Source organism: Myotis yumanensis, unplaced genomic scaffold (assembly GCF_028538775.1).
Source record: "Myotis yumanensis isolate MYYU_CA2020_CCGP unplaced genomic scaffold, mMyoYum1.0.hap1 SCAF_12, whole genome shotgun sequence".
NCBI classification, from domain to species: domain Eukaryota; kingdom Metazoa; phylum Chordata; class Mammalia; order Chiroptera; family Vespertilionidae; genus Myotis; species Myotis yumanensis.
In genome coordinates this window covers 30,341,173-30,412,230 of record NW_027223763.1, presented here as the reverse complement: position 1 = coordinate 30,412,230, position 71,058 = coordinate 30,341,173, and the positions used below count along the sequence as shown (strand labels likewise).

General features: G+C 48.9%; 2 protein-coding genes across 3 annotated transcripts; one reads left to right on the top strand and one right to left on the bottom strand.

Annotated features, from left to right (window-relative positions):
• Positions 1–17,245: 17,245 nt before the first annotated feature.
• Positions 17,246–65,209, bottom strand: B4GALT1 (beta-1,4-galactosyltransferase 1). Of its 2 annotated transcripts, XM_070431368.1 has the most exons (6): positions 64,583–65,164; positions 39,518–39,753; positions 26,417–26,604; positions 23,050–23,172; positions 20,361–20,465; positions 17,246–20,163 (listed from the first exon to the last, which is right to left on the bottom strand). In XM_070431368.1, the coding sequence occupies exons 1-6, from the start codon at positions 64,995–64,997 to the stop codon at positions 20,031–20,033; spliced, it is 1,200 nt and encodes a 399-aa protein (XP_070287469.1). In that variant the 5' UTR covers positions 64,998–65,164; the 3' UTR covers positions 17,246–20,030. The 2 variants fall into 2 exon arrangements, with proteins under 2 accessions (XP_070287469.1, XP_070287470.1); XM_070431369.1 differs by lacking the exons at positions 17,246–20,163; positions 20,361–20,465; positions 23,050–23,172; positions 26,417–26,604 and adding an exon at positions 33,422–33,528 and having other exon boundaries at positions 64,583–65,209.
• On the top strand, positions 24,449–24,963 carry LOC139021121 (ubiquitin-ribosomal protein eL40 fusion protein-like). Its single transcript, XM_070431370.1, has one exon. The coding sequence runs from the start codon at positions 24,482–24,484 to the stop codon at positions 24,866–24,868; it is 387 nt and encodes a 128-aa protein (XP_070287471.1). The 5' UTR covers positions 24,449–24,481; the 3' UTR covers positions 24,869–24,963.
• Positions 65,210–71,058: the final 5,849 nt, after the last annotated feature.

The following is a 71,058-nucleotide window of genomic DNA, read 5'->3' as shown; positions in this document are numbered from 1 at the left end:
ACAATGGAATACTATTCAGCTATAAAAAAATGAAATCTTACCTTTTTTTTAAGGGATTATAAATTTACTAGTGGCCTAGTGCACAAATTCGTGCACATTGAAAGGAAATTAATTAGAAGAGATATTTTAATATCACTATTTGCCTTTTCTCTATAATAAAAGTGTCAACAAAATTCACGATTGACAATAACAGATCGAAACACACGTGCGATTTGTGCCAGTGAGAGCTTTATATGTATCACGCATTCACGAGTCAACATTTATTTTTAAATTGCCAGTGTGTGTCATATGTACCGGCCACTCGGTCAGATGGTCGGACGGACAGATGGATGGCCACTTAGCCTTTTATATATATAGATTAGGTCACCTGGAGACCAGATGGGCTGAGCCCCAAAATGGCATCAGCCAAGAAATCTTACCTTTTACAAGAGCAATGATGGACCTAGAGAGTATTATGCTAAGTGAAATAAGCCAGTCAGAGAAAGACAAGTACCATATGATTTCACTTACATGTGTAATTTAATGAACAAAATAAGCTAACAAACAAAACAGAAACAGACTCATAGATACAGAGAACAGATTGACAGCTATTAGAAGGGAAGGGGTTTGGGGGACTAGGTGAAAAAGGTAAAGAAATTAAGCAAAGGAAAAAAACCTCATAGACACAGACAGCAGCATGGTGATTACCATAGGGAAGGGGGCGGGCGTAGGTAGAAGAAGATACATATAGGGGGAATAAATTGTGACAGAAGGAGACTTAACTTTGGGTGCTGAACCACACAATATACAGATGATGTATTATAGAATTGTAGACCTGAAACCTATATAAGTTTATTAACCAATGCCACCCCAATAAATTCAATGATTTTTTTAAGTAAAAAAATGACCCTGGCTGGTGTTGCTAAGTGGTTAGAAAGTTAGCCGGCGCACCAAGGGGTTGTGGGTTCGAATCCCAGTCAGCTCCAGTCAGGGCCCATGCAGGAGGCAACTAATTGATGTGACTCTCACATCCGTATTTCTCTCTCTCGCCCTCTCTCTCTCCCTCCCTCCATTCCTTCCACTCTTTCTAAAAATCAATGAAAAAAATATCCTCAGGTGAAGATTAAAAAATAGTAATTTTTTAAAAAAGAAAAGCAGTGGTGGGGGGTGACAGAGTATAAACTATATTCTCTCTGCAATGCTTGCTGCTTGAGACAATCCCTGGCCAAGCAGCCTGTTTCAAGTCAGAACTTGTTATTTGCCACTGTGTCTGTGGTTTATGCGTCCATGACAGTCAGGTTATCATTCCTGAGAAATGAAACTTTATCATTACAGTTGGCAGCCATAGATGTATCTTCGTTTTGCTTCTTAGGTATATTGGATTTTTAATCTCTGATTGATAGACTACGCTCCTGGCCTCACAAACTCTCCTCATCTATACTTCCTCTGTAATAACTGACTTGAAATATGCTATTTTTGTTACCGCATGTAATGAAACTGCAACCTTTACCTTGTTAGGGAAGTTTCCCCCCTAAACTAGCTGCTTTATATGTTTTCTGTATCCTAACTGTATAAACCATCAAGATCTATATCCTTTTCATACACAAAACATAAGCTTTTGTCATCTTGCGGATCCATTATTAACAAGTTGGTAAACTTTGGCAATTACTAAAGATCAATTTGTCTAGGAAATTTTTTTAACACTAGACAAATGCGTTCTCTCACATCTCTCTATTGTGTATAGGTAAACTCAAACAGGCAGACAACTTTTTAACCTCTAAACAGGCAGTTGTATTGATCAGGAAGCTTCCCACTCCCCATTTAAAGGTTGGGTCCCAGCCTCCTAGACCTTATTTCTGGTCAACAAAGGGCCTAGAGTTGCCGAACCGGTTTGGCTCAGTGGATAGGGCGTCAGCCTGCGGACTCAAGGGTCCCGGGTCAAGGGCATGTACCCTGGTTGCGGGCACATCCCCAGTGGGGGGCGTGCAGGAGGCAGCTGATCGATCTGATCTCTCTCATCGATGTTTCTAACTCTCTATCCCTCTCCCTTCTTCTCTGTAAAAAATCAATAAAATATATTTTTAAAAAAACAAAGGGCCTAGAGTTAACCCAAAGGAAATCCGGGCTATTGATCACACCCTCTTTCTGGAAAGATGGCGCTTCCCAGAGTCCACGTCTCTGCAATCCAGCTCTTTAACCAGCAGAGGGCAGGCCAACCACAGAAAAGCTGCCATTATAAACCTGGGCTCCAGGTGTCCAAATGGATAGTAAGGTGGAGAGGTGTAGGGGAGAGAGATTAAGAACCTAACCAATACACACCATGAGAGTGAGAGTAGCAGTTCTGAGTACTTAAGAGCACTGATTTTCTGGGTTGGAATCCCAGCTCTGTCCTTTATTAGCTGTGCAACTTTAGGCAAGTTGCTTAAGCTCTCTGTGCCTTGGTCTCCTCATCTGTGAAATAAGGATAATGATAGTCCCTACCTCAAAAGTTATGAGGATTAATCGAGTTAATACATATAAAACACTTAGAGCAGTGCCTGGTACAGAATAAGCTCTGAATAAGAGTTTGTTGTTGTTATTGTTATTATATATCAAAAGTAAAAGCCCTTCTCTTATTTATGTTTCTTAACACAATAAGAACATTCATGCTGAAAGTCAAAATCAAGTCTGTTTTGGAGAGAGGGACTCCTCTCCTCTTTAGGGCAATGTTGCTCCCACAGGTGGTTTGTACTCTGCTCATGTGCAACCAGGTGGTGGACGGCTGGTCCCTGTAATCTTTACCTTTGTCTTAATCCCTGGAATCCCTGACCAATTCAGCCTCCATGACATAAAGCCACAAGGCGGGGGTGTTGCCGGCACCTCCTTTATTTACACAGAAGGGTTCTTCCCACAAAGTTGGGGTTCAGATGTGAGGTTAGGTTGGAGCTCCCCACACCATGATTTGTTAGGATTGTGGTTTCCCTTAGCACACCTTGGATCTGGAATCTGAGCAAACAGCATCCACAGGGTGAGGCCAGGATGATGTACAGCCTTCTGTACACCCCCCCCACCACCACCAGGGACTCCCCACTATTGTCCTTTTTCTTAAATAGCACCTCTGGTCTCTTTTCCAAGACTACTTTCCTTCAACTTCCAGGGACTCTAAGACATAAAATAAGGACTAAGCTCATACACCTTCAATGCTTGGCCTTTCTTTATCTACATCAAGGGGAAGGTTCCAGCTTCATTCTCCGTATTATATCTACTCATAAAGCAGACTGGGATTCCCCATCCTCCAATTGCAATGGATACCTTTTGGGATGTCTGGCCAATTCACAATTCTCCTTTCTCCTTGTGGTGCGCCAACTACCCTCAGGGATGGGCCTGCTGCAGCCACATTTTTACCAGGTTCTTCTCTTCCCACCATACGTAAATGGCCCAGTGGTAGGCACTGACCCAAACTAAGCCTATAGGACTCTCTCTCCCAACTATTAAGAACTGGGATCAAAATATCCTAGTTCTAACTGGCCTGATATATGGAGGAAGTGTGGGTGGTCATTTTCTCTTGCATGACTAAGGAGCAAAGAAAGACAGGCTGCAGAGAAAAGAATAAAACGAGCTGCATAGAGAAAAAGAGCAAACAAAGAGTGTTATCTGGGTTTCTGAGGACATTTCTTCCTTACAAAAACCCTATGTGGTAGGGACTATTAATATCCCATTTTACAGATAAGCAAATTGAGGCACAGAATAACAATATTGTCCAGGTGGTGTCACAAGCTCCTGGATCTTGCTGTTCCTAAAAAGAATACAAAGTTGGCCCTCCTTGTTGTGTGAGTTGGTAAAAGATCCCTTTTTGTCTCCTTAAGCTGGTTTGAGTTGGGATTCTGACACTTTTGAGTGCTGACAAAGGAGAACTGAGATAAATTCTTTTGGCTGGATCTAGCCTTGGATGTGTGGAAGGACACCAAGACACAGAAAAAGGAGGTGAGAGTGGGTGCAGCTGCAGACAAGTTTGAAGGTGAGAGGGGGCAGGAAATGGAGGAAGTGCACACCCATTGATCTCCAGGGTTTTCTTTCTGTGAGGTGATAGGAGGCAAGATCTTTGTGTTGGAATCAAACAGAGCACTTGGGGTGGGGTAAAGGGTGCAGCTGGAAATAAAGAATAGCTATAGTAGGAGAGGAAGGCGGTTTGTATCAGGTAGCGGAATCTCCAGGTTACAGGTGATGAGTTTTATGATTTTATGATTTTATGACTGTATATGATTTTGCTCCAGCAAAGCTCAACTACACGCTGGGCATTAGCTGGGTGGGGTAAAATACAAAACACAGCTGCTAGAAGGTTAGGACTTTGAGGGTGCTGAGGAGAGAGCTATTAAACTGACACATCTAGAGGTCAAGGCTGAAGGAGATGGGGAGCCGGGAATGGCTGAAGGCCCCAGTGAGGTGGAAGACAAGTGTGGGGAGAGTCAGAATGTGATAGAACTGGAGAGAGGAGGGCATGTGAGAGCCTGAAACATTGGATTTTGAGGCTTCTCTCACCGATGACAGGATTCAGGATGTGACCACAAGAGGAAGTGGCTGAAGTGCAGTGAAGGAGGGATGTTGGAGAAGAAGTCATGGAATTTGAGGACTAAATACGTATAAACATATAGGATTAGAAACAAATGCAAACATATATCAGATACAGACAAGGGTGTACAGGCGTACATGCAGACATACACAGTCACACAGCATAGCCAGGCCTACAACTAATTCACAGACATAGGACACAATACAGACCCTCCCCTGTCCTCCCTCCCAGCACACAACACAGAGAGGTATGCACACACACAGGGACACAGCAACACGTGCATGCACAGATATGAAATACATGTATAGAGACACATATAATCATGTGACAGATATGGAAACTGAGACACACACACACACACCACAATCTTGTGACTTCAGGGAGTAGGTTTTTCCCCTGGGAATTGTTTTTCTTGTTGATTCTGGCTATTGTGGTGCCCATGTGGCACATATTCAGTTCTTAGAGAAAAAACAAACAAACCAGAAACCTGAAGCCTCTCCCAAGTTAGAAACAAAGGCCCTGGCACAGCCCAGCCCGGCTCACCAGTTCAGAGTGTCTCCCTTTGTCTCCCTGGAACTGGAGTTTAGCTCAAATGCTGCCCAGGGGCTCCCAGCCAAGGGAAGCAGAGCCTCCCAGCACAGGGTAGCCCTGGGACAGCTGGCCCAAGCGGGCAGATAAGTTCTGACACCCAGAGCCCCCACCTTCTCCAACGTAAGCATCTCTTTCCCAGACGGGACAGCCTTACCCCACTCACGGCCTGCTGGGGAGAGGGAACAAAGGTGAGAAGGGTGAGGCTGGAGAGACAGGTAGGAACAAAGGAAAACTGAGAGCCAAAAGGTATTAAATAGGAGAGTGGCGTATTTAAATGTGCACCTAGAATAGTGACTGGCATATAATCAATATGACTGGCTCTGACAGCTTCCTATAGAAGGGGCTGGAACTGGTGGCCCTGGGTAGGAGCCCCAGTCAGGAGCATCGTATCTAATGACAGTGGATGGGCTTAGTCTAGGGCCAAGGATGACGTGGGAGTGAGTAGAGGAGGAAATGGAAGTGACTGTGGATGTGATAAGAAAGGCTGGCTATAACTGGACTTCATGAGTGACAGGGCCCATGGGCTTTGACTCAGGCTCGTTAAAGCACCACAGTGAGGCAAACATAGAAATCCCACTTGCTAATTTACCTGTCATATGTGTATGAAACGTACCTCTCATGAGGAGGAAATATGGACATCATCATAAGCATTGCCACCAGCGTACAGACATGCTCTGGTATCTCTCACCCTTAAAATTCTTCTTCGACCCATATCATCCCTCTTTATCTCTCACCTCATTTCTCTGCTTTCCTTCACAGCCAAATTCATACTGAGGATGTTTTCTGCTTACAATGCAATTGAGCTAGGAAGCTAACAACAACAACAAAAGCCTCAATAATGTGAAAATCCACATATAAGACATTTAAAATATGTATTTCTATTTTACTATTGGGTGGAAGAAAAACACACAATTGAAATTAGAAAAGAAGTCAAACTAGAAACTAGATAGTAAGAAACATGACATAAAATTGCAGAATGCCATTAAATATGTGCTTAGAGGGAAATTGATAGCTTTACATGAATATATTGAAATATATATCGAGAGCTAAGTTTTAATCTCAAAGCATTAGAAGAAAAACAAACCAAACCCAAATAAAGTAGAAGAAAATCTTAAAATTAGATCAGAAATTAGTGAAGTGAAAATTAAATATAATAGGATCAAAAGCAAAAGCAGTAGGGTAGCCTTGTCCAATAGCCCCAACGCCCCTAGTAAGTCCCTCCCCTCTCTTATAAATTGCAACTGACGTCTGAGCACCAAGTCTCCTTGAAAAGAATGGCCCTCTGGTTGGCGACCAGCAGGAGGACCACTCTTTTGGGCAGGACGCTAACATTCCAGCACAGATGCTCAGTGAGAGCCCAATGCTCTGATGTTCCCTTGGGGTCTGTCTCCAGCAGTATTTGGGAGAAAGCAGGAGCTAGGCCACCAGAGACCCCGGGGACAAGTTTTACATTTCATTTTGTGAACTGAACTGTGTGTTTTTGCAGCTTCTGTCCAGATGGTGAGACAGACTGCAGAAGGAAGAGCCATAGGGCATTCCAGGAAGGCTTGGACGCTGGACCTTGCACTTAGGATAACTCAGGACGGCCGTGGGCTGTCTTTCCCCCTCGCTTCCTGGTTTCCTGGATTCACAAAGAAGATCTTTGTTTCTGGCCTCGAGTCCTGTCTTAAGCGCACCAGGAGCAAACTCAAACAGGCAGAAGGGGCTGGAGGAATAAAACACCCCAAAAAGTTTTCCTAGAACCACAGTCTGGCATCCCTGAAGGGCCTTCACACCCTCCCCATCCAGACTGATTGAGAACCAGAGATGATCTGGCCTTGGTCACCCCGCGAGTCAAGACTGGTCTCCCCGTTCAAGGCTCCCTGTACCACCCGCATCTCCCAAAGCAGCATGCTAGGATGTGGCCTCCCTGCAGGATTGGTGGCGAGCCAAGAGAAGACCTGGCAGGCTTTGTTTCCCGTGAGAAAAGCCCTAGAACAGTCTTTTGGAGGGTGTGGGCAGTGAACCTGCAAGATAGGGCATGCCCCAAATGGAGAGAGTGCCCAGAGGCCCTGGGGAGCCAGGAGGACCGAGCTCATCAGCTACCAAGCCCAGGGCCTGTGGGAGACAGAGCACCTGGGTCAGAGGCAGAACGTTCGTTCGGTGCGGCTGTCAGGGCCCAGGCCAGCGTCTGGGATGCGTTGCCCCACAAATTGGTCATGGTGGAGATTTCTCTGCCCTCAGCAGCAGCGCTTCTCCCCTCATTCCAAGGGCTCATTGTGGCGCGGTCAGCTTCCCTCCAGAGCAAACCACATGAAATGTAAGTCACTAAGGTCTGGAGGCTGACGCAGTTAAACCCAACTATGTGCTTTTTAGACCTTTTGGTTCAGCCTGTTTGAAATCATGAGTCATCACACCAAGCCACAGTCCCTGGCTTCATGTAGAAAAATGCCATTGGCTAAGGAGGATTTGGAATGGTGTGTCAGCTGCCCTCCTCTGGGGAGGGGGTGTACAGTGGGAGGGAAGAGGTGCCAAGAAGGAGAAGGGAGAGCTGAGAAATTCAAGCCTCAGCAGAACTGCCTGTCTGTCTCTCCACCCTCCCCCTTGGGTCCCCACAGCCTTGGGACAAGACTGTGCTGAGCCTTCCTGGACACCAGGTGTCAGTCCAGGGCTAAGCAGGGGCTGCGAGTTGCCCGGAGCCAGGCTCCCAGAGGCAGAAAGCAGCTCCAGTTCTGCTTCAGGTCCACATCTGTCCTCGCACTCTGGGGTCTCCCTTCCTCCCTGGATCCCACGCCCCAGGCCTCCTGCATCCTCGCGGATGAATTCAGTGTGAATCACTCCTATGTGTTCCCCAGATGGAAGCTGCACTGATGGCCCGTGAAGGATGCCAGGTTCCCAATCCCCTAAAACCCCAAGGGGAAACAATGCAAAATGAAAAACACAAAAAACAAAAACCACGCTCTTGGGTCCAGCCCTCAGTCTACACCGCACTTCTCTCGGCAGTTCCGCTGAGGTCAGGCTCAAAGTGCGGGCCATGTCTCCCCAGCTGGGGCAGAGCACCGCTCAGCTTCCAGCCTCTGGCCCCCAGCCTCCGCGCCGTTTTGTGCAGGGATTGCTGCTGAGGCTGGAGGAGAGAGTGGCTGGACTGGCCCTCGGGAGACCTGGGTCAGACACTAACTCTGTGTGTCCTCCCTCAGCCTAAGCTTCCATGATGGGAAGGTGCCGATGTGTTCATTAGGGGAGAACCCGTGTGAGAGCTGCAGTTCACCGAGTCCGTCTGCACCCTCCCTCGCTCCCTCTCTCACTATCGACTCTGCCTTTGGCGAAATTGGCAGCTACAGAGCTGGGGCCTTGGAGCTGGCCTATCTCCTGTGCTGCTGTCACCGGGGCAGACCAGAGTCACTGCGGCCACAGCACCCGGACACTTTCACAGAAAGGAAGTACTCTGAAGCCCCCCGCAACGGCCCAAGTTCCTGGCTGGATAACCGCCAGGGGCTCACCGTGTCCAAGGCCCTCTGTGCAGGAAGCGCCAGCTGGCCAGGCCCCAGGGAGCCGAGCAGGATGGGGCAGGGCCGGGCACACACCTCTTGGCACCCCATCAGATAGAGATTCAAAGACAGAGGCGTGCGCTCTTGCCGGTCACGGCCTGGTACCCACACTGCCCTGGCACATGCCTCCCAGGCAGGGACTGGGTCCAGAAGCTCAGGCCAATTGTCTGGCATTCACATCTGGCTCAGTAACGAGTCCGTGAAAGCTCCAGGCTCAGGTTTGTGTCAAAATCCACATGTCAGGGCCTTCCTCGGCCACAGGGCTTCTGGATTCTAAAGCCAAAGATCCATGGGCAGTGGGACGCCCCTCACTTCCCACTGGGCTCATGCAAGGTTGGCCTGAGAGCCCTGATCAGGTGCCTCAGGTCAATCTTGCCCCTAAAGAGCCAGGGCACGGCGGCCCCTCTCCCTCAGCGCCCCCTCCCCCGGCCCGGCCCCACCATTCTGCTCTTTGACATGTTTATTACCCATGTATAACAGGCATGCATGTTCAATTGCACTTAGGAAAGAATGGCAAAAATATCCTAACTGGATTTCTCTAAATCTGAGAGACTCCCTAGATTCTAGGGCCTAGAACAGTGATGGCGAACCTTTTGAGCTCGGCGTGTCAGCATTTTGAAAAACCCTAACTTAACTCTGGTGCCGTGTCACATATAGAAATTTTTTGATATTTGCAACCATAGTAAAACAAAGACTTATATTTTTGATATTTATTTTATATATTTAAATGCCATTTAACAAAGAAAAATCAACCAAAAAAATGAGTTCGCATGTCACCTCTGACACACGTGTCATAGGTTCGCCATCACTGGCCTAGAAGCTCCCTTGCCTGAGCTCCTGTCCAGCCCCACGGACATTCTCACAATATGCCACATCACCCCACGTGTGAACAGGGCACCGTCTTCACCGTTTCCCCTGTGGGAGGAAGCCCCATCTCCCTCCCTAGCCTGGGCACTTTCAGAAAACCCATTCCCTCTAGGGGACAACCCAGCTGTTCTCTCTGTGGGGCCAGCCCCGTTAAAGGCCTCGGCCCTCTGACAAGCCCTGAAACACCAGATGTTGTTATTTTACCTCAGAGCAACATGAGCCTTGCTGCACAGTCTGTGCAGAGAAGGGAAATTGTCTCTTTGTGTTTTTGCTGTGCATCTGCTCCCACAAACAATTACAGTCATTTCTGCATTAAATTATTCATACCGCTCCCCCGGCCATATATGGCAATAACATGCTGTAGTTTGCTTTTTCCCCCTTAGACCTCTTCCCAATCAGAACTACTTCGTCACTCTCAGTGTCACAGAGTACCTAATTGCTTGGATGCACCTCATTCTACTTACTTAGCACAGTCCTCCATTGATGGTGGCTTCTAAGTTCTCAGTGTTAGGAGCAGCGGTAGGGCAAACACTGCTACACATCTTGGTGCATGGATGTGATTGTTTTTGGATAAATTACTAAAAGCTGAATTGTAAGGTCAAGGGATAGATCTATTTTTAAGGTTTATTTATCTACAGTTCACTCCCAGAAAGACTGTACTGTCAGCAGTGCTGGAGATCAGCAAGAGGATGTTCTTATCTCCCAGAAGGAAGATGTCAACATGGGAGAGAGAAAGAGATGGGGAATTGCAGCAAACGGCAAAGCTTTATTCAAGCGAAAGTACCTCCAAGGGACTCTCAAGACAGGCAACTCCAGCGAGGTTCCAGTGCCCCAATGGATCTAGTTTCTGACTTTTGTCTTATTCTTGTCCCTCCCCACCCTTTGTCTTAATCTCCCTGCACCATTCGTCCTTTTAGCTGGTGGGCTCCCTAGAATTTCCTGGGTGGGTCTGCTTACCTGGTGGGCTTCTTAGAATTTTGTGGATCTGCCGATATCTAGTAAGATTTTGTCCTTTGGGTGCTGGGAGTCATTTTGACTGCATTTCTTTTTCCTGTTTTTGTCTAACTTTGATGGCTGTTTTAGTTTTCTGTTCTCCCTTTCCCTTGTTTATTTAAGCATGGGTTTTGGTCAGTTTGTCCTTTCTCTGCCCTGCTCATATCTACCTACCTACCTCCTTTAACAGTGCCAATGTAGCAGCATGGGGGTGGAGGTTCTCCCACTGTCACCGACACCGAGTCATAGGGACATCTCTCCCGAGTGTCCCTCCTGCCCTCCACGTCCAGAATGCGTGCTCGCTGCGCTGACACCTGGGGCCTTCCTCCCATCTAGACAGAACCTGTCGGAGTGATTGTTTTCATCCCCAGGTGTAATCTGGCCCCAGCCTGTCATTGCTTCCTTTAGAAAGCCTCCAGCTCAAGTCCTATATTCTCCCAACAGTAAGTGCCCGAATGGGCACTCTGGAAGTCAGCACCTCCTTGCCTCCAGGCTTGAGATCCTGCCTGAGTCCCGGCCTCACTCTCTCCAACCTCCCCTCCTCCTACCCTGCCCCCCCCCCCGCCCGCCCCCCGCCCAGAGCTAAGGGATAGTTGTAACTAAGAGATAATTATCTAGTTTTGCCACATCAAGCTTCCTTAGGGAAGGATGTTTGTCTTGGGAAAAGGTAGGAACTGAAAAGCCAGTCATCTGGGGCAGAGCGCCAAGCTGGATTCAGCAACCAAGCTCAGTGCTCACGATTTGTGCCTCCTTAGGTGGCACGCCCCACCACCAGCCCATCTCGTTCTCAAAGTCTCCAGGTGGATGCTGGACTCACACCACCATACTCAGCCGCCTCTAGAGTAGGACGAGGTCAAGCGTGGCCACAGGGAGCCTCCTTTTTTTAAAATCATGATTAAATACGCTACTTCGTCTTTTCAGGCTGCTGTCATAAAAGTACCCTAGGCTGGATGGCTTATAAACAACAGAAACTTATTCTCACAGTTCTGGAGGCTGGGAAGTCCAAGATCAAGGTGATGGTATATTCGATATCAGGTGAAGGGGTCATCGCTTGCACCTTCTCTCTCTAACATTAATGGCAGAAGGGGTAAAGGAGCTCTCTGGAGTTACGTTTATAAGGCTCTGCCTTCATGATCTAATCCCCTCCCAAAGGCCCCACCTCTAAATACCACCACATTGGGAATTAGGTTTCAGCGTATGAACTTTGGGGGTCACATTCAGTCTATATTCTATAACATAAAATCGATCATTTTAGCCATTTTAAAAGTGTACGGTTCTTTGACACTGAGTACATTCACTTTGTTGTACAGCCGCCCCACCATCCGTCTCCAGAAGTTCCGTCATCTTCTCCAGCTAAAGCTCTGTGCTCACTGGACACCAGCTCTCCCTCCTGCCTGGACTCCACTCTCCCCTCCAGCCCCTGGCAATCATCACTCTATTCTCTGTCTCCACGAGTTTGACTACTTTAGGTGCCTCATAGAAACAGAATTAGACAATATTTGTCTGTTTGTAACTGGCTTATTTCACTTCATGACTTTGAGGCTCATCCATGTTGCAGTATGTGTCAGAATTTCCTTCCTTTTTAAGGCTGAATGATATTCTAAGAATATACCACATTTTACTTATTCATTTATTCATCAATAAACACTTGGGTCCCTTCCACCTTTTGGCTATTGTGAATAATGCTGCTGTGATCATGGGTGTACAATTATCTATTCAAGTCCTTGCTTTCATTTCTTTTGGGTATACTAGTATACCCAGAGGTGGAATTGCTGGATCATATGGTAGTTCTATGTTTAATTTTCTGAGGGATCACCACATCATTGTCCACAGGGCCTGCACCACTTTATATTCCCACCAGCAGTGCGCAGGGGTTCCAATTTTCCCACATCCTCAGCAACACTTTTTAAAAAAATATATATTTTATTGATTTTTTTACAGAGAGGAAGGGAGAGGGTTAGAGAGTTAGAAACATCAATGAGAGAGAAACATCGATGAGCTGCCTCCCGCACCCCCCCCCAACTGGGGATGTGCCCACAACCAAGGTACATGCCCTTGACTGGAATCCAACCAGGGTCCTTTCAGTCCGCAGGCCGACGCTCTATCCACTGAGCCAAACCGGTTAGAGCTCCTCAGCAACACTTTTATTTATTTATTTATTTATTTTTGTTAATAGCCATCCTGATGGTATGAAGTGTGGTTTTGAATTGCATTTCCTTTTTTTAAAATATATATATTTACAGAGAGGAAGGGGGAGAGAGAGAGAGAGAGTTAGAAACATCAATGAGAGAGAAACAATGATAAGCTGCCTCCTGCACACTCCCTACTGGGGATGTGCCCGCAACCAAGGTACATGCCCTTGACCGGAATCGAACCTGGGACCCTTCAGTCCGCAGGCCGACGCTCTAGCCACTGAGCCAAACCAGCCAGGGCTTGAATTGCATTTCCACGGGGAGCCTTCTTAAGGGCAGGATATTCCAAGTCCGTTTGTTACAGGGAAGATGGCCACTGGGAAGGAACCTAGGTAGGAAGCTCCTACACCACCTTCAATCGCAGAGCTGAGCAGAGGCTCAGGCATCCTACCCCCCGCTCCTGTGCTTCCCCCTCAGGTCCTGTGGGATGACCAGGAAGCCTGAGTTTTGAAAACCTAAGAGTGAGCCGGAGAGAGTAGTGTTCCCTGCGCCTGGTGGGGCCTCAGGCAGAAGAGGGAGATGGCATCAGAAACCACACGCTCCCCTGCTACCCGCCTCCCCACCCCAGCTAAAGCTTTAACAGTTTTCCCTATGATGCTCAAGCAGCTCTGGGAGGAGAGAGTGCAGGGAGATCCTGCTATTTTTACTAAGATCAGGGCACTTTCTACTGGGCAAAACTATGGGGAGACCAGGTATAGATTCTGAGAGTCAGCCATAAAACAGAAGAGCAAACTGAGGCTCAGACTGGGGAGTCGACTTGCCCCGCCAGACGCACATGGCGCGTGGGAAGGCAGAAGAGCCGAAGTTATGATCACTGTATGGCTTCTTCCTGGCTGTCTTTCCGGGGCCCCCTGCCTGGTGACCTGGCACACGTCTTGCTCCAGTGCAGATGTCCTTGGAGTGCCACGTTCCTCTGGTTTCTGGTCTATTGATCCTGTAACTTCCCATGGCAACCATGCCCTGCAGGTTCCTCTGCCTCACAGCCTGGGTACAGGTCCCAGAGTCTAGACAAAAGCAGCAGCCACGTTCCCTGCCTGGGGACTCTGCCAGGAGGAAATGAGGCTTGTCTGGCATGACTAGCTCGGCCAGACAAACTTCATTTCCTTTCTAATGGGGTAAGAAGTTCCAGTTCTAAGAAGAAATTGGTTCCAAGGAAAGTCTGAACTCGCACCTCCGGGAAGAAACAAGAGAACGGATGCCTGGGAGCGTGGTGGGGACTTGGTCATCTTCTCATTTCCTTGACCTCCCCCCCACCCTCCCCAGCTCCCCTGTCACCTGCCTGGGGTGGGTTTCACTCACATACCTCCATAGGCACCCACCTACCTGGGCATACAGCCCTGCCTCCAAAGGACATCTGTGGGTCACTGATTTGGCATCCAGGTCACATTCTCACATGGAAAAGAGCTACTATATGGGGGCGGGGGGCGGACCTGATGCTCACCAGTTCACACTCACAACTACTGGGCTCTGCCTGGCTCCTACTTGGTCTGGGTTCCGTGTAAAGTGGGAGACTAGAGACAGACTACTTCCCAAGGAATGGCCAACCCCAGGAACCTGTCCTTGACCCTCTTCCTCCTACTTCTTCTTTTCCTGGCCCCTTGGAGCCCAGGGGGTGGGTGGGGGTGCAAGACCCCTGCCTCCCCAAGGCAGTCATTCCAAACACCTTTGCTTAGGGGAGGTAGGGAAGGGGTGGAGACACACCATTGGTAAGGTCCTGTGTGTCTCCAGAAGAGGAATGGTTACTTACCCAACCACCATAGGTAAGCCCCAGACATGTGCCCTAGAGGAGAAAGAATAAAGAGCTCCACTATATCTGACATGTGTGTATGTTGGTAATGTGTGTACAGCAGTCTGTATGTACGTCAGCAGGTGTGTCCATGTGCATTTTTAAAAAAGTAACAAACATTTGTAACACACAATGATTAGTATGAGCCAGGCATGTTCTAAGTGCTTTATAAGTATTAACTGGCTTGTTCTTTGTAACAACTCTAGGAAAATAGGTATTGCTACCCCCTTTACACAGATGAACAAACTGAGGCACAGAGAGTCGAAGTCATCTGCTCAAGGTCACAGAACTAGCAAGAGGCACTCCTGCCCCTCATAGGCACATCAGGCCTTGCAAAGCCCTGTATTGACAGCACTTTGTCCAGAGGACCAGAGTCTGCTGCTTGGTCAGATCTGAGCCCCGGGCCACCTCTGCTCAGGCCTGGGGCCACAGGGATCCTTCGGCAGTCACAGGGATGGGTAGGGACAGCCAGAAGGCCCAAGAGGGAACTACAAGGGGCTGCTCTTTCTGTCCTGGTTTCCCACTGGTCCCACTTTTCAGCTCCGTCCCAGCAGGGCCTGGAGCTACCTCAGCTGGACAGCAGGGGCAATGTCGCCTGCACACTGCTTCCCTCAGGCCCATTCCTTCCAGGTGCCAATTCCATCCAAGCAGCACGTAGGAGGCTGCTGCTGGGTACTTAATGTCCCACATCCTTGGGTCACAACTAAGGCGTCTTAGTAAAATTTCCTGGGGCTGACAAGAGCCTTATTTGGGGCCATAGTAAGTGACACTGTGAACACCTTGTGTAAGTGGCTCTGACAACTATCTCAGAACTATTCTGGCATTTGTTGAAAATAGCAGGAATGTGGCCAGAGAAGTGCTAGGGAAAATCCTACTTTGAAGTGCGGCTAGCTACTACGTAATGAGTACCTGTAAGGTGTTCGTCATGTTTTTTTTTTTAAATTTTAATTTAAAAAAATATGTATTTAGGGATTTAAGAGAGGAAGAGAGAAACATCAGTGATGAGAGAGAATCATTGATTGGCTGCCTCCTGCACACCCCGCACTGGGATCGAGCCAGCAACCCAGGCATGTGGCGACCAGGAACCCAACTGTGACGTCCTGGTTCATAGGTGGATGCTCAACCACTGAGCCACACCGGCCGGGCTCCATCCGCTTACTTGACTCTTTGAAAACGTCTGTGCTGCCTCTTCCCCCCATTAGACTTTGAACTCAAACCTCCTCTGCCATTGTATCCTAGTAGGTGTTCAACAAAATTTGCAGGTGTCCACCATTGTTTTAGGTACTTCCTATCTTTTAAGCCTCAAAATGTATCTATGTGTTATTATTCCCATTATACAGATAAGAAAATGAGGTTCGGATGAGGAAATGGCTATATTTAACTTCCACGACTGAAGTCTTTTTTAACATATAAGGTTTTATTGAGCCAAAAGTGCTAACCAAACAACTGGTCTTGGGGCATGGAGTCTAAGCCACCAGCAGCATGGCCAGACAGGAAAGGTAGTATGTCCGTCATCCCAGAGTTCTGCAACCGGTCTAATACATCGAGTCAGGGGAAGAAGAAGAAAGTAGTAGTCTGAAAGGATTTACATGAGCTACAGGCAAAGGGGTGGGAGAAGGTGAAGCGGGCCCAGCTCTGGGCAGCAGAGTCGAATAAAGAAATGCCTGCACCAGTGGAGTGGCTGTGGGCAGCGGTCCAGAAAGCCCACATGCAAACAAATGGGGACCCCTGGAGTCAGAAGGTGTCTGGCTAAAATAATCTGTGGATATAGCCACCTGGAAATTAATCCAAAATTCCAACAGGCAAAACAGGAATGTGGGATGTCTTTTATTTATTTACTAGAGGCCTGGTGCACGACATTCATGCACTGCGGGGGGGGGGGGGGGTTGTCCCTCAGCCCGGCCTATGCTCTTTGCAGTCCGGGACCCCCGAGGGGTCCTTAGTGCTGCCATGGAGGCGGGAGAGGCTCCCTCTAGCACAATTGCACTTGCCAGCTGTGTGAGCCTGGCTTCTGGTTGAGTGGCACTCCCCCTGTGGGAGCACAGTGACCACCAGGGGGCAGCTCCTGCATTGTCTGCCCCCTGGTGGTCAGTGCAAGTCATAGTGACCAGTTGTTCTGCTGTTCGGTCGATTTGCATATTTGGGTTTTATTATATGAGATTTTTTTTAAAGATTGTGTTTGTTTATTTATTTTTGTTAATCCTCACCCAAGGATATTTTCCCATTGATTTTTAGGGAGAGTGGAAGAGGGAGGGAAAGAAAGAGAGAAACATCGATGTGAGAGAAATACATCGATTGGTTGCCTCCTGCACGAGCCCTGACCAGAGCCCAGGCTGGGGAGGAGCCTGCAACCAAGATAAGTACCCTTGACTAGAATCGAACCCGGGACCCTTTGGTCCACAGCCTGACGTTCTATCCACTGAGCCAAACCGGCTAGGACTGAGATGTCTTTCATTAGTTGGCCTGCAGCCATTAACAGACTAACAGTTCCAGCTCTTTTTCTCCCTCTCAGGCCACTGTACTTAATTTAGAACATCTCGGAATTTTTTTCTTATCAGCTGATTCCAGGAAGGTGTGTGTAACCCAGCTATGTGCTTCCTGGGTAGTGTGTGGGGATTCTGCTCCCAAGGCCCCAGCCATGACACCCTGAACCAGGGAGGCACAAGGGCAGACCTCAAATCCTCCCAGAAGGAAGCCCCACCACTGCCCACCAGCTCTGGCAGCATCCAAACCTTTAAATCAGAAGAGAAACCACCAGCAGTTACAAAGATAAGGACATTTATTCGTGTTATATTACTGGATTTTAAAGGCAAAAATACAGTTCTGTTTTGAACATCAAAGTCAGACATTCCCCCCTCCCACTCACAATAGTCAATACATACATTTGCACACATAGGAAATCGAAACACACAGCACAACAGGTCTCCAGGACAGGACCGCTGCTGTCCCGGCTGTGTGGGACACCCCATGGCCAGCCCTGAGGTCAGCAGAGACCCTGCCCAGGCTGAGAGCCAGACCGCATTTCCTTTACCCTCCCGGGCCACCTCCGCCCTCTGATCTTCTCCAAAAGCCACTTCACAGGGTCACCAGCAACGGGAAGGACAGAAACAAAGGCACAGAACATGACAACTTCATTGTGACAACTTCCAGGTAAAGGAAATGCCCCCTGAACCCTCTTGCTCTGAACTCCCTAGGGAGGAAACAGGACCTACAGCATCTCATGAACCAGGCAGGCCTGCAGGCCTAACCTTGGGCTCAGGTGGCGCCCATGAGAGCACCAAAGGTGAGCAAAGGAGGAACAGGTGACACAGGATTTCCCTTGGTTCTGAGAATGAACCACATACTTGAATATTCCAATGTAACATGAAAGAAAATATTTAAAAAAACAAAAGAAGGAAAAAAAAGTCTTTTTTTTTTTTTTTTAAAGAGTACAGTAAGTAACAAAGAAGTTACTTCCCAAGGTATTTGTCTCCTTCTTTTAAGGCACTTTGGAAAAGTCAGGATCTGGGGTCACAAAGAGAGGCCTTCATTCTTTGCATTTCCCAAAACTCCTTCTCAGTGCAGTTGCTCTGAATCTTATTAACATCTCTGTTAAGGAGCAGGGGATTGACAGAAGGAATACTCTTTGCATAGCCCCAAAGCTTGTGCAGTGGAAAATAAATTTTAATCAAAGGCTTCTGGACAAAGAACCAAGTTAGCATCTGAGATGCTCAAAGCAATAAAGGCACAGGTAAGACTGGCGCTGGACACCAACTCAGCCTCCATCCACACTGAGGGCTGGTTCCCAGGAGGTCTGAGCGGCCACCAGCGGAAAGGTCAAGCCTGGGATTAAACAGCTGAGTCTCAGGCCCTTAGCCCAGTGTTGAAACTGCCTCATGCATCTCACCCCCAGCATTGAAGCCTCTCCCAGCAGAGGCAGGTTTGGAGAAGACAGCCCTGGGGATCAGCCTCCCAGGACGGGGAGCACCTGCTAAAGACCCGAGGGGGAAAGGGAGGCTTTAGGCACCAGAGTGGTCCTGGGGGAGTGTGAGTGGGTTCAGCTGAATTTCTATGTTTCTAATTAAAAGGCACATTCACGCTGGAGAATGAATAGTGTATTTGACCCTGAGTGCCACAGGCAAGTTTTAGGGAACAGGCAAAAAGCAAAGGAACAAAAAAGGGGAGGGCAGAAGGGGGGAGGAAGAAGGAGAACCGGTCCTGCAAGGTGGGACAGGCAGTGTTGGGCCAAACCTGAGGGAGGCAGCCCTTCGATCCAAGGGGGCCAGAACCGAGGTTCCCTCCACCTCCCCAGGCTAAGGGCCAGGAAACAGTTCTGACTGCTGTCATTTACAACTCCACAGCCTACGCCCTGGTGGGAGGTCTTGGTGTTAGTCCAAGGAGGTGGTAGAGGTTCCCTCCGCCCTGCCCACCTGGAAAGGGTAAAGAGATGGGGAGCACTGCCTGGCAGGCCAAGGATTCTGCCTTCCTGCAGAGGTGTGTGTGTGTGGCAGGGGTGGGGTGGGATGGGGGGGGGCTTGCCTCGTCAAAGGACCCAAAGGTGATTTTGCTCTTCACAAAACCTGGCCGGCAAGCTAAATCAGAGGCCTGCTCATGGCCACTACAGCATACAGAATTGCCCCCTGTCCCACCCCTAAAAAAATGCTCAGTCCCTTCCTCACATTTAAACACCACAATAAAAATACATAGGAAATTCAAGTTTACATAACATACTCAGAAAAATCAATTGCCATGTTTGAACACTAAACAGCCATGAAAATCTGGATCAACACAAAATCAAGCTAGATCAGTAATCAGAATTTGATTTGGTCTTTAAAATACTACAAACTGCAACCTGCTCTTTCTAAAAAGTTTTACATTCAGAAATCAGGCAATGTGGAGAAAGGCCACTGAATGTGAGAACTCCCAAGGATTTTGCTCTGATGGCTAAAGTTGCCTTGGAATTCACACGTTAGCAGGGCAAAAGGTCTGAGGCTCACGTTTTAGAACTCTTTTGCTAAGAAGAGATACACACAGTGATTGGAACAGTTGGATAGCACTAAAAGAAGGTGGGGTGGGGGGCGGTAAAATGAGAATGGTTGACACAGTTTTTCTGTTTAAAATATGACAACCAAAAAATATCACACCAATCCAATTTCAGCAGCACTCTCCAATTTTGCATAAAGTAATAAGAATACACGATTTAAAACAAAATTCTTACCTATTTCACAACAAATTTGCAGTTTACCACTGGGAACGAGTCCCACAGTCACCAAATTTGGGGCTGTATACACTCTGATTCTTTGGGGTGACACTGTGAACATGCTGAGAACCCCCAGAGGCTGACAGTTTCTACACATACAAACACCTCGTAGAGCTAAGAAGTCACATGCCGAGTCAAGCTGGGGGCAAAATACCCCACTTGTTCTGGTCATCCGGAAAGGCATGTAAATGACGAGCGAAGGGGGCTATCACGCTGATTGTAAGAATGAGGGGCCAGCCCAGCACGTTGGCAGAGACACAGCAGAGGTCCCTGGCCATTTTTAGGTCTTTATCAGGGTAGCAAAATGCTAGCTCGGTGTCCCGACGTCCACTGTGATTTTGGTATATAATGGGTTTCTCTCTATGTCCAACACCTTATAAGTCAGTGTGTTCAAACCATCAGACAGCATTGTCTCCTTCGTGTGTGCAATTCGGTCAAACCTACAAGGAAAAAAAGAGCAAGAGGTTGGTGTCAAAACAAAAATCTTAAGAAAAAAAGCATTAAACATTTGCACTTTGTTGCTTTCCCCCCTTGGACGGAGCCCTCCCTCCCCCTCCAGGCATGGAGCCCTCCCCAGAGCTCATTTCTGCCCCAACCTAGAGAGGGAAGAAGGAATATAAACAAACACAGAACACACCTCTGAGGATTGGGTTCATTTTTCTTGTCTCTTGAGTGGCGAATCATCCGACACTTCCCAACCACAGCGTTTGGGCGAGATATAGACATACCTTTAAAAACTAATCTGCAGAGAGCAAAGGGACAAATCATCGTCACAGAGCAACAGCAGGCAGAGCCAGGTCGTGAAGATGAATGGCGCAGGCCAGACCCGTTTGGGCGGCCGGGAAAACACAGGCAAAGGCGGGCAGGGAGAGCAAGCATGGTGCCCTCAGGAGCAACACAGCCTCGGGGACTGGTGAAAGGATCTGGGGTTGGAAGTGGCTGGAGATGAGGCTGAAAAGATGGGCAAAGGCTAAATCATGGAGGCCTTCTCAAAGCTTCAAGCAACAGTGCCAGTGAACCGTGCCAGCGTCAGAAAAGGATGGAAAACGCAGTGTTTCCCAAAGGTTTTTAGCCCGGGAGACATCTCTCTGATAAGCAGTATAAAAAGGGGGAATAGGGAATAAGACTAGGGGCAGCCAGAACGGCACGGAAGGTTCTGTGTGTAGGTCTAGGGCAGTGGTTGGCAAACTCATTAGTCAACAGAGCCAAATATCAACAGTACAACGATTGAAATGTCTTTTGAGAGCCAAATTTTTTAAACTTAAACTATATAGGTAGGTACATTGTTATTAACTGAATTAGGGTACTCCTAAGGCTTCGGAAGAGCCACACTCAAGGGGCCAAAGAGCCGCATGTGGCTTGCGAGCCGCAGTTTGCCGAGCACTGGTCTAGGGGAAAGGAATGAGGACCAAAACCAAAGCAGGAACAGAGAAGTTAAGAGGCAGTGCTCCTGGATGACTTTAAAGGTTGCTGGCCTTGCCCCCAGGACCTGGCACACAGTGAGTAGGTGTTATAGTAAGAGTTAGGTCCTTTATTTTCCAAGAAAGCTGCTCCACAAACCACTCACCCTTCTAGTCCCTCCAGCCTGGGATGTTGGTACTTTGTGCTCTGGTCCCCTCTACCCCCAACCTTTGTGACCACTCAGGTCTCTGTTGTCACATCAGCCCAGTGTCTGCCCAGGTGTGGTACTGTGGGAGCAAGTTTGTTTCTGTCTGGACTCCATGTCCATGTCATCAGTGTCTTCCTGATTGGGCCCACCTGGCACAGTGCTCTCATGCAGCGGACACTCGATCTGCATACTTGAAAACTCAAGTGTTCTTCAAGGCCTATATTAAAGACTTGGGCCTATGCCAGGTTCTCACAGAAAGTTAACCCTGAATGACTTGGGTGCTGCTCTGACAGACACCTTCTGTTAACTGATCAAATTAGTGTTCTGCAATCCAGGAAGGCACCAGGGTGTATTTTGACATCAAACTCAGAGACAAGTTCAGACTGGCTCCCAGAGGGAGTAGGTGCTTTTAATCTGTAGCTGGCAGGGTCGAAGCCTCCACTGCCGGGGAGAACTGGGCAGAATGTGGTTTCAAATGCTACTTACAGGTGATTTATACCTTCTGCAATGACAACCTACCATAAAGGTTTACCAACTTCCAGGGAGTCCAAGGGTGCGGGTGTTGGGGGTTGGCTGTGAAATGATGGTTGCGGGGCCAGTGGGTACACAGCAACCATCACACTACACTGTCCTCTTTCGCGTATGTTAAAAATAGTCCAAAAAGTTAAATAAATAAAACAGTAACAAGATTCTGTGAAGAACTTGGAATCCTGACCAAAGAAACTTGTTTCATACTCAAACATGACCACAACGAGATGCTGAATTTTTACGAAGGACACGTGTGTTTTTTTGTTTTGTTTTGTTTGTTTTTTAATATATTTTTATTGATTTCAGAGAGGAAGGGAAAGGAGAGATAGAAACAAACATCAATGATGAGAAAATCATTGATCAGTTGCCTCCTGCGTGCCCCCTACTGGGGATTGAGCTTGTAACCTGGGCATGTGCCCTTGACAGGAATCGAACCTGGGACCCTTAAGTCCACAGTCCATGCTCTATCCACTGAGCCATACCAGCTAGGGCTGAAGGACACATGTTTACTCCTTCAGGACAAAATGGCATGCGGTATGCATCAAAGTACACTCCTTCACTTGGTTCTCATTTTACATTTTCCAAGGCTAATGCAAAAATCACAGAAGCGCCTTAACCGGTTTGGCTCAGCGGATAGAGCATCGGCCTGCGGACTCAAGGGTCCCAGATTCGATTCCGGTCAAGGGCATGTACCTTGGTTGCGGGCATATCCCCAGTAGGGGGCGTGCAAGAGGCAGCTGATCGATGTTTCTAACTCTATCCCTCTCCCCTCTTCTCTGTAAAAAATCAATAAAAATATATTAAAAAAAAAAATCACAGAAGCTGCTCTGGCTGGGTAGCCCAGCTGGTTAGAATATCATCCCGATATGCCAAGGTTGTGGGTTTGATCCCCAGTCAGGGCACGTACAAGAAACAACCAATGAATGTATAAATAAGTGGAACAATAAATCAATGTTTCTCTCTAAAAATCAATAAATTTAATTTTTTTTTCTTTAAATAGCAGTAGCTAATTTTCCTAAAGACATCTTCAGCACGTACAGTGTCTACAGCTGGGCACACATAAGACCCTGGGCTGAGTGGGGATGCATCCTTCCTGAGAGTCAAAAGCCCTACAGAATAATCAGCATTGACTGAAAAACTAGAAGTGAAGGGAGACAGAGAAGGAGGAGATCTAAGTTGTGACCATTACCTGTTAAAAATGTCGTCATCTTCACCTCCCCAGCCCCAATAATTATTAGGAAATCCATTGATGGTGAGAAACTGTTGTTTACTTAGAGCAGACACACCTCCAAAAAACTGAACATAAGGTAAGCTGGGGGGTGGGGGAAAAAAAAGAAAACACAGACACACACACAGAGAGGACCAGTGGTTAGTAGGTTTTGACTTTCTCGAAATAAAACTTGCTCAAAATAAACACTCCTGAAGTTATTTTTATTCTCTGCAACTTTTTAACTGGAGATTTATGAGGGCTTTCTTTGTTTTGTTTTTATAGTAGACTCAGATAATCTTAGAGAAGACACAGGTATCAAACAACAGACTCCTCTTTCTAAAAATACTGTGTCGCTTCTGTGGTGGTCTAGGAAATCAGTCGGTTACATGAGCATAGGCCCAGTTCTGCACCAGACAGGAATCTGCTCCTACACGGGAAATCCTCATCCAGCAAGTCCTGGAATCTGAGGTTGTTCTAGGGCCTCCCTGTGCCCACGCTGTCATGTGCCCATCCCATCTACCGGTCCAGCTTTCATTCTTCCAAAGGTATACTGGCTTGAAAACCGACTGATTCCAATCGTCAAGATAGCATTTGTGGCCCTGGCCGGTGTTGCTCAGTGGGTTGAGCATCGTCCATGCACCCAAGTGTCGCTGGTTCAATTCCGGTCAGGGTACACGTCTGGGTTGTGGACTCGATCCCCAGGAGGGGGCATGACAGAGGCAGCCCATCCATGTTTCTCTCTCACCTGGATGTGTCTCGCTCTATCCCTCTAAAAAAAAAATCAGGAGAGCATTCCTGCCATCCATCATCCCCCAGGAGAGGAGCTAAGTTCGACTGCCCTCAGCCAGGCAAGCACAGTGATGTATGTTTTTGTCGTCACTATTACGCAAACACCCACTGGCCAGGACGGTTTGTTTTCAGTTAGGAAATGAAATTGCTTCTCAATGACAGGAATGGCCCAAGCCTGCTCCCTTATTTTGATTTTGTTTTTAACTGATGAATGGTGCGGCATTCATCATCAGAATAAGTTGCTACACTTATTTAATGTGTGGTTTTGATTCAGCTTGAAAAAATAACCTCACTACATATAGCAGTGCATTATATGTACAGTATACATAACGTTAGCATTTCTGCTTTGAGTCCTTGATATTGCAACGGAATTCCAACTTTATTAAGTGTACTTTACACGCCAGTTATTGTGTGCGATTTCAACTTTTTCTGCTTTCTCCCTTTTCTGGTTGTGCGCTTCCTTTTACAACAAGCCTCAAGAAACAGTCTCTGAGAATGACTGAGCTATGTTTATAATGCAGATGTACTTAGGGAGTCTGTAAAATAATCATTCTCACAAAATAAATACATATTTAAAATTTACCCTCTTTCTCGTCAACGAGGCGGCGGAGCTGACGCAGAGATGCAGATCTTTGTGAAGACCCTGACTGGCAAGACCATCACCCTTGAGGTTGAGCCCAGTGACACCATTGAGAATGTCAAAGCTAAAATCCAAGACAAGGAGGGCATCCCACCTGACCAGCAGCGTCTGATTTTTGCGGGCAAACAGCTAGAGGATGGTCGCACTCTCTCAGACTACAATATTCAGAAAGAGTCCACCCTGCACTTGGTGCTGCGTCTCAGGGGTGGCATCATCGAACCCTCCCTCCGCCAGCTCGCGCAAAAGTACAACTGCGACAAGATGATCTGCCGCAAGTGTTACCCCCGCCTGCACCCCCGTGCTGTCAACTGCCGCAAGAAGAAGTGTGGCCACACCAACAACCTGCGCCCCAAGAAGAAGGTTAAATAAGGCCCCTCCACCAACTCCTTGGGTCCACAGGGCAGCCTTCTATCTGAACCCTGTGATGCTGGGGCCTCAATAAAGTTTCTATTTCGTTGACTGGAGCAGTAAAAAAAAAAAAAAAAAAAATTTACCAAAACTACAGTTGGGGCCCTGGGGAGGGTTCATTGTGTTAAACATAGTTGATCTTCGGACTCTATGCTTGTCTTTGGTTTTACAAAGTAGCTTGTATTTTCAGTATTTTCTACATAATAGGGTAAAATATAGAGCAATTGTGATGCATCAATAAAACAGGTAAATTTTCTGATTAAAAAAAAAAAAAAGATAGCATTCTTGAACATTTTCTTGGAAATTTCTACCATGTCCTGACTTAGCAGCAGGTATAATTAATGGTGAATCTATTTTGACCCATTTTCAAGCAGCAGGGCATCTGGACTCTCGTCCCTCCAAAACTTTTTGTGTTTCAATGTTTCAGTGGTTATGAACTGTGGCCTCCTGAGGGATACAGAGGAAGCACGGATGAGAAATGTTAAGAATCAAAATGAGGACATGCCCAGAGGCCATGCAAAGGCCTTCTGGGGGTCCTTTAAAGGCTGTGGGGGTTTTTTCTCGCCCCTGTGTGCAGTTCCAAACCACACTCAGGCTCTTACTGGAATCCAGAGAAACCAAAACCTATCACACAATTAAGAAAAATGCTAACTCAGATTTCAAGAGAAAAGTCAGCCAACCATATAGAACCCAAGAAAAACAAAACCTAAAAAAAAAAGCAATTATCATTTTCAAATCCATTCAGGAATTCTGAATTCTGACCGCAAGTATCCACAAGCAAGCTTCCTGGGGACCTGCTTTAATGAATCTAAGGTCATCTATTTGTCATAAGCTACCAGCACTGAGGGGCCAAGTCAGCCACCTTTTGCTTTCCTCACAGTACAGCCTGCATTTGCAACGTAAGGGTTTGAACCTGAGGTGGCCATGCCAATAAAGTTTTTTGATAATGAGTGTTTTTACAGAAATGGACTCTTAGCCACTTCTAGGGGAAATACCAGCTGAGCTGACAAGATCTAGTTTTGCTGTCTCTGCTGCTTTCTCTTACCTCCTGCCCATCCCCCAAGCCTAAATGGTTCTGGGAAAACAGACATGGTGCTGTGGAAAAGAACTAGGGGATCCCCACCATGCTTCAAGGGCGGAATTAAGAGGGGTCAGGGTATAAGCCTGTGTATCTCAAAAAGACGATACACAAACAGGGAGGGAGGGAGGGAAGACGGAGTGGCAGAGAGTGACTTTTACAGCTAAATCCCCCCCACCCCCGCCCCCCGCCGCTCCCGCAAGACAGCAAGTTTAGGGCCTGAATACTTTTGATCTGGGGGAAGGACTTTACAACAACCCTATATTTATCTCACAGACCTCATGCCCTCAGCAAGGGAGGATGGAAAGAATTATTACTCAGAGGAGGCACTCTTCTCCAGAGCATAGAGCTCTCCTGGCTGGAGAAACTGCATCTCCTTGTCATATCATAGAGGAACATGTTTTCTATAGACTCTGGTGAACAGCTCTTACCTAAATCCAAACTTATCCATTGCCACAGAAATGTGCCGTGGCTGGGAAAAGCACCTGTAGGTGTTCCGGTCATCCATTGGGATGAGGTCCACGTCGCTGAACACGAAGCAGTTGTAGTCATAGTCCTTCAAGGCCTCTTGAAAGCCAACGTTAAGGAGCTTAGCACGATTGAATGTGGACTCTCCAGCCTAGTGCAGAAACAAAAGGAGTGATATTAGATGCCGTAAGGACTTTGAGCAGAACACAGGGACTGGTGACTTGCCCACTACATGTGGTCATTAGTCCACTCCTGGGCCTCATTTTTTCTGCCCTCGTTTGTGAATTAATGCCATGTGGTATGTCCTGAGTCGGTATTCCCACTTTTCAGAATTATTCTGCAGGTCTTGCAAATGTGCAAATGACATATGAACATTATTCCCCATGGAGTGTTCATCACAGCAAAAGATTGCAAACAGCCCTAGCCGGTTTGGCCCAGTGGATAGAGTGTCGGCCTGCGGACTGAAGGGTCCTGGGTTGGATTCTGGCCAAGGGCACATGCCCGGGTTATGGGCTCGATCCCTAGTAGGGGATGTGCAGGAGGCAGCCAATCAATGAGTCTCTCTCATCATTGATGTTTCTATCTCTCGCTCCCCTCTCCCTTCCTCTCTGAAATCAATAAAAATATATTTTTTTAAAAAAAGATTGCGAACAATGACATGAGCATCACTAGGGAACTGGTTAAATAAATGGTGGTACATCCATTTAATGGGGGTAGAGTTATTTTTAAAAATATGAAATCTCTAAAAGGAAATGATCTTCAAAATAGTATTGTTAAGTGAAGAGGCATTTAAACATGTGTCACTTATTTATATACTATATGTAAATTAATTCCAGAGAAGACATTCAGGAAATGGGTACCTGTGGGACTTTTTACTTCTACCCTCTTTATATGGTTGACTGTGATTGATAACCACATTGCGTGCCTACCAGGTGTCTGTCACTAAACTAGGCACCAGAGAAATATGGCAAACCCAACCCGATCTCTGCCCTCAGGGTGCTCATTATGTCTGCTGGGAAGCAGTGTGGTTCACACAACAGAAACAGGGTGTATGAGAGAGAAGACAACACCTGCTTCAGCATGCCAACCACTGGGTCTCAAAGCACCAAGTCTGTTCGTGAAAAGTTACTTCATATTTTATTTACTTATCTTGTTTATTTCAATCCCCGCCCCCACTCGAAAGCATGCTCAATGAAGGCTGGAATTGTTTACTATTTACTCACCTAGGGCCTTGAACACTGTTGGCATATATAATATCAGCTCAATAAATAACTGCTGGCTGGCTGGATGATAGGTGGGTGGGTGGATGAATGGATGAATGGGTGAGTAGACCGATGGATGGGTTTCAACATTCAATGTCAGAAAGCATTCCTTGCTGGGAAGCTCCCACCAAAGGGCCCCCTTAGAGTCACCAGCATGGGTCTCTGCTCTTACCAACTCCCTGGGTTAGTAAGGACAGTAACAGCATCGACATGCCACCCTTACATTTAGCAGTTCACAAGCCCACCCAGGCACATGTTCTCATCCTGACCGGAATCCTCCCCATCACACCTTGAAGAAACTAAGGCCACACAAATGACACCTCTGGGATTGGAGCCGAACACCCTGGAACCCTCACTTTATGCTCTTTCCCAATATCTCTTGGGATAAACAAGACCAGGGCCTCTACTTTGGGGGAAAATGTATCCCATAAGGGCCTGCAGTGGGTACACAGTCTCAAAAGTGGGATGCCCAGCCCTAACCGGGTTGGCTCAGTGCATAGAGCGTCGGCCTGCGGACTGAAGGGTCCCAGGTTCGATTCCGGTCAAGGGCATGTACCTTGGTTGCGGGCACATGCCCAGTAGGGGGCGTGCAGGAGGCAGCTGATCGATGTTTCTCTCTCATCGATGTTTCTAACTCTATCCCTCTCCCCTCGTCTCTGTAAAAAATCAATAAAATATATATATTTTTAAAAAAGTGGGATGCCAAAACCTCTCCCCAGGCTCACAAGAGGACTTGGAAACGTGTGCCAGGAGCCGACCTGTGAGTGCAGAGTGGGCAGACCTCACCACAGCCGCCCAGCCTCAGGGAAACCAACCACTTAAGAAAAGTAAGTATCAGGACGTCAGACAAAGCACCCACAAGAACACTATCTCAATTAAAGAAACATCTTCCACAAGAGCTCCTTTCTTCAGCCCATGACAAAGCTTTCTAGCCACACTCGGTGAAAAGAGAAAGCTGTGCCCGACGAATGGCACACACAGTTTCTCCAACTGGCCCACCACCTACGTCATGCCTTCCGTTAACTCTGTGTAAGCCATGAGGCAAAAAGTTCAGAGTTGAGACATCGCAGAGGAAAACTATGAAGCTGCTGTAATAATTATTACTAGAACAATACACTGCTCACATTCATGGAGGGGGGAGGGTGGGGGGTGGGTATGATATACCAGGCAAAGGGTAAGTGTTCTACCTGCATGCCGTGTCACTTAATCATCTCGCCAATCTTGTAACCACTTTCATTCTGACCCAGATCTACTGCATTCCTCCCACCCTTCTACCTTCTGGTGATGGGGAGAGAGGCCCACACCTGGTGCTTTCCTTCTTGCTCCTCCAGCTCCATGAAGACCCTAAAAGAGTTACCTGAATATTTCCAAACACAATTCATCCCCATTGAGCACTTTTCCCAACAAGTGAAAGGGCAGTGTCTCAACAAAGCCTTTCCACACCTGTGCAGCAGACCCCTGGGGGAGGGGGGGGGCTGCCCAATGCTCCCTGCTCTTCCTACACTCTCCTATAAGAAGGGGGGGCAGTGCTCCTGGTGATCATGTCTGAACCACAGGATCCGGCCTCCTGGTCACTACTGTTTGATCTAAGCAGATGCTTAAATGAGAGGACACTAAGTATTTTTCCTCTCCCAGAAACTGGTAATTTGGAACAACAAACAGGCCCCTCTGGCACCAAGTCCCCAGCACAATGGAGGGGAACCCTAACGAGAAGACCTGGTTCTGCCCTTGGCCAATGGGTGATGCAACAGTTCCTTCCCCTGAATAAGGCCCTCCGGTGTGTGGTCCACGCTGGAAACTACTCAGGCGGTTTTCCAAAATGACCTGAACTACAATCGCTTCTCCCATCCTTCCTCCCAGCCTGGCCTCACCTGTATGATCCTGGGGAGGGGAACAGCAGGGCATTTTTTGCCAAGTGGGAGCCCCAGGAACACCAGAGCAGCAGAGGGACAGATGAGGAAAGTGTGCGTCTTCCTCTTCCTCCCCAGGGATTACAGAAATGTCAGAGCCAGGCTTCTTTAGGGGAAATGCTGTAATAACACGGGTCACTTTCTTGTTAAGAAAGACAGGCCCTGGCAAGTCCCCCAACCCCCAGCACTAACGCAGGTGCCCGTTCCTCTGCAGGAGGCAGGAAGGTGCCCTCCTCATTCCTGCCCCTCCTCACCGGGCATTTACTCAGTGCCCCGGCTACTTCACTCACTCACGTAAACGTGTATCCAGTACCTACAGTCTGGCCAAGCCAGAACGTTGTGACAGGCGTGCACTTTTATCCCAGGGATGCCATCTTCTTCCCTTATTAGCTGTGGGCATCTGGGCCTCGGTTTCCTCATTTGGTCATGGGGATGACAACAGGTGGGTTGTATTCAATGAGACAATACATTAAAGGCCTTTGCACACTGCCTGGCAACAAATGATACTATCATTATTTCAGCAGAGGCTTTCCCCTTCACCTTGAATAGTCGGACCTTTCAAAATGTTGCCCTAGCCGGTTTGGCTCAGCAAACAGAGCATCGGCCTGGGGACTAAAGGGTCAAGGGTTCGATTGCAGTCAAGGTCACACGCTGGGGTTGTGGGCTCAATCCCCAGTAGGGGCGTGCGGGAGGCAGCCAATCAATGATTCTCTCTCACCACTGATGTTTCTATCTCTCTCTCCCTTCCTCTCTGAAATCAATAAAAATATACATTTTTTAAAAAAATGTCTCCCAGAGATCCTCCTGGAGACAACGCTCGTGTTTGTGAGTGTCCTTCCCAATCAACTTTCAGTTCCTCCCAAATCCTGCTTCTCTGGAGGGTAATTTCTTCAAAGGATTAAGCCTCAAGTGAGTTAACCTGTGACTCACAGGACTCCAGTGTTGATAGCAGCAGAGGAAAGAAAGAGAGGCCTGTAGAGGCTGTGACGTGCCCGGAAGCCGCTCGGTGAAGAGGAGCCGGCGCACTGGGTGCAGGTGTCCTTCTGAAAGACAGGGCTTTTAAAAGTGCAGGCTTCTGCTGCTTTTTCTTTTTTTAAAATATGTTTTTATTCATTTTTTTTTTTTAGAGGGAGGGATAGGGAGACAGAAACATCAATGATGACAGAGAATCATAATCGATTGGCCGCCTCCTGCACACCCCTTACTAGGGATCAAACCCACAACCCAGGCATGTGCCCTGACTGGAGATCAAACCAGCGACCTCTTGGTTCATGGGTTGACTTTCAACCACCGAGCAACACCAGCCGGGCTAATGTGCAGTCTTCTTTACATTGGTGGACAAGAGTTACAGTGTCCCTAATACTATCAACAATAACTTTTTTTTTTAAAGAGCTATGCTTACCCCTTCCTTCTAGGGCAACCGGCTCCTAACAGAGGGAGAGGACAAGAGGAAAGAAGAAAGGTCAAAAACTATATGACATTTTCACAGTTGGACAGGATGGCTGTCCCTTCGATCGAAGTTCACAGGGAAGCCTTTTATCACTGGGCATACAATCCCGATAGTGGGTGTCAGAGTTGGTCAGGCAGAACCAACAATGGCCAGAACAGAGAGAACGGGAGCCTGAGCTTGGTCAGGCATGCTGGCCTGGGGTAGAGTGAGGAGGCCCAAGGTGGGAGGTCTGGCACAGGCCTAAAGGCCACGCTCCTCAGAGGAGAGAAAAGAAGAAAGAAGCTACCTTCAGACACATCATGTAGAAACCCAGTGCCCCTTCTGGCAGATCTGGGTGGCAGGGAGGAATGTCTTAAGAAGTATCAGATAGCTCTCCAGGGCTATTAAAACCTTTTTCTAGAGCCCTCATTTACACTAAAGATAAGAAAGAGCAAATAGCGTGTCCACTGAAAATGGAATCCTCCTACACTGCTGGTAGGAATGTAAAAAGGTGCAGCTGCTGTGGAAAGCAGCCTGGCAGTTCCTCAATTAGATAAACTAAGAATTACCATGTGATCTAGCAATTCCACTCCTAGGTATATTCCTAAGAGAAATGAAAACATATGTCCACACACAAACTTTTATACAGCGTTCACGGCAGCATTATTCACAATTGCTAAAAAGTGGAAATAACACAAATGCCCATCAACAGATGAATGGATAAACAAAAGTGGTAGATCCATACAATGGAATGTTATTCGGCCATAAAAAGGAATGAAGGACGGATAACATGCTACAACATGGATAAACCTTAAAAACATGCCAGGTGAAAGAAGTCAGTCACAAAGGATCACATATTTATTATGATTCCGTTTATAAGAAACGTCCAGAACAGGCAAACCCACAGACACAGAAAGATGAGTGGCTGCCTAGGGCGGTGGGGAATGGAGGGATTTGTAGCTAAGAGGTGTGGGGTTTCTTCCTGGCTCAATAAAAAGGCTCTAAACTTTATTTTATGGTTTAGATAAATATACTGAAAGCTACTGAGTTACAGACGTTAAACAGGTGAATGTTATGGCATGTGATTACATCTCAATGAGGCAGTTACCAAGAAAAAGAAAGAGCAAGCCAGCCCCAGAGACAGAAGAGGGCCAGAGGGTCCTGTGTTCCCGAGTTTGATATATTTGTTCTTGCCATTCATTGAGTGTCTACTTCACGTTTAACAGTAGGCATACGAAAAAGGAAAATAAACAGGCCCGGCTTTTGAGGTGTTACAAGTTAAACAGGCAATTGCCATGGGTGCTGAGCGATGAGCGCTTTGTGGTTACAGCTACCGGGGAAGGGGGGGTGGTGGGGAGTCACAGAGCCAAGCACAGATGGAGTGGAGGTGATGGCACTAACCTAGTCCTAGGGGACTGGAGAAGGCTTCAAAGAAGTTAGTCACGCTTAGTAGTCCTAGGAGAGAGAGCAGCATTTGTAAAGGCTGTGGGGGAAAGAAAGCATCTAAGGAAATACAAGAAGTACACAACGTGGAAGCCAGAATAAGACATGAAGGCGGAGGTGGACAAATCATGAGATGGAGGGGGAAGCTGGGTACTCTACTAAAACTCTCAGGTGCTATCTTTGATTTAGGCCATAGAAAGCCTTTGAAGGTTTTAAACAAGGGTCATGTTTTGCAAGTCAAGGAAGGATTTGTGCCCCAACCCCCGCAATTGAAAGTGGTGATTCTTAGTGAGGTGGACACAGAGAATTTTTAAAGCCCAGCTCCGTAGGAGCCATTGCAGGATGTCGGTCTTTCTCCCTGGGCCTGCGGCACGGACTTTCTGCAGAAAAACACGTTAGAAAATAAAGGCTTCTCTCAGAAAACAATTTGGCCATTTACCTTAAGAACTATAAAAAGTTTAAATTTTTTTTTTAAACCCATAATCCTGTATCTGAAAACCTAGCCTAGAGAAACCTAAATGTAGAAACAAACTCAGAATAAGCTTTAGACTCAAAGATGTTCATTACAGTACTCTTCACACTAGTGAGAAAATGGAAATGGTCTAAATGCCTGCTAATACAGAAGGATGGCTAAGTTAATTATGGTAGAAATGCATGCTTCAACTACTATGAAGGCATGGAAAGTGATGATTATGAAGACCATGAAATAACATGGGAAGATGCTGATGACATGGAATTAAGGAAAAGCAGGATACAGAAGTATATACATATGGAGTATGAGCCCAACTGTGGCTTAATTTCAGGAAGGCAACGTCTCTTCGACCTCTGCACAACAGGCTGGCATTTCCAAGCAAGGCCCACAGGGCCCGAGGCCGGCACACGGCAGGTTACACGGCTTCCCCCTGACCATAGGGCCTGGGCTCTGGGTTTGACTTGGGGGCGTGTGCACATTACCAGGGTGGGGTGGCAGCGGTGGCGTGGCGGCGGCGGCGGCAGCAGTCACAGCAGTGGTTAGGTCGGCGCTCCTCTCTCTAGGAGGTGGAGGGAACAGAAGAGGAGGTAGGTGGAGAGTAAGAAGCAGACCCCAGAAGGAAGCTCCTCCATCAGCCATCAGCGGGCTTGGCTACAAACAGAATTAACAAGGAAAGGAAAAAGGCCCCCACTAGAAGGAAAACAAGAGAAAAGGTGGAAGCAAGGGAGAGAAGTCAGGAAGAAAGGCAAGTGGCATGGCTGGCTGCAAAGGGAAAGGAGCCCATTCTGACCACCCTTGTAGCCGGGCAAAGGCCAATCACTATACGTGGCCACTCCTGGCCCTGAAGTTACGGGTGAGCAGAGAAAATGGCATTTTCCAGGGTAATGTCCAGGGAGACAATTCACCAGCCGTGTGAGTACCTGTGAGTGCTGCGACACGTTCCCCAGGAGGACGGAGTGAACCATGGACAGAGAGGGGGAACACAGCAAAGGAGACCCTGCACACTGGGGCAGTGCACAGGGAGTGGTGGGACACAGACACTCCCAGTCCTCCCACAGCCCTCCTGGCGGGCCCCGTCAGGAAGCTCAAGCAGGGGGTGCTGCAGGACAGGAGCAGCCCCGCCCCTCCTCAGCCCCATTCTTGCCCACACCAATCTGGGGGCTGACCGCTTGGGCAGGGAATGGAAGGCAGGGATGGTGGATGGTAAAAGATGGTCAAGATAGACATCAAACCAGTGGGGGCCCCAGGCAGCCATCCTCAGTAATGGGGCAGACTCATGAGTCTGCTTCACCCCAATTCACCTGGGCCTCATTTAGGAACCCGCTGCCTGGCCCAGGGACAGGGATAAGCTGCTGGGAACAGTGACAGACACTTTCACTCATTGAGGGTACAACGGGCTCTCTCCAAACCTGCCCACACTGGGTCCCAGACCAGCGCCCTGGAACCGTCTCACAACAATGCACAGATTGAAAAACTTCAAAGCCTGAAAAAGCTGGGCCTCCCCCCGACCTTCCCCACCGTCCCCCACACCCCAGCCTTTCTGGCCAGGATTTACCGGTGAGCAGGATCATGGGCAAGCCTCACAGAGGGTTCTGAGGCTGTTGCTCCAAAGGCAAGGCCCACCCCCCCATGACCTGTGGGAATCACAGCATCACCAAGTGGGAGTGGAGCTGTTCCCCAGGGAGGGGAAGAGAGGCATTCCTTAGGCTTCATGCAATCTCTGTCCAACCCCAGCTCCACCACCCAGCCATCAGGGACCCAAGCAAGCTACTTACCTTCCCAGCCGTCCCTCAGCAGAAACAATGAGGGTCGTTAGAGTAAAAATTCAAAGTGAGACCATGAAAGATGTTCAGTCCAAAGGACCATAAAGTTTTATGACCATCAGCAACCACAGGGTTGAAATGGATCCTCTCCACGTTCCCCAAGGGCTGTGTCCTAGGCCTGCTCTGGTCAGCAAGGAGCAGAGGACTCTGGGGAAAGGCCTGGGAGGGGCTGTGCAGGTGCCCAAGGATCATGCCCTGGCCTGACTGAGAAACGAGGCTTCACTTCCAGGCACAGTCCTCACAGGAGAACAGGGAGCAAGGGGTCCTGAGAGTGGGTGGAAGTGCAGGGTAGGAGTCAAAGGGAACGGCTCCGTGCTCCAAACCCTGACCGAGCACACGGAGCCGGGTGGTCAGGGAGAGAGGCGGTCAGAACTGGGGGCTGGGAGTCCAGGAGCTGCCAGCTGGGCGAGCGCACACACAAGCAATTACCTCTCATCCCTCGCTAGGGTGTGCTAAGTGGCCTGGGAGGGCAGGGAGGGAGCGGTCAGCCCCACCTGGGGTTTCATAGAGCTAATAAGTTTGGTGGGTGGGGGGGGATGGGAGGGACCTCAAATGGTGGCCAGAAAGAGAGCAGGTAGGGGAGGGAAGGCAGGCAAGCAGTGCAGCCGGGAAGGCATAAGCAAAGGCAACAGGCGGGAGCAGAGTGTGTCTGGGTGAAGATGGACAACCCAGGATGGCTGTGACACAAAGGTGTGAATGGAGCCTGAGGAGGTGGCTGGAGGCAGGTCAGGGCTGGACTGCAGAGGGTCCTGATGCTGACCTCAGGGCTTCAGACCCTGCAGACCCTTGCCTGCGGGCAGTAGGGACACACGGAAGGGTTTAAAGAAAGCACCAGGCTTGGTAGAACCAGAAAGATCTTGGGCAGCTGAGGGAGATCAGAGGTGCCAGGGGATATACAAAGGGAAGTGGAGAGACCAGTCCTGGGTGCTGGCTACAGGGCAGAGGGCTGCCATGGTGATTACAAATCCACCTGGCCAGGTGGGTCTGCATTCCTCACCTGTGGTAACTTACTCCTGTGGCGGTTAATCCCACAAACATCCTGTATTTGTTTAGGGCTGGTGGTGCCAGGTGGCAACTTGTCTCCCCTTTATCTTGGGTGGTTTTAGAGTTTCCTTAAAGTATGAGGAAGTGCAGTATGCACCCCACCCCCCACCCACTATGACACCTTGATGTCCACTCTGCACCACGGTTCCGGTGCTGGACCTTGGGGAGGACTTCTGTGCCTCAGAGCGGCACCCTTAGTTCCAACAGGCTGGCCGTGCCAGAACCCTGATGGGAGTCTCAGGCACTGGTGTGCTCGGGCAGAAGACCCGAGAACAAACAGCAATGCTTGTTCTCCGTGTCGACTGGTAAGCCCCCCACCCCTTATTGTGAGATGTAAGTTCTCATGGTGCCTGGAAGGGTGCATGTGGGAGGCAACCAAAATGGGGTGGTTAATAAGCTTAATGTGGACAGGGGTAGGAGCCACAAAAGCCTGTGAAAGCTCACCCCTGTGTGTGGAGCTTGAGACACAACCCTGTTCTGAAGGAGCTGGTAGGCTGACGTGGTACTACATCCCCTGAGATTCTGTTATCTGATGGTTCTCGGCTTTATGTCCTTATCTGCTCTCCTCTGACTCCCTGGAAGCCACACAAATGAGAGAGAGAGTCCCAACGCTGGTCCTGAGTGACTGAGGGGGGTGAAGCAGGAAGAGGGAGAGCAGTAAAGAGTTTACCACCTCGGTACTGAAAAAAGGCAGGAAGAAGGGGGGTTGAGGAGGAGAAACTCCAGTCATCACAGTAATAACCAGTGTCACTGAGGGTTCACCAGGTGCCAGGTGCTTCACAGCCCCGTGTAAGAAGTACTAAAACCTTGCCCTCCCACCAACCAGGCAACGGAGGAACTGTGCTGAACTCAAATCGAAATACTCGCCCTAGCCGGGCCGGCTCAGTGCATAGAGCATCGGCCTGCGGACTGAAGTGTCCCAGGTTTGATTCCGGTCAAGGGCATATGCCCGGGTTGTGGGCTCAAACCCCAGTAGGGGCATGCAGGAGGCAGCCAGTCAGTGATTCTTTCTCATCATTGATGTTTCTTTCTCTCTCTCTCTCTCTCTCTCTCTCTCTCTCCCCCTTCCTCTCTGAAATCAATAGAAATGTTTTAAAAATTTTTTTTAAGAACTCATGCTGAAGGGCACTAGCTGGTCAGTGGCAGAGCCAGAACCCAGGCAGTCTGAGCTGGAGCTCACTCCCAGCCCTGGAGACCCAGCTTTGAGAAGGAACTCTTTAGGGAGGGGCTGAGTGGCCTCGAGGAGAGAGTTGCTGCCCATGCAATGAGAGGGCCCTAGGAATCGGGACAGGGTCTTGAGCTGCAGCCCTAAGTTACTTCTGTGACTTCTGCTTCCCTTCTCTGAGCCTCAGCTGCTTCATCCATGAAACAGAGCAGACACTTTCACACTATCTGGCCTCAGAGGTTCAGGCAAATCCCAGCAAAGACTGAAGGGTAAGTCAGGGGGTGGAGGTTCTATTCTCTTTTTTTTTTTTTGAGGTTCTATTCTTAAAAACTTAAGAACCACTGGACTAGATGTCTCAGAGCCCCCTCCTAGTTTAAGCCTTCTGTTTCTCTAATCTTTTGGTGTTTTTTTCTTCTTTATCTTTTTTCTAAATTTTTTTTTTCTTTTTTCCTTTCTCTCTAATCTTAATTGGGGTTGGGGATAAATGGTCAAAATGACAGTGGGGTGTCTGAGACAGGAAGACACTGAGAGGCTCAAATGACGCCTCTTTGCTCAATAGTACATAAAGGTTGAAGCCTGATGCTACAAACTCCTTTCTGAACTCCCTTTCTTGCTCTAAAACAACTATAAAACAGAGAACACAAGAAATTTCTAGGTTAAATTGGGGAGAGAGGGGGAATGATGCAGTGTTTCTCCTTGGCCTCTTTCTTTCAAAAGGCTTAGGTTTCTCCCCTGACTGGTGTGGTTCAGTTCTTTGTAGCATCATCCAGTACACTAAAAGGTTGCAGGTTAGATTCCCAGTTAGGGTGCGTATGGGAGGCAACCGAAGATGTCTGTGTCTGTCTATCTGTCTGTCTGTCTCTCTCCTAGAAAGGCAGGGGAAAATTAAGTTTCTCCTTAGACTCGGTTATCTCAAAATCAGATTGTATTTTTCCAAAGAAATAACCAGGGTGGAGCTGGAGCAGAAGAAAATAATTAACAAGAGGGAGAGGGAGAGGGAGAGGGAGAGGGAGAGGGAGAGAAAGAGGAAAGTTAACCCTTAGAAGAGAAGGAAAAGATGTAAAAGATGTAGAGGCTCCCCTGGTCAGTGTGGCTCAGTTGGTTGAGCATCTTCCCGTGCACCGAAAGGTTGCTGGTTCGATTCCCGGTCAGGGCATATGCTCAGGTTGAGGGTTCAGTCCCTGGTTAGGATGGGTGCAGGAGGCAACTGATGGATGTTTCTCTCACATTTGTTTCTTAAACAAATACTTGGATTGAAGTGGCCTGGCATTTACTTACTCTCTCTTACATTCTCCAACATCCTTCTACGGTAACTGACCCACAGCTATCTCACTGATAGATTTTCTCAGGGATCTCAACTTTGAGAGAAGCTGTCAAGTTACTACCTCAAGCAGATTCAGAATTTATCTTGAAATGGACATTCGGCCTTTTAGAAATGGGCATACTCTGTCTCTTCAGATGAATGTCAATGAAATTTGGTATACAGATAAGTTAGATGTGTTATTGCACCTAGAAGGTTATAGTCTAAAGAGGTGAATTAAGTATTCAAAATAAACTTGATATACCAAAGTTATACTTCTAGCCTTCCTTCTTCCTTTAACATGTCTGTGTTCTTGCTCAGCCAGTGTGGCTCAGTGGTTGAGCGTCAACCTATGAACCGGGAGGTCACGGTTCGATTCCCAGTCAGGGCACATGCCCAGATTACGGGCTCACTCCCCAGTGTGGGGTGTGCAGGAGGCAGCTGGTCCATGATTCACTCTCATCATTGATGTTTCTATCTCTCTCTCCCTTTCTGAAATCAATAAAAATATTTTTTAAAAGAAAAGAAAAAAACACACACAAAACTGCCTCGATGATTAATCTGATTTCTCCAGGTCATGGTGCTGAAGGCTGACATGCCTCCAACAGCTTCTTTAAGCTCAATACACACATGGATCAGAGACACAGAGAGAAGCTCTTTTCTCAGACTCAGTTCAGGCCACATGATCTTCAGGAGACCACAAATAAAACTTCCCCAAACTTTCGCTGGGGCCTGGCATTCAGGCCTGAACTAAAAGCATTGTCTCTTGTGAGTACCTCAGAAACAGCAGTGAAACCGGGTAAATCTGAAGTTAACTAAAGGTCTGACTCCAAGTGGGTATTTCTATTTTTTAAAAGGAAAACACACAGCTACCCAGAGACAGAAAATAGTCATTGCTTTATTTGGAGAGAATAAGAGTTGTTATTTTTCTCTCCATTTTGTTGGAAGGGGACTTCCAAAAAAAAGCCCCCAAACACATAAACAAAGCATCCCAGCAATTTCCTTGCGTAAAGAGTTACAGCAACAAGCAAGCCCACTGTATGGCATTTGGCCTATTTACACCAATGAAAATAAGGAGGGTGATAGTGATTGAGTTGTAAAAAATCAGATACCAAGGAAATTACTTCCTTTCCTTGCCCACCTCTTTACTCTCATATTTAGAGTGCACACACACACACATACTTCCTCCCTGGCTCACCCTTCCCAGACACCTCACCTGATTGATAACATAGATGCCGTAGTCCAACTGCTGACGCTGCAGGATTGGGTGCAAGTAATACAGCCAGTACTTGAGGTGTTCCTGCCGGTTGCGGAATGGAATAATGATGGCCACCTTGTGAGGAGAAATGCAGTCCTTGGGGGCGTAGCGACCACCCACCTTCACCTCGGGGTTCTGTTTTGCCAGAAGCGTCAGGTCCACGGGTACGTTGAACTCGATCAGCATGGGGCCGACTAAAGGGGTGGAGGAAGGAGAAGTTAGCAGGCTGTGGGACTCGCTGCTTCACAGGGGGTGCCAGGTGGCCAGGCCACAGGAGACAGCTCTTCCAGAGAGGCAGTGCGGCCATGGAAAAGGCATTCGTGCCCAGCACTAGGTACCGTGTCCAGCACAAGAGTGACCAACCATCCCAGGAAACTCGTCGTACCAGGCAAACTTGGATGGCGGGTCACTCTGGGAAGCACTCACCTATGCGGGCCACACTCCCTTCAGACTCCGTGTTTCTCAACTGTGAATTGGAAGCGGGGCAATTTCTGCCCTGACCTCCTGGCAGGCTGCTGCAAGGATCAGAGAGCAGGGAGGAGAAAGCACTTCCTCAGAAATCCCGAGGTTGAGACCTAGCTCTGCCACCTCCCAGTCAGTGTGGCTTTGGACAGGTTCTCTCTGAACTTAGCCCAGTTGAGGAAACGTGTGTGTGTGTGTGGTGTGTGTGTGTGTGTGTGTGTGTGTGTGTGTGGTGTGTGTGTGAGTGTGTGTGTTGTGTGTGTGTGTGTGTGTGTGTGTGTGTGTGGTGAGTGTTGTGTGTGTGTGTGTGTGTTGTGTGTGTGGTGGTGTGTGTGTGTGTGTGTGTGTGTGTGTGTGAGTGTGTGTGTGAGTGTGTGTGTTGTGTGTGTGTGTTGTGTGTGTGTGTTGTGTGTGTGTGTGTGTGTGTGTGTTGTGTGTGTGTGTAGAGGTCAGTGTTGAGAAAATCAGAAGGTAGCAAGGAGTGGCATGAGTAACCTATGTCTCATGGGTCGATGCACAGATGAAACAAACGTGACGGGAAGGACTGGAGGAAAGGAGACCCCAGAGGAGGCTGAGGGGCACGGGAGAAGAAAACAGTTGGAAAGAACATCCAAGAACGCTTAGTAGAAGGGAGGGAATCCAGTCAGGGATGACCGCAAAGGTTCTGGCCTAGAAGAACGTGGCTCCAGATGAGAGAAATAAGTTAGTAGGAGAGCTCTTTGGCTTAGATGAAAAACGGGTGAGGTGTGTATGGACGGTGGGTTTTTAGTTAGTGGCAAGTTAGGAGCAGAGGGAAAGGCTAAGGCCAAGATCCAGATACAGACATGGCAGCTCTTGTCTCCTAAGCAGAAACAGGTGGCGCTACGAGAGGGCTGCTGGGAACTGTCCCTCATGCAGCACCGACGGTGAGGGCAGAAGAAAGGTGACTGGCCCAGGGACACACAGGGAATTGGGGACTGAGTCATGACTTGAACCCAGGCCCCCAGTATTCTCTGTAGGACAAACTTTCTCAAAGAGGGTTCCACGAAACACTAATCCTAGCAGGATGCTTAACAGAAGAACATGTCCCCTGGTCAAATGAGGGCAGGAACCCTACCCACTAAATCCTGCTTCTGGAAAGTCAGGACGTACACCAAAGGCTCTGAGAAGCTGTGCAATCAAAAAACCTTCTTCACTTTATTTAACCCTCCATCTCCCAAATGTACTGGGCCACAGAATCATTTTACCGGGGGACGCAGTTTGAGAACTGATACTCTAGTGTAACCAGCTTCCCCTGTGAAGCAGACTAGTCATAAGCACAAAGGAACAGAGGTGAGAACGCTGACCACAAACTCAGAGCAAGTTCACCCGAAACATGCCAGCGAGAACCAGTGTGCACCCTCTGCCACCTTGTTTATCAATAGTATGTGGCTCTCTGAGCACCCGTCCCCAGAGATCACTACCCTCCTGAAATGAGACAGCCGGAGAAAAGCAAGCTGTGACTCTTGCTCCTCCTGCCTGTTCGCAGGTGCGAACTCGCCACCTCCTCTCCTTCTCCCCTCCCCTGCACCTCCAGCACACCACTCGTGTTCCCTCCCGCCAGTGCTGACCCAGCTCCATCACCACCGGACCTGTTCCCATTCATTTTCTTGAGACACAGCTCTGATCATTACCTTCCCACTAAAAACCTCCCATGGCTCTAAGGCCATGTCGCCTTGGACAAGGCAAGGCTTGGCAACAAGGCCCTTCAGTCTCAGCTCTACCTCCCTCCCCATTCTTATAAACCAGGCCTATGACTGCACTTTTCTTTTTGCCAGAAATGGCCTTCCCTCTTTCCTCTAATGGCAAACTTTGCAAGGAGAGACAGGCCAGAATCTTAAAAGCAAAGTCCCAATCTTGCCTTGTCCTTTCCCTTTCTTCATTACCACAGAGCTCAGACAGCTGATCCCCGGGGTGAGGAAGGGGACCCTCAGGGTTCCAAAGCCCTGTTGCCTCCTGGGCCATGTACCTCCCTCTCTGGAGGGGCGGGGGCCTCACAGATCAGTCCCTCACTGGGCTGCTGGCTGACCCAGCTTCCATATCCTAGGGTGCCCTCAGGTGAGTATTGGCTTTATACTCTAGGACTAAGTAAGGGGATGCCTGGACCAGTTTTCCCCAAACCTATCATCAGGATCACCTGAGGCAATTTGTAAAAAATATGGACTCTCAGGCCCTTCCCCTAGAGAGCCTGAACTGGGGAGATCTTGGGAAGGACCTAGGTGAATAATTAACAAGGAGCCTAGGTCAGTGGTCGGCAAACTCATTAGTCAACAGAGCCAAATATCAACAGTACAACGACTGAAATTTCTTTTGAGAGCCAAATTTTTTAAACTTAAACTATATAGGTAAGTACATTGTTATTAACTTAATTAGGGTACTCCTAAGGCTTAGGAAGAGCCACACTCAAGGGGCCAAAGAGCCGTATGTGGCTCGCGAGCCGCAGTTTGCCGACCACGGGCCTAGGTGATTCTGGTCCTGTTTTTTTTTTTGTTAATCCTCACCCAAGGATACTTTTCCATTGCTTTTTAGAGAGAATGGAAGGAGGAGGAGGAGGAGGAGGGGGAGAGAGAGGGAGAGAGAGAGAGAGAGAGAGAGAGAGACACTGATGTGAGAGAGACACATGGACTGGTTGCCTCCCACAACCCAGGTACATGCCCCTGACTGGAAATGAACCCGGGACCCTTCAGTCTGCGGGACAATGCTCTATCCACTGAGCCAACCAGCCAGGCCAGAGCCTAGGTGTCTCTGTCTGGGCAAGCTGGGCAATGGGGAGAGGAACCTCCCATCTTCACAAGTCTCGGGGCTTGCAGGCAAGGGGGGCCCTCAGTGTCTCCTACAACTCACAGGTCATAGAGCAGCCCTTCCCAATGGGGCCCAGCAGGCCTCAACTGCTTGACTCCCCGGCCCGGGCAAAGTCTTCTGGGAGGCCCTGCTGCACAGTGCACTTGTGAAAAACATGAAAAAGATCTGTCACTGGGCTCTTCTCACTTCAGAGGGCCCCACAACATCTGCAAAGCCTTTGCACCTTTTCTTCTCGAGATGCTACTAAACATAACCCCATTTTCAGGAACCCAAGAGGCATCTGGACTGTCACCCTACCACCTTACTCATACTTTCGGAAACCAGCCCAGAAGACAGGAATCCACACTTGGTCTGCCCAGCCTCCTGAAGCAGACACCTGCAGGCTGGTCTTAGTTTTGCCCCTTCAGGAGTTCCAGAAAGGTGGTCCTGAGGTTTCCTGGAGAGGAGAGAGGATGCCTGGGCCCTGGTGTAGCTCCATCAGTGACTTGCTGGATGATCTATCTTTGGGCAAGTAGCGTCTGCACTCAGGATACTGGTTTCCCCTTTGTAAATTGCAGGGACCAGAACTCAACCTGCTCCAGAAGACTCCACCCCCACTGGCTCCTCCAAGAGCTCAAGTGGAGCTTTATCACTGAACAGCCTCTTCTCACTCTTTTTTTTTTTTTTTTTAATATATTTTATTGATTTTTTACAGAGAGGAAGGAAGAGGGATAGAGAGTTAGAAACATCGATGAGAGAGAAACATCGATCAGCTGCCTCCTGCACACCCCCTACTGGGGATGTGCCCGCAACCAAGGTACATGCCCTTGACTGGAATCGAACCCGGGACCCTTGAGTCCGCAGGCCGACGCTCTATCCACTGAGCCAAACCGGTCAGGGCCATCTTCTCACTCTTTGCACCCTTCTCACAACCCCCATCGTCTCTAACACACTGAAGGCACACTGACCCCCGGATCCTGCCTTCCCTACCCAATCTGGCAATTCTTTCCCCGCCTTCTCTCTGTGAAGCCTCCACAGCTCTGAGAATCCCGCAGATCTCACCTCTGAGAGTGGATAGCACTTGGCAGTCAGTGGCAGCGCCAGACCTTGGGTCCAGTGCCAGCCAGGAGGCCTCCGGTAATGTTCGGCACATCTCCTGCCACCCACAAGAGCTGTCCTCTGCTGCACCCCTGGCTCTGTCACAGTGAGAAAATTCATAGAGCTCAGACTCCAGGAGGGCAGCGACCAGCTCTGCCCAGACCCTTGCAGACCTGGGGCCGGGTCTCAGAGCCACGGCTGGAGGCCTCAGGGAGAGGCAAGGGGAAGAAACAAAGGGCTGAAGGCTTCATGACAGTCCTCACGCTAAGCCAAGGCTCCCTTGCTGTGAGGCGCATGGCGTGTGCTACCACAGGCCCTCGGCCCCGCTGGGCTGGCTTGTGTGTTTTCTTGGCTCTGGGAGCTGGGAAGCCGGGTTACGTAAGCAGATGAGCAGATGTGAGCCTGTCCTCGGCTCCCCCAGCTAAAGCCCTGCCACGTGGGCTTCCCAGTTGGGAGTCCGGGTCACGGCCTTGCGTGTAAGTCACTCAATAACTTCAATGTGTGAGCTCAACTCAGACAAATTCCACTGCTCCCTTGCTCGGCACAGCAAGCCCTGCTAATCTAGAGCCAACCCAGCGTAGACTCCTTGCCTCACTTTCACGTTCACTGAACCACTAAAGTTCCTCAAGCTCCTCAGGCCAATCAGTCCCTGCTCCAGATGCCCAAAATACCCTTGACACCACATTGAGCCCTGCAGGATGAGAGCTCCCTGCTTGCTCCCTCATCTCTGTGAGGGCAGGGGTTGTAGGCCATGCCGTTCCTTTTTATACTTGGGACAGTTACTGGCAGAGCAGCATGCACAAACATGTGTTTATCCACACAGCACAAGTTCAACTACAAGTTAAGAAGCAGAGCTAACAGAGCAGGGAACCATTTTGCCTTCAATGTTTGAGAATGCAGATTGTCCTAATACACATGTACAACCAAGGCAACCAAGGGCAAAAACACTCCCCATTCTGGGTTCTTAAGATGCCTTTGGTTCCAGGCATAGCACCTGATCTGTGATTGATGGGCACATCCCCCACCCTCGATCCTATATAATAAAAGCCTAATATGCAAATCGACCGAACAGCGGAATGACAGGTCACTATGACGCACACTGATCACCAGGGGACAGATGCTCAACACAAGAGCTGCCCCCTGGTGGTCAGTGCACTCCCACAGGGAGCACCACTCAGCCAGAAGCCAGGCTCACGGCTGGCAAGTGCAGTGGCAGTGGCGGGAGCCTCTCCCACCTCCGCGGCAGCACTAAGGAGCAGTGAGCCGAGCCGGTAAGGAGCAGCGAGCAGGTGGGGGATAAGAAGTGAGGGGTCCCGGACTGCGAGAGGGTGCAGGCTGGGCTGAGGGACACCCCTCCACCTCAATGCACGAATTTCGTGCACCGGGCGTCTGGTGTTAAAATAAGTTTCCTGCAGGTTCCAGGCCTATAATTCAAAACTTTGTGGCAGTGGACAGCCTAATGAAAATGTTGCATTTCCTTAGCTGAACCTCACACTGCCACATCAAACAGGCACTTCACCAAATACCACTTGTTCCTTAAGAGAATAATCCCAAAGTTCAAAGTCTGGTGTGGATTGTGAGCTCATCAGAAAAACCTTATGTGGTCACTCAGTCCAGGATCCTGTCACCAATGGTATCAAGGCCTAACCTAAGGGAGCAAAGCCATGGTCAGGTTCCATCACTTTCAGGGGTCTGGATCCTCTTTGAACTAGAACAGTGATGGCGAACCTTTTGAGCTCGGCGTGTCAGCATTTTGAAAAACCCTAACTTAATTCTGGTGCCGTGTCACACATAGAAATTTTTTGATATTTGCAACCATAGTAAAACAAAGACTTATATTTTTGATATTTATTTTATATATTTAAATGCCATTTAACAAAGAAAAATCAACCAAAAAAATGAGTTCACGTGTCACCTCTGACACGCGTGTCATAGATTTGCCATCACTGAACTAGAACATGGAAGAATCCTGGCAGACCATGAGAGTTTGAAACTGAAGGCCAGAGATTGACAGGTTTCCTCAAGGACATTCTTGGATTGCCTCCCTCCCGCCCCCACCCACTCCCTGCCCCTCCAACAACAACAAAAGCCATCCATATCTTCCCCTTATTAATCTTTTAGGGTTCTCATGTTCATGGATGCATCTACAGGGTGGACAGCAAATCGAGGTACACAGGCCCCTCTACTCTCCCTACACTGTGCCCATGGGGATTCTGTCTCAGAATCCTTCTCAACTTAGGGCTCCAGGAGCTACCAACTGATCCCAGGTGGCATAAAAATGAATCTTATTTGACATCACTGACCTAACCCTCCTCAAGCACATTTCTGTACCACACAAGGTCACAATTCCTGACTTCTAAAGCAGAGGAATTAAGGAGAGAATGCTGAGAAGCCTCTGGAGATCCCAGAACTGGGAGCATGACAGTACACTTCTATCCTGGGGCGACCCAAAGAGGTTTTCTTTTTAAAAATTTTATTGAATGTATTGGAGTGACATTGGTTAGTATAATTATACTAGAGGCCCGGTGCATGAATTCATGCATGGGTGGGGTCCTCGGCCTGGCCAGTGATCGGGGCCGATCAGGGCCATCTTGCCGTCTCAATCCGGGCCAATTGGGGCCGGCTGTCAGGGGGGAGGGACTGCGGGAGGTTGGCTGGCCAGCCGGGGGGAGGGGAGTGGCCGGCTGCGGGAGATGGGCTGTGGGAGCACACTGACCACCAGAAGGCAGCTCCTGCATTAAGCGTCTGCCCCCTGATGGTCAGTGCGCATTATAGCTACCGACTGGTTGTCCGGTTGTCAAGGTCGCATGGGCTTTTATATATATAGATAGGTTTCAAGTGTACAATTCTATAAGACATCATCTTTATACTGTATCATGTACTCAAAGTCTCTTTCCATAGTCATTTATCCCCGCCCTTTACCCTCTTCTACCTCCTCACGAAAAGGTTTTCACCTGAAGTGCAACCACAGAGATACAAGGCCCTGAGGTCAAGAAGCAGTGTGGGGGATCACAGGCTTTCAAAGCTCAGTAAACAGGCTTCTCAGTGTTTGCCACTGGGGAAAATTGTCCCAGGAGGAATTTCTGCTTTGCTTGGTCCTGGCCCAAAAACAGATTTCCTCCTCATCCAGCCCTTCTCCCTCCCTCCAGCTCTCTGCTGGAATTTGTGGAAACTGCGTGCCTGCCCACGGTTATCAGTTATCACTACCAGGAAAGGCTCAGGAGGCCAACCTGCCTGGAAATTCTGTGAGCCCAGGAAGACCTTGCTACACCCCTCTCCTCTTAGAACTTGAGCACTTCTGGAAGAAATGATTTGAACTTCTCAGAAAGGATTAGAATAATAGTCTAGTATTTTAAAAATATATATATTTTTATTGATTTCAGAGAGGAAGAGAGAAGGAGAGAGAGAGATAGAAACACCAATGATGAGAGAGAACCATTGATTGGCTGCTTCCTGCATACTCCACACTGGGGATCGAGCTCACATCCCGGGTATGTGCCCTGACCGGGAATCAAACCGTGACCTTTTGGTTCATAGGTCGACACTCAACCACAGAGCCACGCCGGCTGGACAACAATCTGGTATTTTTTATTTTAAGACTTTCCCCTCAGGCGGGGAAAAAAAAGGACCCTTTGTAATACTTTAAGCAATAAAAAAATTAAAAAAAAAAAAAAGACTTTCCCCTCCATAGTGAGGCAGTCCCCCCATCCCGCCTCCTCTGAGGCCTCCACACTCGGCCTGGAGACAGTCGCCTACAGGTAAGCCCAGGGCCTGCCACTTGAGAACTCCAGGCCCAGGATGGCAGAAGCCACATTTACTTCCGTTCCTCTTGATTACTTTCCCCTCCTCAGGATGCTGGGGGAGAACACTTTGCTCTGCACTTTCTTAGCTTATTTTTTAGAAAAGATGTAGAAATTCAACACACAGTTCTACAGGAAGCAAATGCAATTTCCACGGGAAGCAGCATGGTAGGAAAAGGTCACAGACCAGGGTTCAAATTCCTGTGCCTCTACTCGCCCTGGCTGGGTGGCTGTTCCTTAGAGCAGTATTTGTGAATTAGTGTGGGAGTCTATCATGAAGGAAGGGAGGAGGAAAACTGGGATGAACACCATGGACACTGGGTGCACACACAGCGGTGTGAATGGACCTTAAAAAAACAAGGGTGTGCATCTGGGAGCCCAGTTCTTGGTTTCTAAATACCATTCTCTACTAAAAAGAACTAGGGACTGAGCAAGAGGAACCTGGCCAGTATGACTCAGTTGGTTGGAACATCGTTCTGTGCACCAGAAGGTAGCGGGTTCGATCAGTTGGGGTGTGTACAGGAGGCAACTGAGCAATGCATCTCTTTCACAATGACGTTTCCCTCTTTCTCCCTTCCTCTCTCTCTTAAAAAAATCAATTAAAAATATTTTTAAACAGCTGGGTGAAATAAATTAGAATCAGAATGAGCTACAAAAGAATACTCTTTACATAAGTTAAAAATACATGTACATATACTGTGTGACCTGTTTATATGACATTCTCAAAAAGACAAAACAATAGTAATGGAGAACAGATCAGGCAGGGATTGCCAGGAGTGAAGGGCTGGAGGAGAATGGGGACTGTACAGGGGATTTTTGCAGTGATAGAAAAGTTCTGTATCCTGATTGTTGTGGTGGCCATACAAATTTATACTTGTGTTATACAGAGCTATACACCAAAAAAATTTTTTTACTATATACTCATCTAAAAAATAAAATTAAAAAATGAATATAGCCCAGCTGGCGTGGCTCAGTGGTTGAGCTTTGACCTATGAACCAGGAGGTCACGGTTCGATTCCCGGTCAGGGCATAGGCCTGGGTTGCAGGCTCGATCCCCAGTGGGGGGACAATGAAGGAGGCAGCCGATCAATGATTCTCTCTCATCACTGATGTTTCTATTTCTCTCTCCCTCTCCCTTCCTCTCTGAAATCAATAAAAATATATTTTAAAAAATGAATATATGTAAAACAGCAGCTCCCATTTGGCAAGAACAGAAACAGTCACACATTAAACAGTCAAGCATTAGAATGGTTGCCGGAGGTGGGGTGGAGAAATGGAAGTGGGAATGAGGATGAAAGGGAGTCCATGATGATAACGGGCATGGAATAGTGTGATGGCTGGATGGAAAGAAAGGAAAGCAGGAAGAAAGTACAAAGGAAATAAGTAGGGGAGCGGTGGAGGATGGAGCTGGATGTATCCTTCCAGCACAGTTCAGGGGAGAAAGGAACCCTGACCTCTAGACAAACCAAGGTCCCTGAGCAGGTCTGCAATCCTGTGGGGTCAGATTCATCAGCCACAACAGCCTGACACCACCCCCCATTGGAGTATGTACTCAGTTTTCTGCTCTGACTTCTGACTCACTGGCTGTGGACTAACTGCCTTCCCTCCTAGTGCTGCAGCCAGAGAACTCTAAGGCACTTGACAACAGTTCTAATCTTCCCAGTAAATCAGAAGTTTAGTGATCCAGCAGGTAAGTAAGCCTCCTGGGAGTTTTATTACTGAGTAAGTTGCTCCTCCGATATTCTGGAGCCCTGACTGGATTTCTGGACCAGTAATGCTGGTGTCACGCACATCCTCTTCTCTCTACATCCAGAACCAGGCTTTGGGCTGTAGAGAGCCTGCTTCTCTACGGGCCATCTGGGCAGTCTGCCAACCATGCACTCCTGGCAATACCTCTGGGGTATCAGGACCACTTTAAATGTAGCCAGCTCCCTCCAATTTCCTTCTCTACGGAGTAGGTATAAAACAATGTGTTCTTTTCAGGTGGTAAATGAGATAACACATACACATATTTATCACAGTACTTGACACTAATATCAATAAATATTACTTTGCCTTCTCACCAACTCCCTAGAACTTCAAAGCCTACAGGGTTATTACAGCTCTACAATCACAAGAGACTAAAATTCCACTTTTCTACTCTGAACACCAGCGACAGGGACAGACTTGGAAGAAGAGCCTGGGACCTCAAATGGTTTTGGGGGGCATGACATAACCTTCCTGCAAAACATAAGGGTTGAACAGCGATTCTGCTCATCGTTTACTGTCAGAGACAAGTATTAAATGTTAAAGAACCAGCTTAGAAAAGAATACAGAAGAAAAATTTTATAATCTTGGAATGATATAGACCCTCCTAAGTGTGTGTGGGGGGGAACCTAAAGTAATATAGAAAAACACAAACTTAAATACATAAAAATTCAAAACTTGGCTGTATGGTCAAAGCTACCAGAGATAAAGTAAAAAAGACAGGTGCCTGGTTGGGTGGCTCAGTTGGTTGAGTGTAATCCTATACACCAAACAGGTTGTAGGTTCAATCCCCAGACAGGGGTGCATATGGGAGGCTCCTCCCCACCCTCTCTACCCCTTCCTCTTTCTAAAATTAATAAAAATATCCTCGGGTGAAGATTAAACAAACAAACAAAAAAGACAGGTGACAGATGTAGAGACCATATTTGCAAACAATATATATTAAAGGAATAATAGTCACAGTATTAAAAGCTCCTGCAAACGTATTTTTAAAATAGAAAAATAAATAAAAATATCAACAAGTAATTTACAAAAGAAATACAAATAGCCAACAAACACATGACAGTTTGCTCAACATCATCACTAATTAGAGAAACAAATTCAAACAAGATACCATATTTGATCATCATATTGACAAATGTAAAAAGACTGATAACACCCAGTGCCGGCATGCATGTGGGAAATAGGCACTTCTCATTCACAGCTGATGAGCATAAATTGGAGGGCAATTTGACAGTATCTATCAAAATGGTACAAATGCATGATCTACAGATTTCAAATCAATAACCTAATCTCCCACCTTGAAACACTGGGAAAAGAAGAGCAAACTAAGTCTAAAGCAAGCAGAAGGAACAAAATAAAGATTAGAGTAGAAATTAATGAAAAAAGAGAATGGAGGAACAATAGGGAAATCAATGAACCAAAAGTTGGTTCTTTGAAAAAAAAAAAAAAGGCATGGACTGACCAGAAAGGGGATTAAAAACAAAACAAAACTCAAATTACCAAAATCAGGAATGAAAGAGGGAACATCCCTACCAACTTTATAGAAATAAAAAGGAATTTAAGGGCATACTATGAACAAATGTATGCCAACATATTAAAAGACTTAGGTTAAGTGGACAAATTTTTGGAAAGACACAAACTACCAAACTGACACAAGAATAAGTAGAAAATTTGAACAGACCCGTAACAAGTAAAAAAAAAATTGAATTGGTAATCAAAAAGCTTCCAACAAAGAAAAGCCCAGGCCCAGATGACCTCACTAGTGAATTCTACCAGACAGTTAAAGAATATAAATCCTTCACAAACTCTCCCTAAAAGTGAAGGGAGAAGATTTCCCTCCTCATTTAGGAGTTAGTATCACCTTGGTACCAAAATCACATAGAGACATCATGAGAAAGAAGACTACAGATAATTTTTCTGTCAATTATACCCCAATAAAGCTGAAAAAAAGCCATACAGATCAATATCTCATAAATAACCCTTAACAAAAAAACTAGTTAACTGAATGCAACATATAAAAAGGATTATATACCATGACCAAGTAAAACTTATCCCAGGAAATCAAGATTAACTTATCTTTTTAAAAAAAAATTAATCATCTCTGCTGGTGTGGTTCAGTGGTCGGCCCACAGGAAAGCATTTGACAAAACACATCACCTATTCATGATAAAAAACACTCAACTAGAATCTTTCTTCGCCTGATAAAGAGGAACATGGGGTACCCACACTGCTATGAAAATCCCACTGCTATCATTATACTTAATAGCGAAAGACTGAATGTTTTCCCCCTCAGATCAAGAACAAGAAAAAGATGTCCTCTATTATCACATCTCTTCGTCATTGTGCTAAAAGTTCTAACCAAGACAATTAGGCAAGAAAAAGAGCTGCTGTGAGAGTGAGTGAAAGTAATGCATATGAAGAACTTTCCCAGCGTCTGGCCAGTGCTGCATTAGCACCGTCTATTATGAGAGTGGCTGGCTGGTCGCTGCTGGAGCCCAGGGCCCTAGACTCACAGTGGCTCCCACTGACTGGGTTTTCAAACCGACCAACTTACTCATTCATCCCAAGTTTTGATTCTGTGCCTAGACATTGAAATTGCTGGAGGATCAGGTGGGTGTGGATTTGTCCAGAAAGACTCACTCCTGGCTCCCAGGACCCTTGAGAATCACCCCAGTTCTACATGACCGGCCCGCAAGGGGACAGCACTCTACCGTCCTGCCATGTAGAGTGCATGGCTACATCAGAATTCCCAGGCAGGCAGGGACTCCAGAGAGCATCCGGCCAATCCCTCATCTCATTTTATGGATGGGTAAACCGAGGCCTTAGTGAGAAGATTTCTCTCAGATTACTCTGTAGGTTGGCCCCAGAGCTGGACTGAAAGGCTTGCCGTCCTGACTTCCAACACCAGCCCCTAAGCAAAGACAGGCTGTCTACAGCCTAGGCCTAAGTTTTTCTTTCTTTCTTTTTTTTAATATATTTTATTGATTTTTTTTTTACAGAGAGAAAGGGAGAGAGATAGAGAGTTAGAAACATCGATCAGCTGCCTCCTGCACATCTCCCACTAGGGATGTGCCCGCAACCCAGGTACATGCCCTTGACCGGAATCGAACCTGGGACCCTTCAGTCCGCAGGCCGACGCTCTATCCACTGAGCCAAACCGGTTTCGGCAGGCCTAAGTTTTTCTAACAACACACAGGCCACTGGGCACCCCAGGTTAAGCCCATTTACATCCAGTCTCCATTTTTTTTTTTATTTGTTTTTTTTTTTTTAAATATATTCCATTGATTTTTTACAGAGAGGAAGGGAGAGAGATAGAGAGAGTTAGAAACATCGATGAGAGAGAAACATCCATCAGCTGCCTCCTGCACATCTCCTACTGGGGATGTGCCCGCAACCCAGGCACATGCCCCTGACCGGAATCGAACCTGGGACCTTTCAGTCCGCAGGCCGACGCTCTATCCACTGAGCCAAACCGGTTTCGGCCCAGTCTCCATTTTTTAACATCCCTTCTCACTTCCTGAGATTCCACCAAATATCCAATGCTCCTTCCAGCTCCTCCCCCTTACCACTTAGCTATCTGTCACCTATGATGGTATCTCCCCAAGACACTGATAAACAGCATCCACCCAGAGAAGGGAACACTATGGGTCACCACAGAATCCTGGCCCAACTGACACATGGCAACACATACTCCACGTTCCCAGCACTGTGGGTTCAGCAAATTGGGAGGCCTTCTCCCTGTGTCCTGGGGCAGGTATGTCCATGTATAAGCCAGGCCCCAGTCTCCACTAAACCCTGGTTCTATGCTAAATCCTGTCCCTAACCTGTGGTTACCGCCTCACCTTTCCTTCTCCCTGTTAACTCTGCCCTAGGGCAGATGAAACACACACACACACACACACACACACACACCAAAAAACTGCATTTGGAGGAAATTATACTCTGCAGCCCACTGTGTTGAATGGATGTCTTCTGGATGGATGGGTGAGGCACTGATCAAAATACAGAGTACTGATATTGCCACAAACGTCATCTCATTCAATCCTTTATCAACCCTCTGAGGTAAGAAGTATCTCCCCATTTTACAGAGGAAGGAAGTCTTGCCCTGGGTCCCCCAGGAACAATGTGCTGGACAGCAGCTCTGGCCTGATTCCCATTGGACCCAGAGAGCACCCTGTTAATAAGTCACAGCTGACTGCTGCGGAATGCAGTAGGAGAGAGGACATAAGCAGTGGCTACAAGATGAAGGGAGCAGCTGTCCCAGGTTGAATCCACCCTGTCTGCTGGATTTGTAAACCTTCGGTCACTGAAATCGATACCATTGTAATTAGCTAGTTATTAGTAGGAAAGGAGCAAAAATGGAAGCCAGACATTATAAGCATGTCATTTGGGCAACTTCACCAGGAATACCAGGCCAGTCCCTGCAGATCACTGGAGGGGGTGTCCAACAAAGGGAAGACAGACGCAGAAGAACATTTGGGAATACGTAATCCCCTAAACAAAGAATTTCACTCTCTTGGACTCTTGTTGCTTAGGGCGTGCTCTCTTGTTTCTCTTGCGTCCACCCACGGCCATGCGGACCCCACATGCAAGGACTACAGCAGGGAAACACAAGCTAGCCTGATGCTGAACTGGACCTGGCTCCACCATGGAAAGGAAACTCTGGATACTGGCTCTGATTTTTGCTCTACTGAAACCCCTGCTACACTTCTAATGACTGGACTAAAGGAAATGGGACTTTGGAAACCCAGGGGTGTAATTCCACAGAAATAAAGCTTTCTACCATATCACATCCTCCACTGGGAGCCTCTGGAAATGCTTCTCCCAGCAGGACCCCCAAGAACCCCACTCCCACAAGCAGCCAGGGAAGACAAGCTCCTCTCCTCTCCTGTAACAAAGTCACTAGTTCTAAAGTCATTCTACCGCTTATGCAAGTCAGCAGGCTCCTGTTTATCTATGAAAAGGGCATGTGCACGGGGGGTGGCTATAGGGACAGAACTGGCAATTCATATTTGCAGACCTTGGACTATTGATTAATTTAACCTCCCTCCCCGCCCCGCCCCCCCCTAAAAAAAATCTTTCTTTGCTTGGGCCCCTTTCTGGATTCCATAAACCAGGGCTGTCAGGTCAGAGTTCATCCACTTGGGTTAAATGGTCAGCCATCCCGGCTAGCCCATCAGAACCTAACATAGTTTCTATGGGTGGCTGAATGCAGTATTTCTAGCCACCAATCTGCAAAGTTTTAGATCAACACCATTTTATTTTATTTATTTATTTTTTTAAATATATTTTATTGATTTTTTACAGAGAGGAAGGGAGAGAGATAGAGAGTTAGAAACATCGATGAGAGAGAAACATCGATCAGCTGCCTCCTGCATACCCCCTACTGGGGATGTGCCCGCAACCCAGGTACATGCCCTTGACCGGAATCAAACCTGGGACCCTTCAGTCCACAGGCTGACGCTCTATCCACTGAGCCAAACCAGTTTCGGCAAGATCAACACCATTTTAAAGTCAGACTTTTAAATAGCTCTGCCCTCATTCTATAGGTTTGGCTCCATAAATAAAGGAAAAATGAAAAGTTCTTGTCTTGTGTAAATGAACGAGTGAGTTGGCAAAGGCAATTGAAAGAGCCACCAGTAAGGCTTTTTGCATACCGAGAGACCTCAGCAGGAACCAGAGGCAACGGCTTAAAGAAAAAGCTTCAAATCCAGAGTGTCCACAGGCCCTACACAGGGACCTTAACACACACACACAAGGCCCAAGGGCTGGGAGTGTAAGAGTGAGACTCCAGACAGACCTGACTCCCGGAATCTGCACTCCTTAAAAGCCAATATCCCTGGCCCAGGAATTTACAATTTAGGGCCTGGAAAACAAAGTAGCAATATCCTCTGGCCTAGAAATTCCTCTCTAGCTATTTATCCCAAGGAAATAATTCAACTGAAGCAATGAGCGTCACACAGCAAAGATGTTCCAGATTATCTGTGATGGTGAAATCCGGAATGTTGAATGCTAAGAGAATATCTATAAGAATATTAGAGAGCTGCTATATAAGATAATTAGGATAATTATAAACAACATAACAGCTGAATGAAAACAGAATGCAAAATAGTTTCACACTACAATTGCAACAGAATATAATAGGTATACATTTAGAAGGTAAATTGAGTTTTGCTACAGTGTTAGGCAATGTTTTGTTACAATGGTAGACAGAAGAATTATGTTTTTAAACATTTAATATAATGACATTTCAATTAAAAAAAAAGAAAGGAAGAAATCCTACAAAGCAAACGCCACAAAATCCTCGCAAATAAGAACTATCAGTACTACCAATAACAGATAACATAGATTCAGAGCTTATTCTACGTTAGGCACTGTTTCAGGCCCTTTTATGCCTATTACCTAAACTTCACATCTACCGGTGAGAGCAGAGAGGACAATATCTTTCCCATATCACATGGATAGCCAGGGTGACAGAAAGAAACCTTCCCCATGACATTTTAGAGGTCATTCGACAACCAAAATCTTTATGCCTATTAGTCAGAGACCCGAAGCCTCACGACAAGAGCTCTTGAAATGGGTAGTGGGTGCCAGAAGCCTTTCATGTTGCAGATATAACCAGGATTTCTCCCCACAACAACCTAGACTGGAGGAGGAAGAGAAACTGGGACTTGCCCAAAATGACTTAACAAGTTAGAAGAACCAGAGCTCAGAATCCTCACTCCAGTGGCATTCAAGGCTTGCTCCTACCCTCTGCAGACCATGAAACCCCTCCTTCTGTACCTCCCCTTCCCGTCACCTTCCTCCCTTCGGTCCCTCAGTCTAAGCCAGTGGTTCTCAACCTTCTGGCCCTTTAAATACAGTTCCTCATGTTGTGGTGACCCCCAACCATAAAATTATTTTCGTTGCTACTCCATAACTGTAATGTTGCCACTGTTATGAATCGTAATGTAAATATCTGATCTGCAGGATGGTCTTAGGCGACCCCTGTGAAAGGGTCGTTCGACCGCCAAAGGGGTTGCGACCCACAGGTTGAGAACCGCTGGTCTAAGCTCTCCTCAGCCTTCCCTTGCCTGGCATGGTCCCAACTACACCAGCTCTCTCTTTTATCATATTTTGTTCACTCTGCCTCTACTTCCTGTCTTCTCCTACCCTGCGGGTAACTGAATGCAACAGCCAGGCTTCAGCTATGACGTTCTTCTCATTTCTTCCTGCAACTACAGGAAATTACAGGCTGTGTTCAGCAGTAGAATCCTGCCCCTCCCAACCGGGAGACTGTTCAAACAGCCTGAGGCAGGGAGAGAGGCCCCACGTTCTGACTCTGGCCCTGGGAGCACCACGCTTCCTCTCTGCTCTCTAACCAGAGTCTGTCCACTGCTGAGGGGATCCCAGAGAATGGGGTCAGCTCTTGTTTACGTCTAACTCCCATGCTTCATAGAGCACAGTTACCAATACAAGTTCGCTGAGTGAACAAATGAGTCCCCACTCATCCTCTTCCTTGGGGCCCCTCGTAATTCTGGGGTGAGGACTCAAATCTACCTACTGGACAGGCGGAGACCCTACCCAAGCTGCCTGAAAAGCTCATTTGAATGCCAGGAACTACCTAATACCTCCGACAATGCAAATACCAGTTTCCTTAGTGCACCTTTACCTCGGAGTCCTTTCCTGTTTTTTAAGTTGGTGGCTCCTAGAACGCCAACAACGGCTCTGCAGTTTCAGGATGTCAAAGGCAAAAGGACGTTATGCAAAACAGGAAGAAACTTTTAAAGAAAAATTTTAAGGCATTTTTTAGAATGTATCCTGTCATCAAGCCAGGCAATGATTGAACCCCCTGCCAGGGCCCCTCCCTATGACCCAAGTAGTGAGGCAGGAAGCAGCCTGATCTCATACAGTACCGGTCACGCTGGTATGACATAACCCTGCCCCTTCCCTCACTGCAGCCTCCCCCCGATCCACAGGCTCTGTGCCAAACGACCCCTGGCAGATTCCCAAACCCAGAGTGTCCCTCAGAAGAGGAGAATTTAGCTCCAGTGAAGACACTTGACGTGGAATAACCTCAAAACAGACACCTTGGGAAGAGCCTGGTACACTGACCTGAACTGCTCTAACCCGCCTGAACCAGCACCTACTTCATGCCAGACTCTCCTGGTCTCTGAGGATTTTCCCCCACAAAAAGGATTCCTGGAAACCTACAGGCTTCTGACTGCATGACCCCTCCCCAGATCTCAGGACCACCTGGCGGTGGGAGAGCCGGCTGTGTATTTCAGAGTCTGATTTGCGAGCTTGTTCCCACACCTTCTGTGGAAACAGTCAAGTCGGTCACGCCAACAGCACGGGGTTAGCTAGCTGGTTCTTCACCCAGCACCATAGCCCCAGTCCCCATAAGCCTAGCCTAGCCAAGGAGACACGTGGAAAAGTGACTTAGAAAGCTGACTCATGGGGCATCAACCCCCGAGTCTTCCCCTCCCTCGTTCCCCCCCCCCCCCCCACTTCTATTGACAGCTGACGTCTGCTCAGCTTTATCCTAAGTGCCTGGCCTGCAACCTGGCCCTCTGCCCCTGCCCCAAGCACTTCCTGCACCTGGTTTCCTTTTTAATCAGAATTCTAGACACATCTTTCGTTCAGCAATAGACAATACTCATCTGCCTGCAATAAGCAGACATGTAATTTTCGTTGGGCCTATCCTTTAGTAAAACTGGTTTAAAAACCTAGCCCTTCTCAAAAAGCGCTCACTCCTTTATTTCTTTTTTTTTTTTTTTTTAGAAAACTCTACTATGGAAACAATCCAAAAAGTACATAAAGTTTTATGCACAAGCCTCACAAGAACACCAAAAAAACCCCACAAAACAAACAAACAAAAAAAAACACTGTGTATGTGTTCAACAGCTGTCGAATGATGAAAGTTATACATATTCAGCTGACAGAATAATATAGCCTTTGTGACTTTTAAAGGTGTAGAACCAAGCTTGTGATAGAATCTTAAATGAAAAATACTAGGCACCAAGCTCTCTCTGTCTATACTAATCTGTCTGTCCTTCTAATAAAGATAGCATCTATATTCTTAAATATGTACAAGGAAAAAGGACTAGCAGACAACATGCCAACGTATTTTGTCTGGGTGACAGGAATACAGGCATGCTTTTTTACCTCCTAACTTTTCGAATTATTTTCAATGAGCCTGCATTACCTTTTACAGAAAAAGTAATGAGATTTTTGTGTAAAATCTCACACATAGAGATTATCGGCTCCTAAAAAAGAACAAAAACAAAACAAAACAAAAAAAAAACAGGAACAAGCAACAACTACAGCTCTAGCTTCCCAGGGAGGCAAATCCTCCTCCTCCTCTCTGGGCTTGGTGAGGGGCTTTGGAGAGGCGGCTGGGGATCGAGGAGCAGCTACCCCACACACCCAGACCAGAGATTAAAATCACTGCCAAACAACTCAGCAAGAGCCAATGATATAGCCACTGGCCCTCGTCTGTGTAGGAGAGGAGCCGGCTGAGGCCAGGCTGGAAAGCAGAACCTGAAACACCGAGGGTGTGAGTCAGCCCTTCTGCCGTCTAAGGACAAATCCCTTTAGGCCACGTTCACCCATAGCCAGCTCCCTGCCAGATCCTGTCCCCAACCCCCAAGCCACCACAACCTTCCAGCCTGAAGACCTCTGACCTTTAGAACAGGATTCGAGATCTCTCCCCAAGCTGGTGACCTGCGTGGGCCCCGGTAAACAGAGAGGCCCCTGCCACTGAGGCCTTTACAAGCACAGCCGCGGTCTGGTTCCCAGGACCCCTCAGCAAGTTAAGGGGCAGGAGGGGCCCTGTGGTGGCCACAGAAGCCCATCCCATGCCTGTTCACTCCCACAGGAGCAGGGTCTGCCTGGCGAGGCTTCACAGTGACCTCACTGTCCCAAGACCACACTGGGCAGCGCCAGAGCCGAATGGAAAATAGCCACAGTGCCAGGCCTCAAGGGATGTAGGCAGAAAGGGGGGACCATTTGTCTGAAAAGACAGCTGTATTGGTGCTTAAAAGGGTAAGAAAAACTGGAATTTCCAGGTGGATGTGGATTCAAGCAGAATTCCAGTCTCTGCTTCTTGCAACCCGGGCAGGGAACAATGGGTAGGAGCCACAGGGTAAGCGGCTGGAGAAATCAACCAGGTCTGACTTGACCACAGGATGATCGGGCTCATCCCACACACACACCCAGAACCCAGCTGAGCCCCCAGAGCCTGGAAGGCCCCTAGGGCAGAATCCAATGGAAGGGTTGGGGCTGCCTTGGCATTAACTGTCTGGCCATTCACAACCCATAAATTAGCCAATTCCCAGGCTGGGCATTCCTACCCTGCTTGTTACCCCAAAGACCGTAACACCCCGCCATATGGCTGCTAATGTCTCATCACAGTCATTATAAAGCAGCAAGTTAAAGATGACCCAGCAGAGCTAACATGAGGCTTCAGAAATTAGAGGAACATTTTCTCACACAATCAAATAAAACCAGGACTGAAGAACTTTGATACCAATTCTGGAAGTCTGAATGAGAGAAAGAAATAAGGAAGAAAAGAAGGAAAGGAGGGTGGCTAAGGCAAGGGAGAGACTAAACACACACACACACACACACACACACACACACACACACACGTTTCCTTCAATGTCATCAGCACAGTTTAATTGTGCCTCCTCTGCCTAAACTGTGAGTTCCTAAAGACTGTCATCTTCCTCTTTCTAGCTTTGGTGCCCAGCACAGGACAGGCATATTGTTGGAATTTAATGAATGAAGTTACCAGATGCTTTAGCCATCAAGGACATCCAGGCAAGCTGCCATTGTGTAAAATCTCACCAAGGGACCCAAAAACACACCTCATAAGATCTTCCCAGGATCTCCATGCCACACCAGGCTGCCCTGAGCCTCTGCACTAGGTACCTACTGAGCAATAACCTCAAGGAAGAGCACGGGGCGGGCAGGCTCTCTCGGGAGCACGCCCACGCCTTTCTTCCCTCTCAGGGTGTATCTTTACTTTTCTCTCCTAAACGCTAAGGGTCCAAACAAGAGCACTGGGGAGCAGCAGCTCACCCCCGGCTTACCCCGTGAATCTGTCTCCAAGGCCCCCTTTTCTCTGACTTTCCAGTGACTAACAGCAGCCCAGCATGGCACATGTCTTTAGTATGCTTCTGGAGAGCCAAAGCAGAGGACCCCCCAGGCTCTCTCTCCTGTTGCTTCTTCCACCCTAAGCCTTCCACCCTTCCTCTGTTTCACTGTCCCCAGCTTTAATAAACACACTCTCGAAATAAAAAATAAATTAAGGAAAAGAAAAGAGCACTGGGCGGGGAAGCAGGAGACTGGGTTCCAGCCCCAGCAAGCCGCTCCCCGCTAGCAGAATGAGGGCTAGGGGCCAGGGGACTAGAGAGTCCCGTCCTGGGATGCTATGTTTCCAGGACACTGCCATTCCAGTCCAATCCGACATTTGGCTCTCGATCCCTGTGCCCCAAGGAGTTTCCACCGGGTTCATCAGGCGAAGGCTCCCACACTTGCTCAGAGTCTGGGAGGAATTACAGCAGGCGGGGATCGGGCCTGCCCCCATCCGAAAGCCAGACAGCCATGGCGGGTATTTCTCAATCTCAGCTTGTTGGACTAGAAGGCATGTCTGTGTGGATGTCAATAAATATTTTCCCTAGAAAAGCAACAGGACAATACGGGTTTACGAAACTAGTTACATAACCTCCCAAAGCTTGAAGATCTGGACACAAGGGAGGCTCCTTGTGTGTCCCCTAACCCTTAGGATGAGGCTCCACCCCAAACAGGAGGTGATGAGGTCCCAAGACTCAACCCCAAAGTGGGGAGAGAGCCCTTTCCTGAGCAGAGGCCAAGACAGATGTCCTCAAAGTACACACTGTCCTGGGCTTGCGTCCACAGGTGTGCACGTGAGGGAGAGGTGGGGGGGGCGAGGACGGCACGCTGGTAGAGAAACACCTGAGAGCTAAGAGCTCTTCAGAGATTCAGCAAATGCTTTGTCTTCCCATGGGCACAAACTGAGGCAGAGGCCCAGCTGACAGCCCCCACAAAAGCCAGGGAAACTGGTTTAGGAACAAATGGCTCCCAGAGCCCTGGCTGCTATTTGCCGGCCCAGGTGCCCATGACTTTCTGGTGCCCACCTGTAGATCAGCGTCTTCCTCATGGCACAGCTGGGCAAGAGGGGCCTCTGGTGTTTAAGTCGTCTCATACTCACCACCACTCACTGCCCCCATGTACCCTTGAGGGGACTGTGCCAAAAGCCCCAGGCCCCAGTGGAGTCTTCAGGTCAGCCCTACCTCCCCTAACCAGTCTAACCTGAGGTACTGCCCCCTCCCTACCCAGCCCCTCTCTGGGATGGCAGTGCCAGCGCCAGTCGTCACACCGAGCTGCCGCCAAACCTGAGCAGAGATAACAACGCAAGGTCACTGCTCCTCCCAGGCTGACTACATTGAAGGCAAACACCCAGGCAGCCAGGAAAGGGGCCTCACCACCGCAGTTCAGTGGAGTGTATGCTGCTCCGCCCTCGGGTGGGCGGGGAGGATACCACCCACAGGCCCGATCACCCTGGGAGAACTCAGGAGCCTCACACTAGCTCATGGCGGGGGGCCAGGGCCAGGGCCTACTATGGCTCCAAATACCCTACCCTACGTTACACAAAGAGTGTAGACAGAGACAGGATTCAAACCAAGTCTATCTGAAGTCAATCTCAAAGCTTTGACAACCCACAACGGATCTAACAGTGACCCATCAACAGCCAAGCATGACTCCCCCATGGAAGGGCATGGCGGTGACCCACCACCCACCCGCCGGGAGGGATCGAAGCATCTGCTCCAGACCCCTGGACACCAGAAAGTAGAGCCACATTGTAGAAAGGAACTGCAAGTAGTGAAAAGGCCACAGCTCTAAACCCCACGGATGCTTTCTCCCACCAACCTCAAAACCACCCCACAAGGGCTTTGGCAGACACCTGCCCAGCTGAACAGATGGGCCATCCCACCCCGCAACATACATACATACACACACACAGACACACACACACACACTCTCTCTCTCTCTCTCTCCCAGGAAGACTTTCAGCTCTCTTAAGGCTCCCTCCCAGCCAGGAACTTCCCCTCTGAGAGCTGCACCCAACCACTCAAACCTAAGAGCTCAATTAAAATGGAGAAAAACCCTCCGCCTTCACTTTCATGGCTGCCACACAAAGGCAGCCAAGCTGGAGAACACCCAGGGCCGCTCTCCTCACCCTCCCAAAGCTTATTTCTCAGAAAGTCCCTTCGAGCCACTAATTTGGAGTTAACTCAGAGACGCTAGTAACTGCTCACCGGTTACCAGGAACACTATTATAAAACAATGCAGGGTGCGCTACCACAGCCTCTTGTGATTCATCCATTCATCCGGAAGGCCCTACACTTCAAACATCAATCAAATGAACTTTGGGGTACTTTCATTTGCTAATTAATTTCTCTTTCTTTCTGCTTAAAATCCAGGCAACTATGACAAAAACAAAAGGGCCGAGCGACAGTGCTGTGATGGGGGACACTGGCTGCTCTGAAGTAAGGGAACTCACTCTTTCTTCCTTCTTTTTCTCAAACTCTCCACGGGAGTCTGAGAAATAAAACTTCAAGTCCCAAGTCCTAGTTGTCACATACTTAACATACACAATCTCGTTTCGTTCTAAAAATAACCTGGTGAGTTAAACATAGGCGACCTCACTTTATACATCAGAGACTGGGAGGGACTGTATCTCAGGCACTAGGCGGCGGGGTAAAGGTTCACCTTCATTCTATGGGACTAGTCTGCTTCCCAGAGAGCATCATCAAGTCCAAAAGAATTCTATTTTCTGCTTTAAGAAAAGTCCCCCCGATGACCACAATTCATGTCCGACCAACTGCTAGAGCTTCCTCCCAAACTGGATATAAAAATGTTGAAGTAATTATGGGAGAAGTTGAGCAAGAGCATGTAAGAGGCGTGCTCTGCCAGGATTCAGTGGAAAAGTGTAAGAGTTCCTATTGGCAGGATGCCCGCCTGCTTGCCAGGGCCCCTCACGGAGAACGGCATTCTCTCAACCCTGGCATGAGAAATGAGCAGCCACCTGTCTGGTCATCTTGGAAGCGAACCTGTGGCCGCGTGGGGCTTGACTGCCTGTGGATACAGGTCAAGAAAAGTCCCAGAGGAGACTCAGCCTCCTCCTGACACAGGGAGCTGGATCCCACCCGCCCAAGCTCCCAGTCTAGTTGAAAGAGAGGCTGGTGATTAAGGTTCACATCCTCTGGGCGAGATCACTGCGACTCCAGGCTGCTCCTGGAAGGGGACAACTGGGTGCTAACTGGTTATCCCCTCAGCCCTCCAGCCTCCAGGCTCACATTTTCATTCCCACAAACACCACCCGCCCCTGGAAGGACCTCCCTCATGGAGGTTTGGGGAACCTACAACGGCAGGAAGCCGGGGAGAAGGGTCCTGAACAAAACGATGACAATTTACTGCGGGTTTACCCTCCTTAATACAAACCTTTGTTTACACTGCTTTAGCTAATCTTCCAAAATGACTTCTGGGAATGGGTACCATTTATTATCCCCATTAAACAGGCGAGAAACCAGAAGTTTAGGGAGAAGTCACTTGCCTGGATGCTCAGGAAAAAGGTTAAGCCACTAGCTGAGAGTGGTTCTGAGGAAGACAAGTGAACCGGCAGATCAGCTCCCCGTCCCCCAAACTGGAGTGGGTGACTGTGAGCCGCCTTGTGGTTCCAACCAGAGTCAGCAGGGCGACGGCTGTCCCGAGCCCTAAGCACTCAACATCCCAAACTCCCTGAGGCTTGGGCCAGAGCAGGGAAGTCTCCAAGCCTCCTCTCTGGTTCCGGGGCCAGAGGGCCCTGCGGCTTCCCCAGCCGGCCCCCCGCCCCGGCTTCCAACTTGAACCCAAAGGGACGCCCCTCCCAACCTCTCACCCCATCCAGCCCGGAACCGCTTTGGGGATCAGGGACTGATCCGGAACAGGCAGGCGGGGTCCTGGAGGAGGGCGCGGGCGCACGTCCGGGACAGGGGAGGCGGGGGGGCCTGGCGGGGAAATCCGGGGGAGTCCCGGGCCTCGGGCTGGCGCCCACCCGAGTCCTTACCGAGCAGCGGGGACTCCTCGGGGCAGGCGGGCAGCGGCCGTGCTGTGATGGGGGACGCTGGGGCCGAAGTCCGGTTGCTGGCGAGGCCGGGGAGAGAAGCCGCGTCGGGGCTGGCACCGCTACCCCGACGCGACTGGGCAGTGGCGTCCCCGGGCGGAGGCGGCGGCGCTGCCCCTCGCGGCCGCGGCTCCCCGGAGGGCTGCCCGATGGCGGCGGCGCCGTTGGAGCCGGCTTGCAGCGGCGGGGGGACGCCGACCAGGTAGGGCAGGCGGCTCAGGTCGCGGCCGCTTAGGTAATAGACGAGCGTGACGCCGAGATGCAGCGCGCAGACGGCCACGAGCAGGCGGCAGGCCCGCTGCAGGGACGCGCCCGGCATCGCGGCGCTGCCGCCCAGGAGCGGCTCCCGAAACCTCATCTTCCCGCCGCCGCTTTAAGGGGCGGGTGGGCTCCGACGGGTAGGGCGGCCCGCCCGCGGGCCGCCGGCCAGGAGCTGCCAGGCCACGGGGCCGGGGGAGGGGCGGAGGGAGGCCGGAGCGAGCGCCGCGAGCACACAGCGGCCGCCGAGACTCGCGCCGGCCCGGCCGCCGAGCGCGGAGCAGGGCGCCCGAGGCGCGGGCGGGGGCGGGCGGGGAGGGGCCGCCGGGGCGGGGCGGGGCCGGAGCGGGGTTTTCAGGGTGAGCGCGAGGCGGGGTCTCGGGGGCGCGGGTGGGGGGCGGGGCCGCGCGGGGGGCGGGGCTGCTGGGCGGGGCGGCGGGCACCCCCAGGCGCCCCAGGCGAGGTGCCGCCCGGGTTCGGGTTGGGGCTCCGGTGACAGCCCCGAGCGCCGGCCTCCCGAGCTGGCCGGGCAGCCGCGCCTCCTCCTCCGACCCGCCCTCGGGAGGCGCCCCTACTTCCTGGGGTGTCCGGGCTGGGACGTGGGCCTGCCTCCGGCGTGGGGGCGAAGAAGAGGGCGGAGAAGAGAGCAAGCGGGTTGCTGTTTGGCTGGATTGGGGGCCGCGGCGGCGTTCCGGCCGGTGGATCTGCGGGGTCTGGGAGAGGGGTGCGGGGCCTGGGAGAGGGGTGCGGGCCTGGGACAGGGGTGCGGGCCTGGGACAGGGGTGCGGGGCCTGGGAGAGGGGTGCGGGGTCTGGGAGAGGGGTGCGGGGCCTGGGAGAGGGGTGCGGGCCTGGGAGAGGGGTGCGGGGCCTGGGAGAGGGGTGCGGGGCCTGGGACAGGGGTGCGGGCCTGGGAGAGGGGTGCGGGCCTGGGACAGGGGTGCGGGGCCTGGGAGAGGGGTGCGGGCCTGGGAGAGTGGTGCGGGCCTGGGACAGGGGTGCGGGGCCTGGGAGAGGGGTGCGGGCCTGGGAGAGGGGTGCGGGGCCTGGGAGAGGGGTGCGGGGCGGGATGTGGGGTAGCTGCGGAGGGATTCTCTGGGACGACCTGAACCCTCTCCCTTAGGCCGGCGAGGCTGCGGCTGGGGGGCCCAGCGTGAAGACGGGGCTCCCCGCGAGCCCTGCGGAAAAGAAGTGGACGAGTGCGCTTTCCTTGAATGGCCCAGGTGCCCACCGCGGTTTAGTGGGGGGGGGGGGGGGGGGGGGGGCGGGGAGGAGGAAAGGGGTGCCTCTTCTAGTGCATCCCACCCCACGAGGATACACACTTTGGGAGCGAAGCAAGGAGCCTCGGTCACTCCCACACCGGCAAGCAGGAGGAGAGCAGCCGGCTTTATTTACAATCTACACAGGTCTGGACCCTATCCTATGAAGTAGGGATTGCCCCCATTTTACAGATAACGAGCTCAAGGCTCAGGAAGGTTAAGCTTGCATAAGATCCCACAGCTGTTGAGAGGCAGGGGCAGAATTCTGGCTCCAAAACTTAAAAAAAAAACCCCACATGTTGCCCTAGCTGGTTTGGCTCAGTGGATAGAACGTCAGCCTGCGGACTGAAGGGTCCCAGGTTCGATTCCGGTCAAGGGCACATGCCTGGGTTTCGGGCTCCATCCCCATTAGGGGACGTGCAGGAGACAGCCAATCAATGATTCTTTCTCATCATTGATGTTTCTCTCTCTCTTTCCCTCTCCCTTTCTCTCTGAAATCAATAAAGATATATTTTTAAAAAACCAAACCACATGTTTAGTCCTTGTTCATTTGCAAGTAAGGGCTGGAGGTTTTGTGGGTTCAAATCTGACCCAGAGGCCACTCCTCAGGCCCACCTAGTGCCTAAGTGAGCAGGGAAACCTCGGCCCTGAGAAGGACCCATGGAGGGGCTCTCCTGTATGTGGATGGAGGAGCTGAGGGCTCTGACAGCCACTCTGCAGTGCGGGGAATAACATAGATTGAAAGTTTGTTATATGCCCGTCAAACACAAGCCTAACTGCTTTACACAATGTATCTCATTTAATTCCAGCTGCCCTGTAAAGGAACTGTTACTGTCTCCATTTCACAGATGGAAAAAACTGACGCTCAGGGGTTGACCCTTGGTTGTGATCCTACAGAATCCACTTTCTTCACTTGGCTACGGGCACACCTGACTTTCCTGGTCTTCCTCACTTCACTGGCACTCCTTCTCTTTGGTGGGCTTCTCCTCCTCTTCCCCTTGTGGAAGGCCCCAGGCCAAGTCCCTGATGCTCTTTTCTGTCTATACTCCTTAGGGCTGATTTATAACGTCTGTATGCTGGTGACTACAAAGTTTCTATCTCTAGCCAAGACCCCCCAGACTAATACTCAATTGCCTATCATACTGGCATCTCAAACTCAGCACATCTTGCCCCCAACAACTTACTGCCTACACTCCACTCCCACGCTTACCTACCTCAGAGAATGGTACCTTTGTTCACCCAGTTCCCCAAGCCCCAAACCTAAAAGGTGTCATCAGTGTGCCTCTCTTATTCTTAAACTAGAGGCCAGGTGCACAGAATTGTTCGCTGGTGGGGTTTCTCTACCTGGCCTGCACCCTCTTGCAATCTGGGACCCCTCAGGTTGATGTCGGGCTGCTGGTTTCAACCCGATCCCCACAGGCCAGGCTGAGGGACCCCACCAATGCATGAATCTGTGCACCGGGCCTCTGGTATGCATATAAGATCTTTGGTTAATCTCTTCCCACCCTCCCCCATCCCTCTCTCCCTCTGAGATTCATCAGTCTGTTCCATGTTTCCATGCCTGTGCATTGAGCATCTGCCCCCTGGTGGTCAGTGCACATCATAGCTACTGGTTGAATGTTTGAATGGTCAAATGGTTGGACGGTCACTTAGGCTTTTATATATATAGATGCCATTTCCAAGCCCTTGGCAAGTCTTGTCAGTGCCACCTCCAAGTCATAAGACTTTGTCACTTGCTAACTCTGTTTTAACCTTTCCAAACCAAGCCACCACCATCATCTTGGCCTGGGTTATATAGCAGCCTCCTAACTGGTCACCCTGCTTCTACCTCCTCTATGCCCCTCCCCAGTCAGTTCTCCAAACAGTATCCAGGAAGATCTTTGTCAGTATAAATCACATCATGCCATTTTATTCAGAAGAAAGTTCTGGTTCTTATTTCTCTTCCCCACCTTTCTCACTTTAGCCATACTTGCCTAATTGCTATTCCGTGAACTTGCCCCATCTCTTCTTGCCTCAAGGCCTTTGGCTGTTCACTTAGCCTGAAGTACTCTTCCCCCATATGCCATTCAGATCACTCAAGAGGTCTTCTTAGACCACCTTGTGGAATAGTCTCCCCAACCCCCCCCCCCCTCCCCCCGCCCAGATCCGCTTAAACAGCTTGATTTTCTTTTAGAGCAGATATCACTACCCAACATTAGACGTTTATTTATTGTTGCCTCTCTCCCTCAGAAGATCAGCTCCGTGGGTGCAGGAACTTTCTTGTTCACACTGTATCCTCAGTTCCTAGAACTGAACCAGGCACATAGTTGGCACAGAATGAATATTGGTAAAAATACCTGTTAAATGAATGTTTATGATTGTCTTGCTAATGGGGGGAGGGGAGAAGGGAAGAACTATTGTTATTTTAGAACACCAAAGTCCAGAGTTGTTCACCAGGAAGTTGGTGAGGATGAAGCTGACCCTAACAGCCTATGTATTAGAGGAAAATGCCTGGCCAATGAGTGAGGATGGGTCAGATCGGCCCCCATCAGAAAAATGAGGGGAGGGGAAAATGGAGATGTTTCTTCCATGCGTCTAGGTACTGGCCAGGAGATGGGTTTGAGAGGAGGTAAGACTTGTTTCTTTCTGTGGCCAGGAAGTGAGGAAAGGGACAGACACTTACTCCATCCCTCAGGAACATGCAGAGTCCACTGAGGCATGAACACCAGCCTCACCACCTCTTGCCCAGAAGTACCTAGAATCAGTACATTCCTTGCGTCAGAAAGCTCCAGAAGGTCAGAAACCGTCAGGACGACATTGTGCAGCTGTCCAACATGCACTAGATTTAAAGAGCCAGGCAGACCCCAGGCAACCTTTTCCAGCTCTTCCCACTCTCACCTCTGTCAGGTGAAACAATCCATTCGGGGAGATGTTTGGAGGAGGAAGTTGCTGTGCTGACTGGCCAAAAGTTGGGATCTGGATTTGGTAGTTTGCCCATTCCATGCTGATCTGCCCAGACTCACACAGCCCTCTGCTTCTCTCTGCAGACTGCCTTCAACTGGGTAGGGGCATTTCCTCTGTCCTTACACAGTACCCTCGTCTGCACCTGTCAGTTTACATTTCTGTTTTACCCTGGTAGGTCAGAAGGGCACAGAATAGTGCCTGGCACTTGGTAGACAATTATTTCAGTTGTCTATGGCTGAATAACACACAACCCCAAAACTCAATGTCTTAAGACTAACACTTTATCGCAATTGTTTCCTGGGCTGTTCTGCTCCACGTGGTGTCAGCTGGGGCGCTGGCACAGTTGGAAATTCCCGAGTGGCCTCACATGGTTGGCAGTTGGTGCTGGCTGGGGGCTGGGTCAGAAGGGGTCGTGGGTCAGGGGCCTTGGTTCTTCTTCACCTGGACCTCTCCACAAAGACCCATCCACATGGTTGCTTGGGTTTTCTCACAAACTGGAGGGTGTATCCCAAGAAGGGGCATTTCAGCAACAATGTAAATTCCTTAAGGCCCGGCCCTAATCATCACTTATGTGGGCATTTTAGTTATAGGGAAGTCCAGATTCAAGGGGAGTAGAAATGGACTCCACCTCTCCTTGGGAGAAGGGGTTGGCAGGCATCTTTTGTAATCCACAGTAGTAGGCCAGTGGTCACAAATTATCTATATTCCTTCTACGTGTAACGTACATTCATCTCCTCCAAAGATTCCCCAAAGGAACATCCCATTAAGACTTCTGCCTCAGGCTCCAGGTCCAGAATCTATCTCAACATTTGAATCAGGCCTACGTGCTCGCTTTGGCAGCACATATGGTGAATCAGGCCTTAGGTGTGGTTCCTCGGGTTCCAGGGAACTATAAAACATAAAACAAATTACCTTCTTCCTCTTACTCTCTGAGCAATTCGATCCAAAAGCCAATAGCATTGACAGTGTGAAAATCCCAACCCAATGAAGAGGAAGGGATGGGGTGAGAGGTGGGGAGGGGAGCGTGGCAATCTAGCACAGGGCAAGACCTTTGGAACTTAGAACATTTTGCCTGGAATTCTCCAGAAAAGCGGTTGCCAACCTTTTGGACCTCACAGACCACCCGTGATCCACGGATCACCGGGGAGCAACCGCTGCTCCAGAGCAAGACCACAAGTTCATTGGATACATTTTGTATCATCCTTGCTAACTGCGTGTTGCCTGTATGTATTTAGTTCTCTAACAATTTTCCAGTAACAATTTCCTTACTGCACTTGCAATCTCCTTGCTACTATTCAGGACTCTGCAAGGTTTCTGCTTCCAAAGTCACTGCTGTGTTTTAGGTTTTTGGAGGCACCCCACTTCCAGGTATCAATTTCTGTTTCAATCGCCCATTGCGGGGCTTGGCAAATAGGCTCCATGGGTCAAATCCAGCCCACCACCTGTTTTTGTAAAGAAATTTTATTAGAACTCAGCCATGCATATAGGTTTACCTATTGTCAGTTTGTTTTCATGCTACAATGGCAGTGTGGAGTAGCGCAACAGACCATCTTGCCTGTGAAACCTAAAATATTTACCATGTCAACATAAGAAATATCCAAACTGTGGCTCAGTGATTGAGGGTCAACGTATGAACCAGGAGGTCACAGTTCGATTCCCGGTCAGAGCATATGCCCAGTTGCAGGCTCCATCCCCAGTGTGGGGCATGCAGGAGACAGCCAATCAATGATTCTCTCTTATCATTGATGTTTCTGTCTCTTTCCCCCTCTCCCTTCCTCTCTGAAATCAATAAAAATATTTTTAATTAAAAAAAGTGTCCAAACCTGTAGAGAATTTTTATGAGAATTTGAGTCAAACTGAAAAACATGAACAGTTTTGCAGCCTCGTGTTTTTTAAAATTAATTGATTGATTGAGTTGAAAGCAAGCAAGCGAGCAAGAGAAACATCGACTTCCTGTTGC

Excerpts from the sequence above, each read along its gene's own strand:
- LOC139021121 (XM_070431370.1), top strand. The coding sequence starts at position 24,482 with ATGCAGATCTTTGTGAAGACCCTGACTGGCAAGACCATCACCCTTGAG.
- B4GALT1 (XM_070431368.1), bottom strand. The coding sequence starts at position 64,997 with ATGAGGTTTCGGGAGCCGCTCCTGGGCGGCAGCGCCGCGATGCCGGGC. Across the intron at positions 39,754-64,582 it reads CGAGGAGTCCCCGCTGCTCG|TCGGCCCCATGCTGATCGAG; the intron begins GTAAGGACTCGG and ends CCACCCCTTTAG. Across the intron at positions 20,466-23,049 it reads GATGACGACATTTTTAACAG|ATTAGTTTTTAAAGGTATGT; the intron begins GTAATGGTCACA and ends TGCTCTCTGCAG.